The 60,948-nt window shown below is 50.0% G+C and overlaps 7 protein-coding genes across 13 annotated transcripts in view; 4 read left to right on the forward strand and 3 right to left on the reverse strand.

Annotated features, from left to right (window-relative positions):
- Positions 1-5,186, forward strand: part of LOC144195949 (homeobox protein orthopedia B-like) — a 10,108-nt gene extending 4,922 nt beyond the window's left edge. For 2 of the 6 annotated variants that reach the window (XM_077715853.1, XM_077715856.1), the window contains 3 exons: positions 1-78; positions 380-855; positions 4,275-5,186. The exon at positions 1-78 is cut by the window's left edge and continues 48 nt beyond it. In XM_077715853.1, coding sequence (XP_077571979.1) covers positions 1-78; positions 380-855; positions 4,275-4,838 — 1,118 coding nt within the window. In that variant the 3' untranslated portion in view covers positions 4,839-5,186. The remainder of the gene's footprint in view (positions 79-379; positions 856-4,274) is intronic. The other 4 variants (XM_077715855.1, XM_077715857.1, XM_077715858.1 and 1 more) reach the window with 4 other exon arrangements.
- A 9,357-nt stretch (positions 5,187-14,543) lies between these two features.
- LOC144195950 (corticotropin-releasing factor-binding protein-like) lies at positions 14,544-16,703 on the forward strand. The gene is made up of 6 exons (XM_077715860.1): positions 14,544-14,901; positions 15,132-15,325; positions 15,603-15,822; positions 15,911-16,065; positions 16,137-16,257; positions 16,369-16,703. The coding sequence occupies exons 1-6, from the start codon at positions 14,661-14,663 to the stop codon at positions 16,527-16,529; spliced, it is 1,092 nt and encodes a 363-aa protein (XP_077571986.1). The 5' UTR covers positions 14,544-14,660; the 3' UTR covers positions 16,530-16,703.
- Positions 16,704-20,146: 3,443 nt separating this feature from the next.
- On the reverse strand, positions 20,147-29,580 carry LOC144195952 (ras-specific guanine nucleotide-releasing factor 2-like). The gene is made up of 28 exons (XM_077715862.1): positions 29,284-29,580; positions 26,981-27,087; positions 26,742-26,889; positions 26,592-26,681; positions 26,378-26,514; positions 26,192-26,308; positions 25,922-26,001; positions 25,653-25,846; positions 25,234-25,343; positions 25,026-25,144; positions 24,655-24,815; positions 24,494-24,560; positions 24,280-24,416; positions 24,107-24,189; positions 23,777-24,025; positions 22,608-22,999; positions 22,400-22,525; positions 22,226-22,312; positions 22,033-22,139; positions 21,801-21,913; positions 21,512-21,572; positions 21,342-21,445; positions 21,178-21,262; positions 20,915-21,112; positions 20,773-20,852; positions 20,591-20,708; positions 20,429-20,497; positions 20,147-20,340 (listed from the first exon to the last, which is right to left on the reverse strand). The coding sequence occupies exons 1-28, from the start codon at positions 29,563-29,565 to the stop codon at positions 20,248-20,250; spliced, it is 3,714 nt and encodes a 1,237-aa protein (XP_077571988.1). The 5' UTR covers positions 29,566-29,580; the 3' UTR covers positions 20,147-20,247.
- Positions 29,581-30,850: 1,270 nt separating this feature from the next.
- On the reverse strand, positions 30,851-43,973 carry LOC144195954 (DNA mismatch repair protein Msh3-like). The gene is made up of 22 exons (XM_077715863.1): positions 43,665-43,973; positions 43,474-43,567; positions 42,984-43,195; positions 42,630-42,833; positions 42,438-42,554; positions 42,257-42,374; positions 41,719-41,858; positions 41,477-41,643; positions 40,116-40,225; positions 39,903-40,017; positions 39,641-39,725; positions 38,994-39,103; positions 38,604-38,736; positions 37,631-37,987; positions 37,484-37,548; positions 37,280-37,396; positions 37,030-37,137; positions 36,639-36,753; positions 36,392-36,549; positions 33,510-33,696; positions 31,185-31,510; positions 30,851-31,098 (listed from the first exon to the last, which is right to left on the reverse strand). Exons 1-22 carry the CDS (start codon positions 43,785-43,787, stop codon positions 31,017-31,019), a joined length of 3,243 nt encoding a protein of 1,080 aa, XP_077571989.1. The 5' UTR covers positions 43,788-43,973; the 3' UTR covers positions 30,851-31,016.
- Positions 43,974-44,325: 352 nt separating this feature from the next.
- On the reverse strand, positions 44,326-49,558 carry LOC144195319 (myogenesis-regulating glycosidase-like). Of its 2 annotated transcripts, none has more exons than XM_077714870.1 (6): positions 49,415-49,558; positions 48,097-48,398; positions 47,442-47,973; positions 46,580-47,384; positions 46,228-46,340; positions 44,326-46,088 (listed from the first exon to the last, which is right to left on the reverse strand). In XM_077714870.1, the coding sequence occupies exons 2-6, from the start codon at positions 48,372-48,374 to the stop codon at positions 45,741-45,743; spliced, it is 2,076 nt and encodes a 691-aa protein (XP_077570996.1). In that variant the 5' UTR covers positions 48,375-48,398; positions 49,415-49,558; the 3' UTR covers positions 44,326-45,740. The 2 variants fall into 2 exon arrangements, with proteins under 2 accessions (XP_077570996.1, XP_077570997.1); XM_077714871.1 differs by lacking the exon at positions 49,415-49,558 and adding an exon at positions 49,045-49,396.
- Positions 49,559-49,595: 37 nt separating this feature from the next.
- LOC144195322 (izumo sperm-egg fusion protein 1-like) lies at positions 49,596-52,441 on the forward strand. The gene is made up of 9 exons (XM_077714874.1): positions 49,596-50,248; positions 50,315-50,386; positions 50,618-50,698; positions 50,781-50,801; positions 50,861-50,950; positions 51,016-51,143; positions 51,279-51,429; positions 51,529-51,673; positions 51,871-52,441. The coding sequence occupies exons 1-9, from the start codon at positions 50,044-50,046 to the stop codon at positions 51,968-51,970; spliced, it is 993 nt and encodes a 330-aa protein (XP_077571000.1). The 5' UTR covers positions 49,596-50,043; the 3' UTR covers positions 51,971-52,441.
- A 2,763-nt stretch (positions 52,442-55,204) lies between these two features.
- On the forward strand, positions 55,205-57,662 carry LOC144195321 (alpha-2B adrenergic receptor-like). Its single transcript, XM_077714873.1, has one exon. The coding sequence runs from the start codon at positions 55,212-55,214 to the stop codon at positions 56,637-56,639; it is 1,428 nt and encodes a 475-aa protein (XP_077570999.1). The 5' UTR covers positions 55,205-55,211; the 3' UTR covers positions 56,640-57,662.
- Positions 57,663-60,948: the final 3,286 nt, after the last annotated feature.

Here is a 60,948-nt window from a genome sequence, read left to right on the forward strand (position 1 = left end):
CCATGCTCTCCCACGCCGACCTGCTGGATGCTCGGCTCGGTGAGTTCTCGGCTCTAAACCCGGGAGCTAAACTACACTGTAAGACTTTAACTTCTTCTTATTTATTTCATCATCTTGTGTGTGTGTGTGTGTGTGTGCGCGCGTGTGCATGTGAGTGTGAGCGTGTACGTGTGTGTGTGTGTGAGGGGGGGGGGGCACGCGCCCACCCACACACACACATACACTGATCAATGGAGTGCATATTTAATGACGTGCGAGTGTTTTGCCCGAATTAGGACTCATTTGACAGCATAAATGTGATTAAGACGGGCCAGCTAAATGAAGTTCATTTATTTTTTGGTCCTGATTTGTTTTGTTTTGGGGGGGGCTTTATTGACAGTCTGCCTCCTCTCAGGGATGAAAGATGCGGCCGACCTACTGGGACACCGAGAGGCTCTCAAGTGTCGGCTCGGTGGAGGGGTGCCGGAGCCGGGACATCCGGGAGACAACATGGCCCCCGGCGGCGGCGGCGGTGGAGGTGCCGACTCGGTGGTAGAGGGAGCCACGCTGCTGCCGGGCGAAGATATGGCGACGGTGGGCTCCAATTCAGCCGGTATGCCTGTGAACGGGAAGGAGCCCGACAAGCAGCAGCAGCAGCAGCAAACTGGCCAGCAGCAGCAGCAGCAGCAACAACAACAACAACAACAAAATTCCAACAGCCAGGCCAGTCAACAAAAACAAAAACGCCACCGGACCCGCTTCACGCCGGCGCAACTCAACGAATTGGAACGAAGCTTCGCCAAGACTCACTACCCGGACATCTTCATGCGAGAGGAACTGGCGCTCAGGATCGGACTCACCGAATCCAGAGTTCAGGTCAGCCATTTTCTTTTCTTTTCACAAATACGTCATTTCGGCTCGCCGGAAAGAAAAAAAACATGCAAAACTCTACTTTATTTCGTCGATCTTTACGTCCGTCTAAATGATCGTCAAATAATTATTTATTCCAAAAATAATTTCGTTATTTTACTTGCCTTAACTCGGATTAAATATTGCAAAATTAAAATGGCGACTTTGTGTTCAATTTGAGTTGAGGTGAAAAGGCAAGATTTTATTGCAGCTTGCGAAAAAGAAACAAATAGTTTGATGATTTCGTCAGCTACAACTCGAATCAACTCATTTTTGTAAAGTAAACATGCCAACAGAAAAATATTTCACGACAACCTACGACCAATAAAAAAATATTTTGGAGACGCATCAGTGCCAAACTCGCCGACATTTCATTTTTATTTTCAATTCCATTAAACTAAAATCCGGATAAACTCCTCGGATTATATATTGTGCAATAAACAGCCGAGCACGATTTAAAATATGAGCTAAATGACCAAGGTGAAACAAAAAAACTAAAATGTAGTTTGGTTTTCATTTCGTTCTTCTTTTCATCAAACTAAAACTCAGAAAAACTCCTCCGATTTAGTTTTATAAAATGACCAAATGCCAACATTGTATTAAATGCGAGTTAAACGTTTACAGAAATGGTTTCATTGCAGCCTACGAAAAAGAAAAAAATAGTTTCCAAACGACAAAGCTTCATTTCTTTTATTTTTCATTCAACTAAAATTTGCATTCACTTCTCAGATTTTGTTTTGTAATTTAAAAAAAAAAATAGGAACATTTTCCGCAATATGAGCTAATGCCTAAAGTGGAATAAAATCAAGAATAGTCTCATTGCAGCCTGCAAGAAATAAATACAATCGTTAAAATCTAACCTCCATTTCGTTTTTTTTCTGTACAAATAAATATGCGATCATTATGTGAAATATGACTAAGATTAAATCAAATCGGTTCAATTGCCCGTAAGAGAAGCTTTAAATTTCATTATGCTTGTCTAATTATAATTAAAAAAAACATTGAATTCAATTCAAAACCGTTAGTACCCACTTTTATGTATTTATTTTTTTCATCAAACTCCTCCGATCGACTTTTGTAAAATAAATATGAGACCGTATTGTGAAATGTGAGCTAAATGACTAAGGTGGGGGAAAAAAACAAGAAAATGTTTCATGGCATCCCCAAAAACTAAATGAAGTGATAAATGTTCATACAGAGAGGAACATTGCATTTAAAAAAATGTTGATATTTTATAATCCAAGTGCAAACACAAATGGATTATTTCTCCTCAAAGGTTTACAAAAATAAGGGTCATTTCATTTAATGATGACGTCAATATTTGGTATTTTTTTAACACCCTGTAAACATAGCAATATATTTATATATCATCATTGACATTCCGAAGTAGACAAAAAAGAAAGCACACTTTATTCCGTTTGACGGTATTGAAATGTAAATTGTGTTACTTGAATTTTAGAAAACGTTATACATTTAAAAAAAAAAAGTCATCGTTAAAAAAAATAATAATACATTCATGGCAAAAACATATTTCTCATTACGCCAGTGTGCAGCAGGTAACAATAAAACAAAATGATCGAATTAAAGAAAAAAAATCTTTCCCAAATGTAAACGTCAATTAGAAATAAACGGCTACTCGGAGTTCTTCTTTATTATATTGCGAAGGAACGCCTAATTAAGCAAGCGATAAAAAAAAACAGTTAAAGCTTTGCCATAATTTGCTGAAACGGACGACCAAGACGCCCGCCGCGCGCTCGCTCGCTAGCCTTCGTCCAAATAAATATTCCATCAACAAGCTCTTAATAGAATTCGAGGAGAATATCTATAGTAGTGGTCCTTTTTTTTGTTTTTTCAACGGGATGAGAAATTGCATTTTTCTTGGTGGTGCTCATGTAATAACCTCGGCTGCATGCGGCGTCACGCTTGGCCGCACGCACGCACGCACGCACGCACGCGTGTGTGTGTGCGCCATAGCGAGGTGATCAGCCTCCCTCGCTCGCATGATGAAATCTTTACGAGCGACGCCTTTTGTGTTGTCGCGCCGCAAAAACCGTCTTGCTTTTTTATCGTCGCTCGCCCGAGAGGAATTTAATCGGAGTTAACGGTAACCCCTCCGTGGAAATGTTAACTAAAATGAAATGGGATCAAACATTTTGGATTGGATTTGCGGGCCAAAATCAAATGGAAAATGTGCACTAAACAGGTCACAGTTTGCTTTTGCCAAAATCCTACGCGAGGCTCAAAATATGGCATTACATCTATGGCATTCTACCCTGAAAATGTGTGTGATCTTGGAAACTAAGCGGGTTTGGCCCCGGTTAGTACTTGGATGGGTGACTGCCTGGCAAAAACAGGTGCTGTAAGCTTGCTCTTATGTGCTCTTTTGCGTGTAATCTTTGCCATTTCTCTCTTTGTAGGTCAACAAATGCTCTCCACTTCCAGGCGCTTTATGCTTGGACTCAGTCAGTCATGGAAGACGGGCCCCGTGGTTAAGTGGTTAGTGTGTTGGCCTCACAGCTATGCAGCTGTGGCCGCGTGGGTTCGCATCCCGGTCCGTGTCCAAGTACCAGGTGCTGTAAATTCTTATATATTACCAAGGTTAACCTTTGAGAAGCCGTGGGATCTGTAATTTGTACCAGATCTATTGGAGTCCCGTGGCTCAGGTGGTTAGTGCGTCGCACTAGGAAGCGTGGAGCTCTGGCTGCGTGGGTTCACATCCCAGTCTGTCCTGTGTGGAGTTTGCCCTGCCATCAGCTGGCCACTGCTTTGGGGTTCCATTTTGGATGCACTTCTCCACTTCTGGTGGGGGAGGGGACACCAAGACTTTGGTGCACCCAAAATCCAACCCTAACACTGAATCAGTGATCACAGAGCAAACTCCACAAAGGAGGGACTGGGATGTGAACCCACGCAGCCACAACTCCACGCTTCCAAGTGCAACGCACTGACCACTTAGGCCACGGGCCCTCATTAGATCTTGTGTAAGAGATCCCACTGCTTCTCAAAGGCTAACCTAGGTAATATCAAAATCTACTGGCATCTTGGTATTTGGAGGCCGGGACGTGTACCCACGCAGCCGCAGGTCCATGGCTGTGAGGCCCACGCACTAACCACTTAGCCACGGGGCCCGACTTAATTGCCTGAGTCCGAGCATACTCGTAACAGGCAAAGTGGGCTTTTTTGTTGAAGTGAGTGCCATTTTTCGACCTGAAAAGACAGATATGCCAAACGTTACACCCAAAAACTTGAAATTGGAGCTCAATCCAAGAAAATTGTCAAAATGACGGGCCTATGAAATGGGTACAAATGATTCTGCTTGAATGAAGAGGTCACCTTAAAATGGCCATGTCTTTTATTGAGGACATTTTTTTGGTTTTCTTTTGCAGGTGTGGTTCCAGAACCGTCGCGCCAAGTGGAAGAAGCGGAAGAAGACCACCAACGTGTTCCGCGCCCCGGGCACGCTGCTGCCCACGCCGGGCCTGCCGCCGCAGTTCTCGGCAGCGGCGGCGGCCGCCGCCATGGAGAACAGCCTGTGCTCCTTCCACGCCAACGACTCGCGTTGGGCCGCCGCCGGTATGCCGGGCGTGTCGCAGCTGCAGCTGCCGCCGGCGTTGGGTCGCCAGCCGCCGCCGGGGATGGCGCAGTCGCTGTCGCAGTGCAGCCTGGGCCATGGGCACGGTCACGGCCACGGGCACGGTCACGGCCCGCCGCCGCCGCCCAACTCCATGGGCCTCTCCAACGGCCTGTCGTCCAACGGCTCGGGCCTGCAGTCGCACCTGTACCAGTCGCCTTTCCCCGGCATGTCGGCGTCGCTCTCGGGGCCGGGCAACGTGTCGGGCTCGCCGCAGCTGTGCGGCGGCTCCCCGGACAGTGACATGTGGCGAGGGACCAGCATCGCCTCCCTGCGGCGAAAGGCGCTGGAGCACACTGTGTCCATGAGTTTCACCTGAGACGTGGGTGGGTCGGAGGGGAGGAGGTGACAAGGGGTCAGGAGGAGGAGTAGGAGGAGGAGGAGAGGGAGCCCATGGGAGAAGAGGAGGAGAAAAAACAAAAAAACAAATTAAAAACAGTCCACCACAACAATAACCACCACCACCACCACCCCGCTTCTATATACGTAACCCCATTATCGCCACGCGCTGGCCCCGAATTTAAAAAAAAGAAGAAAAAAAACGAGGCTAGGACCCGGCCGGGCTTGATTTGTAATGTTGTGTTTGAGTGAACTTGTGTTATGACGTCCAACGGTTATTTATGAAATGGACACGGCCTCGTTTGCGCTCCCGTCAAGCCCGCGTGCGCCGCCCGATTCACGGGCGCGCGCGCGCATCACTCTGCATGCCTGGGGAGGGTTGGGGTGGGGTGGGTGGGTTTTTGGGGTGGGGCTTTTCGCTTTCCTGGGCTCCATTCGGGTTAGGTCTATCTCCTGGCGCATCTGGAAACTATTCTTTGGCTCACTACTTGGGGAAAAGAGCCATCTTTCTTCAGTCTAGGCCTAAACTCGGTTTGAGGGTGTTTTTTGTGTAGATAAAGGAAACATTCTAGTGTGACATGTTTTAACTTATTGTATGTGCTATATTACTTGAGGCATTTCTTATTCAATGTTTGATCTTACAGCCCCACGCATCACACGGACGGCTTTGTACCAATTTCACAACACAACACAAAATTAAAGCACTTTTAAAGCATTGTCTGATGTCTTACTTGCGGTCCAATTGATCATGAAGATCAATCCTTTTTTTCCCCACTTCTTTAGAGCAGGGGAAATCATCTTTGTTACCCTCTCATCAGTGCAGTGCAGCAGAAATGGTGGAATGAGAAGCGCCTCGCATATTTCCACAAAGTCATTAACCCACCAGAGAGCGAGACTAATTGCGCAGTTGGGTTAATGCGAAGGGGGCACCTGCGGGTCCGACATAGTATAGTAAGGCTTTTTTTGTTAAAAAAAACGACATAGTATAGTAAGGCTTTTTTTGTTAAAAAAAACGACATAGTATAGTAAGGCTTTTTTTCTTAAAAAACGACATAGTAAAGTAAGGCGTTTTTTCTTAAAAAACGACATAGTATAGTAAGGCTTTTTTTTTAAAAAACGACAGTATAGTATGGCTTTTTTTGTGAAAAAAACGACATAGTATAGTAAGGCTTTTTTTTTGTTAAAAAAACGACATAGTATAGTAAGACTTTTTATTCTTAAAAAATGAAATAGTATAGTAAGGCTTTTTTGTTAAAAAAACGACATAGTATAGTAAGGCTTTTTTTTCTTAAAAAACGACATAGTATAGTAAGGCTTTTTTTCTTAAAAAATGACAGTATAGTAAGGCTTTTTTTGTTAAAAAACGACATAGTAGAGTAAGGCTTTTTTTGTTAAAAAAACGACATAGTATAGTAAGGCTTTTTATTCTTAAAAAACGACATAGTATAGTAAGGCTTTTTATTCTTAAAAAACGACATAGTATAGTAAGGCTTTTTTTCTGAAAAAAACGACATAGTATAGTAAGGCTTTTTTTCTTAAAAAACGACATAGTATAGTAAGGCTTTTTTTCTTAAAAAACGACATAGTATAGTAAGGCTTTTTTTTCTTAAAAAACGACATAATATAGTAAGGCTTTTTTTTCTTAAAAAACGACATAGTATAGTAAGGCTTTTTTCTCTTAAAAAACGACATAGTATAGTAGGGCTTTTTTTTCTTAAAAAACGACATAGTATAGTAAGGCTTTTTTTTCTTAAAAAACGACATAGTATAGTAAGGCTTTTTTTTCTTAAAAAACGACATAGTATAGTAAGGCTTTTTTGTGAAAAAAACGACATAGTATAGTAAGGCTTTTTATTCTTAAAAAACGACATAGTATAGTAAGGCTTTTTTTCTGAAAAAACGACATAGTATAGTAAGGCTTTTTTTCTTAAAAAACGACATAGTATAGTAAGGCTTTTCTTAAAAAACGACAGTATAGTAAGGCTTTTTTTCTTAAAAAACGACATAGTAAAGTAAGGCGTTTTTTCTTTAAAAAACGACATAGTATAGTAAGGCTTTTTTAAAAAAAAAACGACATAGTATAGTAAGGCTTTTTTTGTGAAAAAAACGACATAGTTATAGTAAGGCTTTTTTTGTTAAAAAACGACACAGTATAGTAAGGCTTTTATTCTTAAAAGAACGACATAGTATAGTAAGGCTTTTTTGTTAAAAAAACGACATAGTATAGTAAGGCTTTTTTTGTTAAAAAAACGACATAGTATAGTAAGGCTTTTTTGTTAAAAAAACGACATAGTATAGTAAGGCTTTTTATTCTTAAAAAACGACATAGTATAGTAAGGCTTTTTTTCTGAAAAAACGACATAGTATAGTAAGGCTTTTTTTTCTTAAAAAAACGACATAGTATAGTAAGGCTTTTTTTGTAAAAAAAACGACATAGTATAGTAAGGCTTTTTTTCTTAAAAAACGACATAGTATAGTAAGGCTTTTTTTCTTAAAAAACGACATAGTATAGTAAGGCTTTTTTTCTTAAAAAACGACATAGTATAGTAAGGCTTTTTTTCTTAAAAAACGACATAGTATAGTAAGGCTTTTTTTTCTTAAAAAACGACAGTAATAGTAAGGCTTTTTTTCTTAAAAAACAACAGTAGAGTAAGGCTTTTTTTCTTAAAAAACGACATAGTATAGTAAGGCTTTTCTTAAAAAACGACATAGTATAGTAAGGCTTTTCTTAAAAAACGACAGTATAGTAAGGCTTTTTTTCTTAAAAAAGACATAGTAAAGTAAGGCGTTTTTTCTTAAAAAACGACATAGTATAGTAAGGCTTTTTTAAAAAAAAAAAACGACATAGTATAGTAAGGTTTTTTTTTGTGAAAAAAACGACATAGTTATAGTAAGGCTTTTTTTGTTAAAAAACGACACAGTATAGTAAGGCTTTTTTGTTAAAAAAACGACATAGTATAGTAAGGCTTTTTTTGTTAAAAAAACGACATAGTATAGTAAGGCTTTTTTGTGAAAAAAACGACATAGTATAGTAAGGCTTTTTATTCTTAAAAAACGACATAGTATAGTAAGGCTTTTTTTCTGAAAAAACGACATAGTATAGTAAGGCTTTTTTTTCTTAAAAAACGACATAGTATAGTAAGGCTTTTTTTCTTAAAAAACGACATAATATAGTAAGGCTTTTTTTCTTAAAAAACGACATAGTATAGTAAGGCTTTTTTCTCTTAAAAAACGACATAGTATAGTAGGGCTTTTTTTTCTTAAAAAACGACATAGTATAGTAAGGCTTTTTTTTCTTAAAAAATGACATAGTATAGTAAGGCTTTTTTTTGTTAAAAAACGACATAGTATAGTAAGGCTTTTTTTTCTTAAAAAACGACATAGTATAGTAAGGCTTTTTTGTTAAAAAAAAACGACATAGTATAGTAAGGCTTTTTTGTGAAAAAAAACGACATAGTATAGTAAGGCTTTTTATTCTTAAAAAACGACATAGTATAGTAAGGCTTTTTTGTGAAAAAAACGACATAGTATAGTAAGGCTTTTTATTCTTAAAAAACGACATAGTATAGTAAGACTTTTTATTCTTAAAAAACGACATAGTATAGTAAGGCTTTTTTGTTAAAAAAACGACATAGTATAGTAAGGCTTTTTTTGTGAAAAAAAACGACATAGTATAGTAAGGCTTTTTTTTCTTAAAAAACGACATAGTATAGTAAGGCTTTTTTTTCTTAAAAAAACGACATAGTATAGTAAGGCTTTTTTTTCTTAAAAAAACGACATAGTATAGTAAGGCTTTTTTTTCTTAAAAAACGACATGGTATAGTAAGGCTTTTTTTCTTAAAAAACGACATAGTAAAGCAGGGCTTTTTTTCTTAAAAAACGACATAGTATAGTAAGGCTTTTTTTTCTTAAAAAACGACATAATATAGTAAGGCTTTTTTTTGTTAAAAAACGACATAGTATAGTAAGGCTTTTTTTTCTTAAAAAACGACATAGTATAGTAAGGCTTTTTTTGTTAAAAAACGACATAGTATAGTAAGGCTTTTTTTCTTAAAAAACGACATAGTATAGTAAGGCTTTTTTTTCTTAAAAAACGACATAGTATAGTAAGTTTTTTTTTGTTAAAAAACCACATAGTAAATTAAGGCTTTTTTTGTTCAAAAACGACATAGTATTGTAAGGCTTTTTTTTCTTAAAAAAACGACATAGTATAGTAAGGCTTTTTTTTCTTAAAAAACGACATAGTATAGTAAGGCTTTTTTTGTTAAAAAAAAACGACATAGTATAGTAAGGCTTTTTTTTGTAAAAAAACGACATAGTATAGTAAGGCTTTTTTTTCTTAAAAAACAACATAGTATAGTAAGGCTTTTTTTCTTAAAAAACGGCATAGTATAGTAAGGCTTTTTTTGTTAAAAAAAACGACATAGTATAGTAAGGCTTTTTTTGTTAAAAAAAACGACATAGTATAGTAAGGCTTTTTTGTTAAAAAAAACGACATAGTATAGTAAGGCTTTTTTTGTTAAAAAAACGACATAGTATACTAAGGCTTTTTTTGTTAAAAAACGACATAGTATAATAAGGCTTTTTTGTTAAAAAAAAGACATAGTATAGTAAGGCTTTTTGTTAAAAAAAACGACATAGTATAGTAAGGCGTTTTTTGTTAAAAAAAACGACATAGTATAGTAAGGCTTTTTTTTGTTAAAAAAAACGACATAGTATAGTATCTTTTTGAGAAAAACGACATTGTATAGTATTTTTGTGTCAAAAACGACATTGTATCGTATTTTTGTGTCAAAAACGACAGTATAGTATGGCGTTTTGTGTCAAAAACGACATAGTATAGTATTTTTGTGAGAAAAACGACATTGTATAGTATTTTTTTGTCAAAAACAATATAGTATAGTAAGGCTTTTTGTGTCAAAAAGAACATAGTATAGTAAGGATTTTTTGGCAAAAAAACGACAGCCTCATTAACATTCGCTTAACCGCGCTTCTCTCAGAAATTGTGATGGGCCAGAGGTTCGAGTGGCGTCAACCAAGGGCCAAGCCGCGCGTGTCAATGTGTGTGTACGTGTGTGTGTGTGTGTGTGTGTGTGTGTGTGTGTGTGCGTGTGTGTGTGTGTGCGTGTGTGCGTGTGTGTGTGTGTGTGTGTGTGTGTGTGTGTGTGTGTGTGTGTGTGTGTGTAGGGACAACGCCTCACCACAACAAAAGGACTAATTAGCAATCAATTACTGGCGTGTTTCTGTTCTGCACCTTTTATATGGTTAGAGTGGCGAGCTGGTTACGGCTTGCCTCCTTCAGATGGCCCATTCACACACACCAACCCACACACACACCCACACACACCCACACACCTGCTCCTTTTGTGGGTGTGCGCTACAACCGGATGACACCAGCTTTGAGTGTTTGGATACAAGCAGCGGGACGTCTACTTACGAATGCTTCCGCCTACAAAATATTCAGCTTAGGAAAATAAAATCGCATAGCTAACTCTTTGGTCCAAGATATGAAAAAAAACGTACAAAAAGTCAAAAATCTGCCAGGATACTTTTATGGTAGAAGCATCAAATGGATGCATTTGAAGTGGCGCTGGATTTGCATACAAGCGGTTAACCGATTCAGTGCCATGGAGAGAGGGAGTGGCATTTGGACGGGGACGAACGCTGCTGCTGATGACTTGCAGAGAAATGCATAAATAAAAAGGGGAGAAATTGGCGCTGGGGTGTCACACGCACGCACACACGTGGGGGCCCCGAGAGGGGGCCCCCAGAGAGGGCCTCTGGCGCACCATAACAAGTTTGCATCTCAACAAGCCACATCCATCATCATCAACACTCACATCTGCTCGCTGCCTCGGCTTTAAATCTCGCAGTGAAGAAAAAAAAAAAAAGAAAAAATCCCTCCTCCATAGCTGTATCTTTTTTTTTCTCCCTCCCTCTCTCCCTCCCTCCTCGTTCATCTCCGGTCACCTCTCGTAACTCCCACTCCAGCCCGCTCTTGGATCTACATGGTGGGGTTTTGTAAGCGCGGCCTGTGCGCGTGTGTGACTTGTGGTGGTGCGCTTCCTTAGAATCAATATTTAATGATGATGTTATCAGTGGTTTTATGTGTAATTTAGCCCGCGTCAGTATGAATGAGACGCTGTCAGATTTATGGCACGCCGCATTTATTTTGCCTTAATGGCCGCACCAAAGCAAAGCCCGATGGATCGCCGTCAATTCTACGCCCGTGTGTGTTGTCGCCGGCGCCACCAGAGGCGACTTTGAATGGGGCCTTTTTTTATCGCGATACCATTTCCCAAAAGAAAAAGTAAGAAGAGTGGAAGCTCTACTTACCAAATGAGTTGCTTCCATGAGGACTTTCTTCTTCCCCTTCAAGTTTTCCTAAGAAGACACAAATTACAACATTGAATTGGCATCATCCTCAAGGTTAGCGAACCCCTCTAAAATCCTTAAAAATGATCAAAAGTATGCCAGGTTTGTATGGAATATTTGTGGCAAAAACATTCAATTTTCATCTGAAAGTCGCCAAAGGGGTGCCGGAGCCTATCCTAACTAAGCCATTTTGAAAGTGGCGAGAAAAGCAGAGTTTGACGTGACATTTGTTAGCGCGCGCGGCGCGGCCATTTCGTGGATTTCCCCCGGGCTAGAGGGCATCCATCAAAGGGCGGGCGCTTTTGATATTTGTCCCGGCCGACGCCGGCAAAAGTCCATAATTATGACGGCGTATCGCGCCGGCTTTTTCTCCCGATAACAAGTCATTTTTAATCCAATTAGGGCCCTCTAACGTGAGAGGCATAATACGGCGGCGGCCCCGGGGACACATGAGAGAATATGCGGGACATTTATCCCGACAGTCAATATTGAATTTCTCAGCAAGCAGCTGTGCCTGCTCTCGCTGACATTCTCCACCTCTGCACGGTGATCCGTCCTGATTAAAGCGGCTTTTCTACTTCATCAACATTCATTACGCCACCCAGCCGTGCGTGGCCACGCGGGCCGCCGCCGCCACTGACGCTAAACTTATACGCGCCTTACTGTACTTTTTGTCGGGGGAGCTAACTGGCCGGCTGGCTGACACGCCGACATCAAAGCTCAAAACTTTCCTCGAGTGGTGGAATTGTGACATTTCCGATGGCTCACCTTTGACCAGATTTGGACGGGGAGGAACGGCGTTGATTCCTCAAATTGTTGTCGTCAATGATCCAAGTCCAACCCGCCACGGGAATAACCACGGTGAGATGCCGAGGTGTAAAGAACACACACACACATGATCATCAGCAGCGCATACCTATAAAAGAGAAAAATAGATTTCAGTGAAGAGTTGCGAGGAAACCAAGGAGTGAATAAATCATTAGAAAAATAAGTGCCCTGCACAAAAATATTACGATACGAAGGTAGAGAATGTCAAAGTGATGGTGAGCTCACAGTTAGTCAAAGCGTAGAAACATGTTCCATCCAAAACATCTTTTAAGAGCCCTGGTTCAACGGCGCCATCTTGTGGCGGCTCGCGGAAAGGCAGCCCAACACGGAATCCTGGGATGAAACGCCTAAACGGGTTTGATTTCTTTTGTGTACTTTGGACGCAGACAAAGTGCTGCCATATCGGAGCCGATTGCAGTCGATAGACGCATTCCGCCAAGCGCCCTGAATCACTGTCATGGATTACGCGCCGCAATCAATGTTGATTAGCGCCGACGAGACGAGCCGCTTGGCGCTGATAAAAAAAAAAAAGCACGATGACGTTGGAAGGTACATGTAAAAAAGTCCCAGGCTTCCTCCACTCTCATTTACCTGAACAAATGAGCAAATGGGTGTTCTGAGCGAGAGAGAAACAAATAAGAAGAGTGGCAGCAGGAGACCTCCCCCGAAGTTGTGGGCCGGGAGTTGATTAAAGCAAGACGCCGTTAGCCATCGCTCATCATCAACACCTTTTCAACTAAGCACGTTTGGGAGGCTAAAAATCCATGGCCGGCTCTCGGCTCATCTCTCTCTGTCCGGCTCGTCCAAACGGGGCGGCTCGCCTCATTACGACCACCCGGACGACCACGCCTCCAGATACATGACGAGTGCGCACCCCGAGTTAGCAATCATCCGGCCCTCGCTTCCCACGGACGGCGACGGACGATGGCTCGCCGGCCCCCCGCGGTCCAAAGAGAATTTGACGAAAGCCGAGCTCCCACGCACTTTGCCGTGGGCAAGTGTACGGCAAAATGAAATCAAATAACCCGACAAACGTCTAAAGTCGTCGATGGCGCTTAAACATTCTTGTGCGATGAAATGTTCTGAGCGAATTTCAAAATCAGGATACTATTTAAGTATTCACAGTTATTTTAGGGTTGGGCTAATGGTGGAGGAAAGCTGAACGGAAAGTTCTTCCTGGTGGCCGCCAGAGGGCAGCGCTAGCTAGCATTCGGATTACTACTACGTTTATTTTTCATGTGTAGTTGGCTTGGGCAATTTGTCTTGCGAGTATCAGGTGGAGTCACAGTCAATTGGACAGAGTTGAAATAATACGTGGACTTTGCCTCTACCTTTTTGGCTGCCGTCGAGAGCGGGAGATGTCCGATCCATTGGAAACGGGACGGCTGACGACAAAATCCCCAATTGTCCTTTGAGACCTTCAGTCATTTCCCAGCGTCCTTTTTCGTCCACCTAGGCGGAAGCAAAGTGTGTTTAGCGTGATCTTTGCTCCGTTGGCAACTTTAACAATGACATGGATAAATGGGCAAAGACATGTTCCACGCACACGGCTTGAAAAAGAAGAGGAGCAATTAATTCTCATTGCCCGCGGCCTGGAATTGAAGGTAATGCACACCGAATAGGTCAGTGCGCACCCATGCAGGGGAGAGAGAATGCCATCCTAGTTGCTCTTTAGCGTCTTTCTTATTTTGGGAGCCGGCCGGCCGGCCGGCCGCAAGTGGCGTCGCAAGTCAAATGTCAAGACTTATTAGGCCATACTTTGAATGCTACAAAAAGTACGCCGTGTACGTGTACGCACGCGCGTGTATTTTAGACTGAATGGGAGCAAGCGTGTCGTCCCAAACACTCGACTCGTCTACTTTGACCTTTCACGATGGCCGCGTGGACTTTTACAATTAGCCTCATCTCAGTGTATTCCATGTAATAATTTAACAGCGCGTCAGTCTCTGTGTATTTTTGCCTGAAGCTAAGCAATTACAGTAATACTTTAATAAGACTTTGTGGCGATAGATAGGTTCCCACACCTGAGACAATAGGAGGTGAATAACCGCAGTGAATTTTTAGGGTGCCTGTTTAATATTCTATTTGGACCCTTTCATTTAACTCCCGAATATTGACAAACACTGCTCTCTAGTGGTCAGTCACAGCCTCACCAGAGAAGTCCATCAACTTCCCAAAGTCTTGGTCTCGTACTGGCCCAGGAATTGTCGTCTAATGGCTATTCCGAGCAAAAAATCGATCTTCCTTTTTCGACCTCTGTCTTCACTAGAAACACAATACTACTATCAGGCGTTTCTATCAATTTGTTCTAGTAGTTTTGGCACCATTTGACATGGAAAATGTGCCCCTGACTACGCTACAATCACACACACACGCACGCACATGCTGACTCTCGTCCACGGACGTACGTCATCTGCGTGGAGCGCAATGACAGTTTGACCCGCCCGCGTGTGCGTGCGCCAGGGTAGTAGGTGGTGCTAGATGCCGGCCGCCGCCGCCGCATGCGCGCCCTATAAAAGCGGGCACGGCGCATCCGGTGGGCAGACTCTCCCCCTTTTACCCTCCGACAGCAAGCGAGCGAGCCGTGGCATTGGGTGGCATGTTTGGGCCAGCGCAACTTCTCCCGCTGCTGCTGCTGCTCTTCTCGCTGTCATACCGGACGACGGGGAGCCGCCACCTCCGCGCAAGAGCCGCTTTGCAAAAGGCGCCACGGCTTGCCCCGTCCTCAAACGTGCGTACGCGGGACGGGGGCCAGGACGAGGTGTCGGCCGAATCCCGATGGCTTGCGGCTTTGGAGCGGGAGAAACAACCGGAAGACTTCATTTTCCGACGACCCCTCAGTAAGTGGCTCCGCCGTCAAGCGTCGGTGATTTTGAAAAAAAAAAAGTCCCACCAAACGAATTGGAATGGCCTCAGAAAGTGGATGGAGTCGCGCTTGGGTGTGCTTTTGGAATGGGGCCGCCCTTCCCCATTTTTCTTTGGCTTTTTTGGGGGGGTGGGGGTAAGATTAGGGGCAGCTTGAAACGCGGTAATAAAGAATCCCTCGGAACATTTCTTTTCTAACTATCAGGATGCCTGGACATGTTGGCCACCGAAGGCCACTTTACCTTCACGGCGTCTGCGGAGGAGGAGGAGGAGGAGGAGGAAGAAGAGGAGGAGGAGCCATCGACGTGCGCCGCCTTCATCATCGGCGAGCCCGGCGAGGTCGTCGGCCTGAAGCTCTCCGACGTCAACGTGGACTGCGATGCGGGCGATTTCATCAAGGTCTAACACAAACAAATAGAGTTATGCTTTAGTTTGCTTGCACTTTGAAGAGCAATCAATGCATTGGCAAACTTTACGTCAAATACCTTTTCTTAATCTTAAACGGTGCTTTGAAGTCAAGTACTCTCAAAACGGTCATGGTGTGGAAAATACCACTATCAAACTGTACATTTTAAAGGAGAGCCAAGAAGTTGAATTGTGGAGTTTTTGGACATTTTTCTTCATCTTACGCCACGCCCCTTTGGTACATTTTTGACGGGATTTGGTATGCTTTCAGATATTTGACGGCTGGGTTCTGCAGGGGGAGAACTTCCCCAGCAGTCAGGACCACCCGCTGCCTCTGCACCGACGCTACACGGACATCTGCTCCTCCTCTTTGGAGGCGGCGGCGGGGCGCGCCATTCGCTCGTCTCAGAACGTGGCCGCCATCTTTTTCCGCGTCCGTCGCCCCGGCGGCGGCTTCACCCTGGCCGTGGAGAAAGTGCACAACCCTTGGCGTGAGCCGGGACCGGGCCGACGGCAAAAAAAGCATCTTCGCCTTGGACGTATGCGCTGCTGACGCATCCAATAATGCGTGCGTTTCAGCGTGCAACATCGTGTCTCCGAGCCCCGAGGGCAGCTTCACCATGGTGCTGCCCCATCAGAAGCGGAACTGCAGCTTCTCCGTCATTTACCCGGTGGAGATGGAAGTGACGCAGCTGGCCTTGGAGGAGGACCACGGCAACCAGCTGGGGCCCAGGGTCAGTCGGGCACTCCTCTTTTTCTTTACCGTTTCTCTCCTCCGTTCGAGCATTTGTTTGTCTGGCCTCAGGGGAGGTCGTCTTCGGGATGTTTGGGTTCGGGTGACTACCTGGAGCTCCTGGGGGGAAACGGCGTGGACACGTCGCGCATGTTTCCAGTGGCCGCTCTGTGCTTCCCTCTCAGTAGACCCGGTAAGTCCTCCGTTGGTTCCCAGGTGGCCTCTGTGAGGGTGAGTCCGCTCAATAAACAGTCCTTTAGACGACGTGAGGAAATGGAATGTCTTGCGCTTATTCATTCCTCAGCCCAGATAAAAATGGCTTGCGATAACTCCGTGGTCAGGCTGGTGTCCAGCGGCAACTACGTCAACCGAGTGTCTTTCCGTTACCGACTGCTGCCGCCCCGGCGACCGTCCGCGACGCACCACAACGGCCTGGACGTGGACGACGCGTGCAACGCGGAATGAGCCGTCAAATGACCTCAATTCGGTCCATACGAGAATACGGCTAGGCCGTCCAAACGAACTCGGCTTTATTCTTTGCTAAATCCTGCATAACATTCTTCTGTCGCGTGTTTGTACTGTTTTGCCTTGATCCGTCCAACAAATAAAAAAAAAGAATACAGCAACTATGCATGACAAAACAGACTGTGAAATCTCCTTGTTTGAATTTCAAGCTAAACATGATTTGAGATGGTTTGGCGTATTTCCCTGATTCTTTTTTCCCGCTGCGTTTCAAAAGATTGTGTTCTTCTGAAATAATCGCCCGCGCACCAAGTGAAAATATCGGCCGCTAAGTGACACTAGCCAAAGAATACACAATGAAGACGAAAATAATAGATAATTAGAGACGATCAGAGGGGGAAAAAAAACATAAATCGCAGGGGCACCCAGCCAAACTAGGGGGGGGGGGGGGGGGGGGATGGTGAATTAAAGTCCAGGCAAAACACTACTCCGAAATCTAATTTTAGCAGAGACGACGAGGAGGGAGACTTTTTTTTCGCGTTGCATTCAAAACATGTCCAAGGACATCAGCGTCTGGTTTTTAATGAGCTCTAATCGGCCGTGTGCCCGCTCACAGCATTTAGGAAAACACTTTATGATGGGAATTAAGGCGCATGTTTTTGTGACCTCGGTCAGAGCGGGCGACCCATCCTCCTCGGCAAATGCGTTCCAATCCGTCCATCCCAACCTATGTTGGTGTTTACATTTAGCCTCGCATTTCCTCCTTTACGGAGGCGTCGCCCGTCAAACTGTTCAACGGTGATAATTCAATTACCGGCCGGACGTGGTTTTCGCTTGACAGCCCACAATTTTCACTTTTGATTATTAGAGGATGAATTGCACTTGGAGGGGCGACATGGGAGGGGCCACATGGGAGGGGCGACATGGGAGGGGGCGGGGGTGCTTTGCTTTAGCCTCACCCTACGTTAGTTTATAGCATGTGCGCGTTTAACCCGATAAATCAAACGTTCTGAAACGACGTGAAAACAACAAAGAAGAAAACGCAAAGCACTTTTCGGCACGATCACAACTAAATCAGAACATATTTATACAATAAATTGTAGGACGAAAACATGATCATTTTGCTTACCTGTGGCGTCTGATGACAGCAAAGTTCATGTGTTTGCCACATTTCTTGCGAGCATGCGCAGAACAGACACGGTCGCACAATCCCGACGCACAATTTGACGTCATAGGTATTATTTGTGTGCCGAGATAATCCCTAGTCAGTCCACAACCATCCTAAAAATGAAAAGGTTGGCCAGACAATCGATTATTGTGAGGAATTAAAACAATGTTTAACTGTGATTGATCTTATCTGAATGTGGATTTGTCCTTGAAATAGAATAATTTAAGAAAACGCTGTCGTTCGGCCAGATGAACTCCCTTGAATCATTTGCTCCACCTAGAGGTCAATACTGTATATAGCAATCGCACCCAACGTCCTAGTACGGAATAAAAATAAAAAAAAAATCGAGGATTGCCATTAAGTGTCTGATGCTAATAGGTTGTCAAAAATCATTGCATGTTTGGGGAAAACTCCGAGACGTAAGGCATGTTGATTTATTTTCCCCCGGAACAGCGAGTGGAAAATGCAGACGGAGAGAAGAGATCCGAAGCAAACGTACAAAGAGAGACTTTTACGCGACAAAACACAGCATCCAGTTGCCCACACGTCAGCAGATCGTAGCTACAGTAGTACAACTGGCACTTGGAATAGCAAAGTGCTGTGCAAAAAAAAGCACAACGGGCTTGTTTTCGACTCGTGACAGATGCACACAGAAAAAAAGACGACGTTCATTTGGAAAAGAAAAGTAAAGGGAGCAAACCAGTAAGACATGCACAACATGCATTTGTTGTGAACATGCAGGAAAAGCTATTCGTTCGCCATAGGAGCAATACAGAAAATACCGGTTGGATTATTCAAATGCTACATTTAAAAAAAGAAAAACATTCAACCCCCTTTTTTCTCGGTGTATTTTCACCACAACAACAGATTTGACTCCTCGCAAAAAGCCCGGCTCCACAAAGGAAAGCCGAAACAGTCCCTTTTTAAGAGCACAACTTGCAATCTTTCTCAGCCATGTCGTGTGGAGTCATTTTTTGAGCAGGAAACAGTCATCAAAACAACAAACATTGACAAAAGTCGTCACTGAAGCCAAGCCACATTTGAAAGATTTTGCCCGCTTTTAGGCGTCACAAAGTGGCAGTCAAAACGTGGATTCAAAATGCAAAATCACCGCACAAGCTTTTTTTGGAGCAGATCTCATTACGAACAGCAGAGAGCGCTACTGACATATCGATTGTGTCACGAACATGCTCACCAAAAGCGCATTCATGTAGCATTGTTTTTTTTTAAATCGAATGTGGATTTATGATTGATGTATTAGATGACCAATCTTTTGTTTTAGATTTGATTAAAAAAAAAATTTAAATTACAAAGACCACCATTTAACCCCCAAAAACTACCAATCTTAGCATTTCATGTATAAATAAAGTATCATTCAATAGAATTTCATTCAAAAAATACCTCCTATACATTTTTTACTGCTGGCCTTTTTTGCATGCAAATGAGTCTGCAGGGAGGGCTCAAGATCTAACTGGCTTTAATATTGTTCTCTATGTAAAAGTTACGTTTTTTATCTAGTTCCTGAGTTTGATTTTTTTGTCCCGGGGCGGATTAATTAGATCAGGGGTGCTCAATTCGTCCATCGGCGAGTTACCAGTCGATGGCTAAGGTACTATAGGTCAATCCAATACCATTTTAAATGAGACCTGAGCTGGGAAACAGCGCCATCGCGAGTCCAAGCATGATTACTACCCGTCGACACTACTTTAGGTCCTTTTCTGACATCAGCTATGTATCATTAGCATGCATAACTGCTGCGCTTGGTGATTGGCTGGCCAGGAGAAAAGGGTAGGTGGCTCCTTGAAAAGAAGATCTTTGAGCAAAAAAAGTTGGAGCAGCCCCGAATCACATTTCAATTGGTTTGCCCGTTGGCCAGTAGAGGGCGTGCAAACACTTATGTCTTTGGGCTGACGAGAGAAGAAGTCAGTGTACGAACTTTTGGCGAAAATGACAAACGCACAGTGGGCGGCGGTGACGTATCCAGTTTGTGAGATTCAGTGGAAGGAAGCCAACCATCCGCCATTGGCCCGATGCCCAATGCGGCTTGGCGCTCCGTTGCCATGCTTGAGGCGCGGAAGCCTGAGAGGGAGCCCGCACGAAGATGAAGCTCGAGGCCCTTTCCGGGAGGACACTTGAGAGCCCGAGTTGAAATCATGCAAGTTCAGGCCAAAGCATTTCTCAGCGACAGGCAGGCGCTTTAGGGCGCTTAAGGGCGCTTTAGGGGGCGGGGCTCTTGCACAAGGACGAGGGAGGGAAGGAGGGGTCTTTGCGGCAACACGACGACACTCACTTGCTGGCGGGCAAATGTTCTCCGGTTGTCCCGCCCTCTTTTGATGCTACATTTCAATGGATGCTGTCCTTCCTTTCCAGCGGGCGGGCCAGGGGGCGGGCCAGTGGGCGTCAACGGCGTAGGCGCGGTACACCCTTGGCTCAAAAACCAGTGTTCCCTCGGGGACCGTCGCTCGCTTTCCCGGGTTTCCTCTCCAATCTCCAGTCTCTCAAGATGACGCGCCGGTCCGGACCGAGAGTCCGAGTCGGGCGGGCGGCGATCCATCAGGCCGGGAGCCTGGGTTCGATCTTCAGCGAGAGGTCGTACAGGGTGTCCTCGTCCATGATCAGAGTCTTATCCAGGAGGTACTGGGTCACCTGCCAGATCAACACAATGAGGCAAATGGGGCGGTAGATCTCCCAGCAAGTAGCGGTGGATGAGAGGATCTCCCAAAGTGGCTTGTACCTTGACTTGATGCTCTATCCGGTAGGGCGTCTGCTGGAACTGCCGGATCTCTCTGATAATGTGGGAAATCTGGAAAGAAAGTGGCATCAGTCCGGCGGAGGACCGAGAGGCGGCGGCGGAGGCGGCGGCGGCGACGTGGCGGCGACGTGGCGCTCCTCGTACCATTCTCATTTTGGAAAAGTTGACGAGCCCTTCCTCGGTAAAGTTGGGCGTTCCCTCCTCGATGAAGGCCAAGTCCGTCAGGTACATTCCCAAGTAGGGCACGCAGGGGGGGTTGCAACTGAAAGAGAGACAAGTGGCTCAGAGTGGCGACTTGAGGGAAAATGGGCGTGACGGGACCTCACTTTTTCAAGGTCTCCCTCAGATTTTTGAACCTTCCCTCGGAGGACACCGTTTTCTGCAGTTTGTCCATCAGCGCCCTGGTCTAGAGACGGAACAGCCCGTCAGCGTGTTCGGAGACAATCGGTCGGTCTTATTTTGTCCTACCTGTTTGCCGATTTTGGCCCAGGTCTTTTTCAGCCGGTAGATGGCGCTGCGATTGAGCGCCGAGGTGATCTCCAGGACGCCGTTGTAGTTGTTGAGGCAGCGGCAGATGTCGGCCACGGCCACCCACTTCTCGATGGAGCTGGCCCGGGAGCCCACGTCCGTGTGGGTCATGATCTGGGACGCCACCAGGTTGCTCATCTGGGAGGGAGCAACATGTTCCAATCCATTTTTTCCCATTCAGCACGGCTTTGTTTTCCACTCACGTCGTTGAAATGTTGACTGGTTTTCATGATGTAGGGGGTCCTCTCCGTCTTGTCCAACTTCATCCAGCCTTGACCCAGGAACTCTCTGAAAGACGCCAAAATGAGGCCACGGCGGCGAAGGGGAAGGCCGCCACAACGCCGCCGCCGACGAGGTCGCTTTATACTCGTAAGGGATGCTTCTGAAGACGATGTGATCCAGCAACGTGATCTGCTCGGCCAGCTCTATCGCCGACAGCGACTCGAAACATTCCGCTTTGGGACAGTCTGCCTGAAAACGCGCAAACACACAAACAAAAGTCGGCGTCTCGCGAGTAGAAGCGAGAGACTCACTGACCATTTGCAAGATATCTTCGATCCTCAGCTGGGCGTCGTCCTGCTCGTCTTGAGAGAGGCCGCTGACAGACAAACCAAAAACAAGGAAGGGCCTTCAAATATCACGCGATTGATCAAAGGTGGAACATTTTTAGACGCGACTGCGGCATTCCCCCAAATAACCAAATAAAAATCATCTTCAGTTTGGCCGGACGGGCTCGGGTGGGATTCCCCTTCACGTGACGACACAATCAAAAGGGAACGTGGCACGTCCCGGCGACGTTGCCGAGGTGAAAGCGGCGTGCGCTCACTTGAGTATGTTGGCGGTAGCTTTCCTCTCCTGAGGCAGCAGGTCCGGGTCTCGGAGGACTTCCTCCAGGAGGCACATGACGGACATTTTCAGTTCTCCGTTCAGTTCAAAGTCCTCAACGAGCACAACGACCACAAAAACATGAGAAATAATAAAGGAGCTGGCTTCAACATGGCCTGCTTGAATATTTGCGGAAGAAGAAGAAGAAGAAGAAGAAGCTGATGTTAGCTGACCTGAGAGTGCTTAGAGACCCAATGGCGCAGCACGTTCAGAACTCGGTTGGTGGCGGCACGCCGGATGATGAATTCTTTATCGCACGTTCTTTCCGAGTTGTTGAACACTGTTACGGGGGGGAGACGGAGACGCTTAGGGTTAGGGCCGTCCCCGACGGCGTCCCCGACGGCGTCCCCGACGGCGCCCACCCACCTGCCGGCGCGCCGTGCCCCGCCGCCGCCGTGGCGATGGCAAAAGCCGAGGCGGGGGAAACGGCGCAGCGTGAGCATTCCGACGGGGCTGTGGGAGGGGTCACAAGCCAAATGAGGACACCAGCGGGCGGCCGGCCGGCCACGGGACCCACGCCAAAAGACCACGCGTCCTTACTTCCGGGCGGCCTGAAGCGGAGGTGGCGCGGCGTGGACGGCGAGCGGCACGGGGACACCTCTCCCGATTCGCTTCCTTGAGGAGACTCGGGGATGATTTTCTCCAGCGACACCGACTCCAAGACGGCTGCAACAAAGGACCACGTTTGAGCGAGGTGGAGTACTCGGCCGCAGAAAACACGCAGAGCGTGGGAGGGACACGGGCTCACCTCGGCGTATGCTCCGTCTCAGTTTGCCCCCGAAAGGCTCCATCTTGGGCGCGTCGTCGCCGTCCGGGTCGGGAGACGGGGCAGCGGCCCGTTCCGCCGCCGGGGAGACGGCGCCCGGCGAGGGGGGCGCCGAGGCGGGGCCGGCCACGGGGGAGCGGCACGCCTGCGGGTTGGCCTCGGGACGCCCGCCCACGGGCGAGTGCAGGGAGAGCTTGCGCACGTGCACGGGAGAGGACGTGCGCGAGGAGATGGAGAGGGGTGGCGGCGAGGAGAACTTGCGACACAGGTGAGGAGATTTCTCGCCGCCGCCACCGCCGCCACCGCCGCCGCCACCGCCGCCGTGCTCGCCGCCTCGGCTGTTCTGGTTGCTGGCGAAGAACAGTTCCAGGGACCTGTGAGGAAGGAGCAAATGCAAAAATCAAGTCACAAAGCTTGGTGCTCTGGACTTTTTCACAAAGTCCCAAGCTACACAATCACTACGGGGGATTCCAGCGTTTCTTTTGAATGGATTCCATTCCCACATGAATGGCGGACACAAAACTCCCTCTCTTAACAAGACATTATTGGCTAAACGTTGCACGTCAATCATTCAAAAGGTATTCCATTATTCTCCGCTGGACGCTCAAGAGACAGGAGGATATTGATTCGGAAGAGGAAAAAAGGGCAAAAAAGGGCAAAAAGTGGAAGACAAAGAGGAAATCTTTAGGCTCAGCCTTGAGAAGCGACACAATTGGATGCCCTCATTTGGAGCAACCAATGACACAAAGAAGGGAGAAGAAAAGTCCGCAAATGGCCAGGCTGAAACCACGTCGGGAGGGTCAGGAAAGAGGTCAGGAAAGAGGTCAGGAAGAGCGGGAAGGAGGAGGAAGTGGAGGAGGAAAGGGCCAAGAGGCAAAGAGACGGAAGGACGGGAGGAGCCGGTCAGTTTACTTGGACGGATCCGCCGCCATCTTCTTGATCTTCAGCGTGTAGTCGGGACAGATGGATGAGATGGACAGACGCTCAAACGACAGGCACGGCGTCCTGCCATCGGGGACGCGGGCGGCGTGGACACAAACACACGGGTCAAAATAGATAGGCGCCAGAGAAAGTGGCCATCGGGTGGACCACCCAGAGCGGGGGGACGCGCAAACCGCCGGAAAGGAAGGAAAGAGGAATGGTCGGGACACCTGACGGGAATGGAGGAGAAGGGCTTCTTGTAGATGTCGGCCAGCTTGTCCATGACCACGGCGGCGCCCGTGAAGATCCTGTACGTGTGCAGGAAGGTGTTGAGGAAGTCGATGGAGAGGAAGCGCAGGTCGGTCAGCCTCTCCAGCAGACGCTCCACGCTGGCGTAGCGGATCTGCGGGACCTTGCACGAGTTCAGCGTCTTGCTGAAGCAAATGTCCACGTCGTCTTTATGGAGACGCGCGTCCGATCTGGTCACGCGCAGATGTTTCAAAGGTCATGCAGAGATGGCCACCGCCACCGCCACCGCCATCGCCACGGCTGATCCTTACTTGATCATGTGAGGCACGGTGACTTTGGAGTTCTCCTCAAAGACGCTGGTCATCAGGCCGTTGCAGCGGATGTTATCGATACACTTGAGAAGGAAGAAGAAGAAGAAGAAAGTACCATTTCTTCTTTTCCGAAACGCGCTCCCGTCTTTCCGGATTATTCCCCTTGGTGCTACCTGGCTGATATCGCTGGTCCACGCCGCCTTCTCCTGCCGCGAGGGCGCCAGCAAGACCACGGTGAAGGAAGCCCCGTCGGCCGGCTCCACCACCAGCTTGAAGTCCAGCTGGCCGAACACTTGACCTCCGACCTTGGCTGGAGGAAAAGAAAAAAAAAAACGTCATCTGTTGGCAAAGCCAGTCGTGGTTTCTGGCCCAATCTGGCGCGCTCACCGTCTTCGTCTGCGCCGTCCGCTTCCTCGATGAGCGTGCAGTCGATGAGGGACAGGACGCCGCCTTGCTGCCATCGGAGAAGAGCGGCGGTCAAAAGTCGGGAAAGTCGGGAAAGTCGGGAAAGTCGGGGGTGGCGGCGGCCCGGATGGAGACGGCCTCACCTTGAGGAGGTGCAGCTTGCCGCCCGAGCTCCGCGTGCACACCAGGAAGTGTTTGGTGAAGAGGAAGCACTGCCTCTCCCCTTCCTTCTTGAGGGAGAGCGAGCCCAGTCGCACCTTGCTCAGCTTGCCCCGTTCCACCGACGGCAGCTGGATCAGAGAGCCTGAACGCCGCCAAACCACGGGCGGATCCGCAATAGAGCGCCGTTTAACGCCGGCTCGTCTTTCGCCGCTCTCACATTTGAAAGGGGGGATCGATGGCGGCGCCCCCCTTCGATTCAATCGGGCAATTGGCCCATGATTGCTTTTCAATCAACGGCAAGGGGCCGCGGATTGGCTCAATCCCACATTCTCTCGCTGTCTCACTGACTCACCCTGCCTGACAAAGGTCTGGCTGGTGTCCAGCAGGATGTCGCAGCCCTCCACGATGGTCCTCTCGATGGCCAGATTCTTTCGAATATTCTCCGTGTCGCTCACCTCGTCGTGCATGACTCTGTCCAAAGGCATCCGTCGTCATTTTGATGACGAGGCGGACATAGAACACAAGGGCTGCGACTTATCTAGTGTGGGAAACCACTGTACCTGGACAGCTCCTCCAGTTTGGACTTGGCAAACTCCAGGCTCTTGCGCTCCACGTGCTCGTGCGGCGTGTGCGCCAACAGCTCGTGCAGCGTGATGATGTAGCGAGGGATCTGGCGGCGAGGGGGAGGAAAGAAAAAAGGAGCATCTAGTGTCATCTAGTGAGAAAGGATCTACGGCAGTGGTCTCAAAGCGGTCCTCAAAGGGCCGCAGTGGGTGCAGGTTTTCATTCCAACTCAACAAGGATACCTTTTGCAAGTGCAATCAGTTAATTAGAGTCAGGTGCTACTTATTTTAAAGACACCTGATTGGTTAAAATGTCGGCACTGGATCGGTTGGAACAAAAACCAGGACCCACTGCGGCCGGCCCTATGTGGAACCGCTTTGAGACCACTGATCTACGGGTCGACGGCCGGCCCCACCTGGAACATGGGGTAGGTGAGGAAGGTCTCCAGCATCCTCCCCTCGCAGGCGGCGTTGGACTCGTACTGTTTGAGCAGCTTGTCAAAGTCTCGGTTCTGCTTGCAGTTGGCCAGGACCTGCAGGCTGTACTGATGGTTCCGCACAAACTCTTGGTAGATGTTCAGCATGGGCAGCAGGATGTCAAAGAGGTCGGCTGGAAAGGACGCCGCCGCTTTTAGGCTCGGCCCCCCCCCCGAAACCTCGGGGGACATACGGGGCCGCCTCTCACCCAGCACCAGAGTGGGCCAGTTGGCGATCCGGGCCTTCAGACCCTGGTGGAAAATCTCGTGCAGGAACATGATGGTCTCGCTGGAACGGGCGAGTACGCCGTGGGTCGGTGAGCCGGCGGTCAGATAATCAGAATGAAAATGCCCACACGGGACGGCCGTCGGTTAGCCGGCGGTCAGATAATCAGAATGAAAATGCCCACACGGGACGGCCGTCGGTTAGCCGGCGGTCAGATGGTCAGAATGAAAATGCCTGCGTGGGCGACGCCCACCTGTTGAGGAAGACGCTGCTGACGTCGTCGTGGCTGATGGGGGGCTTCTTGGAGCTGGCCGCCATCCTCAGCGGTCGCAGGAAGCAGTTGACCAGGATGTACAGCTGGTGGACGTACCTGCGGTCAAGCCGTCGCAAAATGATCATCCGCCTGCTTCAAAGAAAGCTCAAATCCAAATGGACCCACTCCGTCTCCGCCTCCACCATGTTGAAGACGATCTGGTTCCTCTTCCTCATGCTCTCGGCGTGAGGAGAGCAGATGTAATCCTGCACGATCAGCTTCCACTTCCTGCGGCAGAGCCAGCCCCGCATGAAGCTCTGCACCTGCGTTTGGACAGCGGTGTTAATCTCTAGCGGGGGAGGGGCGAAAGAAAGAAAAAGGACGGTTGATGGAGGCCGACCTTCTTGATCTTTTTGATGTCCGGGTCTTCCGTTTCGTGGTGGACGTGGTAAGGCCTCATGCGCTCCTTGGTTTTGGTCAGTGCGACGATCTGCCGACACAGATGGTCTTTTCCCGTATTTGTGGCCGAGCGCCGCGGCGTGGACGCTACCTCGGCCTTGAGCCTCTCGATCTCCGTGTCCTGGTCCTCCAGTTGCGTGCGCAGCTGATTGGCCGCCACTTTCTCCGTCTCCACGATCTGCACCAGGTGGATGTACTTTTGCATCAGCACTTCTCGTTCCAGGACGATGTCGGAATAACTGAAAGGTGATCGGTCGGTCGGTCGGTCGGTCGGGCGGTCGGGCGTCAGACTTTTCTCTGAAACGTTTGCTTTCTTGGCGCGCGGCGTACCTGGCCTGCTGAATGGCCTCCACCCATTGGTCGCAATCCAGCTCCTCCTCCGTGCGCAGCTCCAGGGGCTTCTGGCCGTCGTGGCCGAACACCACCAGGAAGTAGTGCTGCGGGTGCAAGAGACGAGAGGGCCCACGTTACAAAATACCAAAGAGGACACCCACAGCGGTTTGGGTAGCATTTGCTAAGCGCCCATTGGAGGAGAACAAAGTGTTTTTTTTGAAAGGGCTCAGTGTCCCTGCCAGCTCTTCAAATGTACGAGCCTCACATCCTCAGACACGGGAAGGAAGTCACACACCAAATCAGCGGCCTAGAGAAGGCTGCGCGTACAGTAAGTAGGGTGACGCCAAGCTGAGATCGCTCTTAGCCAAAGAGCGTCTATTTTTAAAGAAGACGCTGCCGCAAAACGGACACCCGGCCTTCTTTTCTCTTCTTTTTGCCCGGCATGTCCGCCCTCGTCCCACTCTCTGCCTCCTCTCCATCCCGCCGTGCCTCCGTGCTTTCATCCTTTTGTGTCCAAGTGAGGATTCAGTGGAGCACGAAGGAGGGACGGTGGAGGGACGGTGGAGGGACTGAGAAGCAGGAGTTTTTTGCCCCCGGGAGGAGGACGGACACTGTGGCAAAGACGAGAGGGCCTTCCGCCGTCTTGGGACATGGACGCCAAAGGCCACCGTGGATGGGGGTGGCGTCACTCACGTACTAGTATTTCTTTGGCGCATGTTTTGAAATCCTCTCTAAGAGAATGACAGGCGTTTCCACGGCAACTTTTCTTCCCGTTGAATGAATCCTCTTTGCCTTTCCATTGCGAGCCAAAGCAAACACCATTTACTGAAAGTGGATGAAATGATTTCATTCATTTTCTCATCCTCACCATGGTCGCGGGGGTGCCGGAGCCCGTGCCGGCTAACGACAGGCAAGGGGCGGTGGGACAGCCAGGGTTAGTTTGTTTTGACTTCTGTCTTCGGTGTGCACACACAGATATTATTTATATGTACAAAATGGATATAGACGTATTTTGAAAGCAATCCATATCGGAAGCAGAGGGGACAGCGTACATCCTTTTTTTAACGGACACGCCTCACAGCAAGAAAAAAATCCACGGCTTTGACGCATATCTACACCATGGCAATGCATCTGGCGGCGGGGCGAGGCCAGGCCAGGCAAACTGCGCAATCCCCACCGAAGCGCACTGGCGTTGAATGAGCAGCGGCGGCGGCGGCGGCACGCTCGGTCGCTGTGGAAACCGTTGAGGCCGGCGTCAAAGCACTCCTAGCATTTCAAGGGTTTGTATCTTTGTGAGAGGACGCCACCCAACGGGGAAAGGAAGGCTGCCGGCCGCTCAATGCGGGGGCGGTGACTTGACTTTGCGGCAAAATAAGTCACAGAAAGATAGCCCAGCCAGACACTGGACTATCTTCCCTCGGAGCTTGAATGCCGCCATTCCTCCAACTCGAAAAAAAAAAAAACGATGCTAGATTGTAACCGCTGGGGGTCTGGCATTGAACGTGCGGTGTGTTTGTGTGCGGCCCAACGCCGCCCGGCGGCTCGGGGCGTCTTGGAAATAGCCACAATTAAGCATGGCAGCAGCTGGAGTGAGAGCGTGAGACGGGCCGACCGGCACAAGACGCAACGTCAAAAGAAGAAAACCTTTTGCATTCATTCAGTCATGTCTGCATTGGACAAAATAGGTCCAATTTACGGGCCTAACTTGAAACGGATGAAAGTTGTGCATGGTTGATGGAGAGTGGCCAATGGTTGGTGAAGGCTCAGAGTAACGCTCGGAATTGAGGACATTGGCCCAAGCCAAACACTGGACAAAGTAATCCGTTTGGAAAATAAATAAATAAATCAGAGCGGCGTGCTTTGCCACTCCCAACGAAAGAGACCCAGATGGGTCATTTTTTTCCCTCCCCAAATCTGAAACGCTTCCAGAGAATCCAACTAATCCCGTGGCCTATAACCACCAAAAAAAGCAGATTCCTTTTCCAACTGGGATGCCCGTTTACAAGCAAATACGGCGCAGTACCGTGTCGAGCCAACACTGGCCAATGGCCGCCACGCCTTTTCCCAAACGATAGCGGAACGGAGAGTCAAGGACCCACGGAGGCCACCTAAGAGCGGGCGATGTAACGTAGCGGCGCGCTTATGCCGGATTTATTGTTAGCGTTGGTGGGTAGAGAGGGGGCGGGGCAAAATGGGAGCAAAGGTCACCCCGGTCATCAAGAAGCCAGGTCACTGGAAGGTTAGTCTCACGTTCTAGCAATTGACCAAAAAGGAGGAAAGGCGGCAGGCTGATACATCACCTGCTTGTCCAGGGCTTCCTTGCCGGCGGCGGACATTTTGGAGGCGGGCGCGGGCGCGCGCTCGCAGGTGCAGCCCTCCAACAGGTAAATCCCGGCGGGGCGGGCACTCTGCTCGTGCTCGAAGTAAAAGAGGACATTCTGGTAGAGGGCGAAGAACTTGTCGTGCCAGCGGCTGTTCTCGGCCGTCTTCTTGCTCAGGTAGCCGCGTTTGGTGCCCTCCTTGCGGGCCACCAGCGACAGGAAGAGCGCGTGGCCCTCGTTGTAGCGCACGCTCTTTTGCATCGTCGGGCGTTAAAGTGGGCGCTCGAACGGATGGACGGGCGCGCGGACGCTCGTTCCTCTTCTTCTACTTTTTCTTCTTTCCTGTTGTTGTTGTTGTTCTTGTCTCGTACCTCAAGGCTCGGACGATGCCGTCCTCGCGCGTAAAAGTTGTCCTGCCGTCCTAAACGCCGCTCCCGGGGATGGGGACCGGGACGACGAGCACCACGCTGAGCACCACCACGATGACGACGAAGAAGAAGAAGATAACGACGAGAAGGAGGAGGACTTGTAAAAAGAGGAATCCATGGCGACTCTTGAGCGCGGCAGAGGCGGACACAAAAGAGATCAACGCTAATCGGCTTTTGCCTCTGGTCAATCCCGAGCGAGCGAGCGAGCGAGCGCGGCCGACCGACCGGCCGGCGCAGACACGCGTAGCCAACACGTAACCAGCACGCACGCATGCACGCGCGCGCCTGCCTGCCTAAACGCCCGCCCCCTTTGCCTTCTCCATGGTGCGCGCCTCCCTCTCCTCCCTCCCCCACGCGCTCTCTCTCTCTTTCTCTCACTCGCAGAAGCGCAACGTCCATCCATTGCGAGACGATCAAATGCTACACAGAAAGAATGCACTTATTCTAGCCTTTCTCTACTAGCGGACAGCCACTTGTGTTTGCTGTTGTTGTTGTTGATGAAATGACTCTCATTTTAGACCGATTTGGACACGGACAATTGGAATAGTCGGCGTCTCTGCAGACCTTTACTTAATGTGCCCCCCCCCTTTTTTTCTTTCAAGTCCTCTTAACATTGCACAACTTTTAGGTGGGCTCAAATGTCATTTTTGGGAAGACTGTTTACTGGAGAGATCATACAAAATGGCCGTGGGAGTGACACTTTCTGTCTTGCATGATGAAAGCTGAAATAGAAAATCTTCCCATTTAGTGACGTGAGGCTAAAGATAATTAAAGTCAGGTATTTATGTGGCCAGAGCCCTCGGAACATCCTTTTTTCGATTGCATTTTTCCCCACCTCTTGTTATTGTGGCAGAAATCTCTCGAGAGGTGGCTTCGTTGTGAAAACAAATAAAATAAAAAAAATAAGAGCAGCCAGATTCTGGACTTCCTGTCCTTTGATTGGATGCCATCCGTGGAGCAATAACACGAGCAAAGATACAAACAATATCGCCCACAAATCGCATTGCGCTCAAATAGGACACGCCAAGCATTTTTGTCCACTTTCCCCTTTTGATAGAGTTGAATTTGTCAGGCCAGCACTACAAGTTCCACAATGATCACTTCTCGTCTGTCAAATGTTCTTTTTTTTTATTAAAACTTGTGCACTCAATTTTCTGGCCGTCAGTAGTTTTTAGTGGAATCCAAAAAAAAGCGAACTTCTTTTCATAATGTACACAAGGCACGTTTTTGGATCCTGAATACATACGTCTGAATGAATGAATGAATGTAGGTGGAGAGGTGGTGTCACAAGCAGTTGGAGTTCAGCCATTGGTCCAGAGAAGCTTTGTCCGAGATGCTCCAAACCTCCGACAGCAGTTTCTTCCTCCTAAAAGAAGACGGACGGACGGATTGGGGGTTACATTTTTATCCGACAGTGCCTTTCATTGGCACCCATTGACCGATTGCGTTTACCTCCGGGATCGGACGGCGTCCTCCAGCTCCCGGGCCTTGAGGGCCGCGCCGCGGAGCACCGACTCCGGGATCTCGGCCAAGCGGGCCACGTTGAGGCCGTAACTGCGCTCGGAGGCCCCCCGGCTCAGCCGGTACAGGAAGGTGACGGAATCCCGACGGGGCTCCTGGTCCGGGTTGGCGGGGGACGCTCTCCCGGGCCTACCTTCCGTCTGCTCGGGGTCATTGAGGAGGAAGGACGTGTGGTAATTGGACACGTGGCGCGGATGCGCCCGCTCCAGCTCGCGCAGAGGCGGGAAATGGGTCACGAAGAGCGTGAAGCACTTCACCTGTGGGGGACAAAAGACGGAAAAAAGTGAGGAAAAACCCGGGTGCCAGGAGCATTTCCTTCACGCCGTCGGCCCTTTCCGCACGGCCGGCCACGTTACGTAAAGGCCGGCCCGAAAGAAAGGCGAGGAGTGGGACGGCGCCAGAATAAATGCGCTCACCCAAAAAGAAAAGCAAGGAGCCAGAATAAATGCGTTCACCCTTGCCCACCTACGCAGTAGCTTTGGCAGCCTCCGCTACCAGCCAAAAAAAAAGAAATTTCTTCCATCCTACGAGCGCATAAAAAAATACTATGGAGCACGCTGCGACAAAACGGCAGCCGGATGCCCAGGTGCCGCCATTTATTTAGTGGACGGGCTCCCACGTGGAGGACGACGGCGTCCTCATCCCAGCGCCGGCCGGGGTCAAGCGGGATGCAAAAATAGGCACTTCAAAAATGGAACGGAGCACGGGCGTCAGGTGCGCTCACATTTACGTAAGAGAGCCACGGGCGCGCTGACGTAAATGTCGCCGCACCTGCCAAAGAACAAAGTAGTTGCAAGTGGACGGGGAATTTGGAGCCAGACATTGTTCACTCGTCACAAAGAGACGTCCCGTCCGTGTTTGACTGCATGATAAAATAAGCAGTCCATTTGGGCGCCCCATTCAACAAAGGTTGGGCGTGACTGCAAATAGCGCTAGCTAGCTTCCCCGCGCTGGCCTGCCTGTCCGCCCACGTGGAAGGAGTCAAACAAATGGAGCGGGCCGGCGGACGCTCGGTGCCAATAACGGTCCGACGGGGGGGGGGCTGACTGGCCGCTCGTTAGTAGCCACGACAAGCTTGTGGGTGGGAGGCGGCCATTACATCAAAGTTGAAAACCATTAGCAAAGTTGTCCAAGTTGGTGAGCTCAAAAGGCTTTTTAATTTTGTTTTTTTCGACTTATTCCTTGCCATTGACAGCAATGGAAAGCAATTTAAATGGAGAACTAGTGTCAACGGTTGGCTGTGGCTCATTTGACATGGACATCTACTCTCATGGTTTCAATATCTGTGGTGAAAATAAACGCTGCAGTTCTACTCCCGCCCACTAGTTGGCAGCACGCAGCAGCCATGCCGTCCGTCCGTGTGTGCGGAAAACGTAGCGTGTGGAACAACTTGTTTTCCTTTAAAGTCATCTCAAGACAATGCGTCCAAACTAAAATAGGTGTTATTGTTGCGACAGAAAGCTGAAAATACATACACCTTCAGTTGTTCGGCACTAAAGAGTGTGTTGTTCAGACATAAAACAAACAGTTTCAGACCCGATACGAACGATATGGGCCGCAGCCAGATACACAGGCAAAAAAGACAGCGCTAACTTCACCCAGCGGGTGACTTTTCATTTTTTTTTTTTCCTCCCCCGAACCCACGCGCGTCGTGATCAAGAAGGAAGCGTCGTTGTCGTCATCGCCGCTCTATAAGGCTTTCTGGTCCAATTAGGCGCCACCACATTTGCGCCGCGCTCCAACGGCGTCGGCGCTAACGACGAGCTAACGAGCGTCGGCGGCCCGGGGCCCTTTGTGATCTCCGCGGGGAGAGCCCACAAAGATTTGGCGCGACTCAACCTACCGCCGCTTTCTCTCGTCTGGGTTTAAGCGGGGGGTCGACGGCGCCACGGCGAGGGGGGCGACCTTTTCTTTGGAGTGCTTTTGGGAGCGCCTCGCTTGGCTTGGCCTGCCTGGCTGGCTCGGAGAGCTGTCACTTTGAAACTCCGTCAACAAGTCGCTTGAGGAATTACGTTCGCTAAAACGAGCGTGGCTTTACGCGCTTCATTAGCTCGAGCCGAGCCAGCCCGTGGAAAAGTTGCACCGCACAAATTCAGCCAGCTTTTACGCCATCAAGTCTACGTGGGTGCCTTCAAATGTTTTCGTCGCCCAAAAAAAAGGAGCGACATTTTTGCTAACGGCTCACTGCGGGCCGACCCATCCGCGTGCTTACACAACCGGGCCTTGTGGAAAAAAAAAAAGAAGCGTGAGACTCACCACGGTGATCAAGTGACGCAGGGTGGCGTGGGCGATGGCCACGCCATCGTGGGTGCTGGTCCCTCGTCCCAGCTCGTCCAAGATGACCAGCGAGCGGTCGGTGGCGCGGGAAATCATTTCCGAGGCTTGGCTCAGCTCCTCCATGAAGGTGCTGCGGCCTCGCTGAATGTCGTCCGACGCTCCCATTCTGTCGGAGAGAAGAAGAAGAGGAAGAAACGGGGTTTTAAAATGGGATTAGCCACGTCCCGTTTCCATATTATTATCCTTCCGTCGGATCCCAACTATTGGGTCGCCGTCAATCAGACGCGTTGGAATATTTGGAAACTTCTGCTTTAAAAATGGGATTCCTAAATGACCGCTTGGATGAGCCTCATTTGCACCATTTGCTTAAAATCGGGCTCACCCACATCGGATGGAGATGGGCAAAACAAATCCAGACACTTTCAATTAAAGATGAAAAGAAAAGTCTGAATGGGAAAAGGATCCATTTCAATCAAGTGAAATTTCGGATGCTAATTGCCGTCTTTGAGCCTCGGAAGCGCTCATTAAGGGGGGCCCCTTTTGCTTAAAGTCTTCCTCATTTCAGCGTAGTGCAGGCGGCATCTTTACTCCTCCCCTTTAACGGCTCCGTATCGCCACGGCGACGCAACCGGCGATGGAGAGGAGGGGCTTGGGGGGTGCGTGCGCCTGCATTTACACGAGCTCATTAAGAAGGGCACGTACGCGTACCCGTGGGTGACTCGGGGGAAATTAGCCGCGCTCTCGCTTCGATCCAACGGGCGCCGGCGTTTACGCTAAAACGGGTTCCGTCGGAACGGCGCCGCCCCGCTTGGCCATTCCACGGGAGCGTTTGTTTAGCCTGCGTGTTGGCGCCTCGACAAATAGCGAGCAGGCGGTGTCGGGCCATTTGGAATGAAAGCTGTTTGACTTTTCCAAAGAGGCCTTCTCCTTTTGGCTGTTTCCATAACAACCGCAAGAGGATGGACGGACGGACTGGAGGCGCAGCGCAGCGCGGCCGCCCCGCTGGAAATGTGTCCTGGCGTTCAACGCAGTCCGACGGAGGCAAACCTGGACGTACGTAACGTAAGAGCAAACAAATTGTCCCGGAGCGCGGAAGGCAGAGCAAAACAAAATCAGATTTTGCCAGCCCCCGTTTACGCTGGAAACTCTGACTGCTAATCAATCATTTGGATGATGCGAGAGCGGGGAGCCCATTAAACACCCACGCAGCATTTGATTACCCTCACCAAAGCAGCCAATTGCACGGCGCTGTTAAAAGGCATACCCGCCCGCCCGCCCGGCTTATTACGGGCGGAAACGCACGCAATGAAATGCCAATTTGACAGACATTAGACATGTGGCCGGGTGTCCATATCCATCCGCGCTTTGTGCCGTCCCAATTAGGAAGGGATAGGCAAAGACCAGATGAGACGGGACGCCACGGGGAGGGATGCACGCTCAGAGGACACCGACCAGCCCTTGTCTGCCTTTTCCAATAAGCGGAATATTAACCGCTAATCCCTTTGGTAAACAGGACACAGAAGGGAAAGGCGCCCGCACACACAGTCGCACACTCATTTGGAAACAAGCTACGCGCTGCTACTTAAAACGTCCAATAATTGCTTCCGCTGCCGTTAAACACCCTTTTCAATCCACTTGAATCAAGAGTGGCTCAAACGGGCATTGCCAACTGTTGCTCTTCTTTGAGCACACACACACTGTGTGTGATTCTGGACTATTTTGCGCCTTGGGGCGGGGGGCAACCGCCCCCAGAAACCCACCCTAACCTCCCACCCAGCCTTACGTAAGCTGCTTCATGCATTAGGAGCACCCATGAACACAGTTTAGAATGTATTTTTTTCTTTTTTACAAGAAGCAAATTGGGCTGCTGAGCAAAGGATAAAAACGACAACAAATCTACGAGCCAAAAGCGTGATTTTAAGGAAGGCTGGAATGAAATGGAGAAATTGCTGACAGAGTTTTGAACCCCGTCGAGTGGCTACATAAAAAAAATAAGGAAAAAAAAACTGCTTGGAGCAAGAAAAGAAAGACAATTAGGCCCATCTGTCAGCCATTAAGACTAATTAGAGGGAGCAGCAAGGCCACCAGTGAGTCGGAATTGTTGTGGATTGAGCGCAAAGCGCACAAAAGGAAGGGGGACGAGTATGGCACGGCCACGGAGGAGACTAAGCATATTTCATGAGGCGCGTGGCGGAGGACAGCCACAGATTACAGCGGATTACTCCACGGTGACGCGGCGCAAAATACAATGATAGCAACCACGATCTCCTTTTGTCAAAGCACTCCATGGAGAAATAGCAGAGCGGTGAGTGACGTCGTCATGGGAACGCTCCATCCACGCCGAATAAAAAGCAAGTCACTTTACCGCCACTGTGGCACACGGCGCCAATTAGCGCTTTAGGCTTTTGCTCCACCTTTTTTGATTTACATGTGAAAAATTAGGAATGATTGACATGAATCAACCATTTGTTTTTTTTTGTATTGTATTGGGCGTCCGATCAATTTGGAACCCGGCAGCGAAGCAACAACGTGGGGAGGCCTCATTTATTGGACTTTGACCCATTTCCGTGCCACCGACGGTGTTAAAAGTTCAATTCATTGGAATTTGACAGCAATGGCGTAGCACTTGGCCGGCACTTAATTGGCACCTCCCCCGAGGTTAAGCGGCACTTGTGCGGGGTGGGGGTTGGCCAAAGCCATTCCGCCCTTTTGGGTGCAGGATTTTTTTGGACTATTTAACATAGTAAGGTTGCGCAAAGCTTTCCTCTTTAGACTTTGGAACCAAAGCCCCCAGTGCGGCCCACGGTAGAATAGTTTTTGCCAGCCCCGCACTACTTAGAGAGGAATGAACTTGGTCCCACCTGGTGTAAACGCCATCCAAGATGCCCAGCCGGGCCTCCGAGGCGGGCACGTAGGAGCCTATTTGGGCCATGACGCAGATCAGGGCCACCTGGCGCAGGTACGAGCTCTTCCCCCCCATGTTGGGGCCGGTGATGATCATGGTTCTTTGTCCGTCGGCCTGAAAAAGAGGGGAAAGTTCCAGAGTCAGCCAAAGTGCCGTCGTCCACGTACTGCGGGCAAAATGGGCGTCGCTCGGTTTTGGCGTACCCGGAGATCCACGTGATTGGCCACGTACTGGCCGTGCTCTCTGGTCAGCAGCTCGATGGCGGGGTGCCTGCCGTCCTCGATGACGATCCGACGCTGGCCGTCCGACACTTGCGGCCTGTCAAAAGACAAACGGGAGTGTGAAAAAGGACTCTGGCGGGAATTTCAAGCACGAGCGGAACCCAAGCCCATTCGTCCACGCCACATTATCGGGGAGGACGACAACTTTTGGCTGGCATAGTGGGCGGGTGGGCGTGTGTATTTGAGCCAGCCAGAGTAACGTTGGCGATCTGGCCAGCGCGCCGGTTAGCTAGCCCGCCCACGCGGCGTTTGTGCCCACGCGGGAAACGCAAACACAGCCTATATAAAATCCACAGTGGAGAGCTTACATCACCTGCAATAGTCCCCGTGTTTGGCGGCCTGGGCCAATGAGAAGAGGCAGTCCATGGTTGCTAGGTGACTAATGGCCCTTTTCATGGTGTGATAGTGCTCCCCAAAGTGACTGCCAGAGAGGTAGAGGGAGAGATTTGCCCACGTAAATGAGCAGAAATGGCCTCCCCGCGGGCGGCCACGGCCACTCTGGGAAGCCGGCTCCCGCTTGGGAACAGGCTTGGGCTTGGCTCAGGTGGCGGCGACGTACGTACTCCAGGAAGAGGCTCCACTCCTTCTGGCAGTCGGAAAGCAGCCGCTCACGCAGTTGCAGCAGCTTCTTCAGGTGCTCCGCCACAAAGGGAGAGTGATAGCGGCTCACCAACTTGGTTCTGTCCAATCAATAAATGAAAAGAGAGAAAAAAAAAGGGGTTATTTGAAATGGATCTAGCTAGCTAGCTTCTTCCCTTCGGTCTCACCCGCCCACTTTGAGCCAGTTATCGGGGACCAGGGAGGACTGCCGGTTCTTCACTTCGATCATAAACTGTGTCGGGAGGAGAAATTAAAAAACAAAAAAGGGCGCTCAAGCTCAATCTCCCGTCGGACGGGGGTGACGCGGCGAGTACCTCCTGCCCCGCCACGGTGACGTAGTCCAGGGCGGGGTTTTTCAGGACACGGCGGACGTCTTTGAGATGGTCCTCCAGCCGACGTAGCACCTCCTGGATCTGCGCTCTCCTTTTGCGCAGCGCCGGGAAAGAGGAGGGGTCGGCAAAGAGCTCCGTCTTGTTCCCGCACTTGGCCGCCTTTTGGTCCAGCGAGGCCAGGAAGCCTTGGGCCGGGGCCAACAGCTCCGGAGCGTCCTCCAGGAGGGATCGCACCAGGTCGGAGCGGATCTCCGCTCGGATGGTCGGCAGCAAGGCCAGCAGTTCCAGCGACAGGCGGCAAAGGCTGCCCACCGTCAGGTAAAACTCCTGCGTGGACGACTACGAGAAACAAAACAACAGAAAAAAAATGCACTCGGACGCTTTCCGATCGATAGGAAACGCTGCGGCGGATGTCGACGTTTCCGCAAAAACAAATGGAGTTGGCGTTGGGCCCGAGAGGATTGATTTATGGACTGACAAGACGGGCTGGCCTCTGGGGAAGACGGCCTATCGTGCTTTATGATAACCATTAGGGGACTTTTGCCATCGTTAAAGGTTAATGAGAGCCAGCATGCTCTCAAGTGTTCATCAGCGAGCGCCGTTTTACGCCCCCCTCCCCCCCGATGTCGGAGACCACTACGCGGTGGTCTCCAACGGAACCCATTTGACGACGTGATGATCCGCGTCGAGGGATTCTTGTGTGCGCGCGCAGAGAGTGACATTTATGTTGCTTTTGTCTTAATGATGGATTTAAAAGTTGAATGCGAAAATGGGCCTCGAAGACCCCCTGACATTTTAAAGATGAATTAGAGGGAAAATGAGATTGTGTCAACCTTTGAAGTATTCCCCATCTCTCTCTCTCTCTCTCTCTCTCTCTTAGTGTCTTTGCAGATAAAGTGATGGAAATGCTTTTTCAGAAGTCAACTAAGCATGCATGAGCCCTTCCTTTCTTTACCTTTTTGTTGAAAATGCTGCAAATTCCTCTCTCCAGATCAGGCAAACGCACCAGCAGGGATTTGATGGTCTGGAAAGTGAGCGAATCTGACTCGAGGATTTCCTGCACCGCATCCTGCCGCTCCAAGATGGACCTAGAAAACCCAACACAATTGACTGAGCAAACATATCACAAAGACACAACATTTCTTTATAGCCATGACTACTTTACTATGAACTGGCAACATCACATTCGACGGGCCGTGCTAAAAGCACTACCAATCTTCCATATTATTTGGGCAAGTCCAACGTTTTTTACCATTCATTTGGATATGGGCTGCGAGGCCGATCTACCCTTGAGAAGGATACGAATAAATAGAAGAAAGATATCCAGGAGGGAGTTTACACTCACTGCGCATCGGTGAGCGGACGAGTCAGCCACTTCCTCATCAGCCTCTTTCCGAAGGGCGTGGAGGTGTGGTCCAACACCCACAGCAGACTGCCCCTCACGCGATTGTCCGTCTGTTAAGGAACGCACAACGGAGTTGGAGAAGGCCCGCGTCGAGAAGAAGGGGGGAAAAAAAAAAGTTTGAAAAGAGGAGACCCAAGTCCGACCCGACCCCGTACGTGCACCAAACAAGCGTCGCCCACGCGAGCCTCGCCGGTCGCCGGACAATTTGCCGGCCGCACAAATGTTGACGGAAGGCCTCGGGAGGGCCATTTCCTTCCCATCGAGCGGCGCGGAAATGACCCGTCGTGGCTCCCGCACCAGAATAAAAGCGTCCCGATATGATGTATGTGCACCAATGGAAAGCCAACGAGGCCCCGTGGCCTACTTTCACAGTTCAAATGGATTCCATCGCCGTGATTGAAAAGCAAAAGAAATAGAAATCGAGCAAATATACACGAGCACGTCCGCCTCACAGTTGAGTTCCGAGATGGAGGCTTCCCATGTGGGTTTTTTTTTTTCAGGTACTCTGCTTTCCTCCCTTGTGGGCTAGCTGGCTGGCAGGCAGGCAGGCAGGCAGGCAGGCAACGGAATATGAAGAATCAAATCACCTGATTTTGCAGGATCTCCAGGTTCCTGAGACTGGACGCAGTCAGGATCATTCCCTCCGACTCGGCGGTCAGACGTTGGAAGGAGCTGCGAACACACAAAAATAAGCCCAATCAAGGCACCCACATTGTCCAATTTTCACCCAAAAGCGTCCAAATCCTTTTAGATTTTTGCCTCGACCGGCTTTTTAGAAAGATCGGAATTTTTTTGGAGCGGAAATGGAAGGAAGGTTTAAAGGGAAGTGTGCCGCCATTGGGAGTGTACCTTTGGCTTCTGAGCACTCGCTCCAAGTTGAACTCTTGGAGATACTGGACCAGTGGACCCAAACAGCAGATGATCGGGCTCTCCAAAGAGCCCACGTGTGCCAGAGCACGGGAACCTGGACAAGGCCGACGCCGGTTAATGCGCCGCTCCAAGAAAATGTGGCCATGTTTAAAATAATCTTTCAATAACGCAGAGGAAGATCAGGAGCCAAACCTTGGGCCTGATCTTGGCAATAGAATTCAGTCAGGGTGTTCATGGCGGCGGCAAACTCAAATTGGGCGCTGTCCCTCATTTCCAGGCGCACTTTGTCGTCAGCCCGAGCGCTGGAGAGAAAGGCGGACGCCGATAAATGGCGTTTTCCTAGTTAATGAAAAGGGTGGGGGTGCGGGGCGGGGGGTGCTTTGAAGGCAAGGCAGACACGCACGCGGGCGGGCGGGCGGGCGCTCCACGGCGCCTCATTCATCGGTGCCGCAATGCCGCTTTCAAGGACTCGCCGGCGAGCTTTGTCCGACCCGTTGCCACGGCAACTGAGGCAAACACCCGCCTGTAGATGAACGTCGGCCGGCCGGGGGCGACCGGGTTTCTTACCACTTGCTCTCAAAAAAAAAAAAAACATTGTTTCGGTGAACGTAAATGACGACGGCTCAAATCGACTTTGGTGAACAGAAAAAAATAATAAAGAATTCTCAAGCTCGAAGCCGACATGAAATCACAGTCAGTGATTTAGAAGGCTTGCAAACATCCATCCCCTTTAGTCATTTCATCTGTCGCATCCCGGCCAGGTCATTAAAAATTAAAAAAGGGGGTGGCTTCCATTTATACTTTCAAGAATAGGAGAGAACATTGGTGTGGAAAGAGCCAATGGCTGACTCCTATTGGACACACAAATCGGTCCACAGGCAAGGGCGACTCGCAAATCTCCCGGGGGCTCATTAGACTTGTTTCTCCGTGGACACACCCGCACGCAAGCCCCGTTGCCGCTACCGGCGGACGACCCGGGAGAGCGTCACGCACACCACGTACACTACACGAGGAGTGAAGCAGGGTGGATGTGATTAGAAAGAGCTCAATCCAATGGCTCACAAAAGGCTTGTTCAACAGTCGCTATTTGATGTGATTGCGAAGCGGCTAGAATTTACCAAGCAATTTTCCCATCATTTCCACGGAGGACCACTCAAATTTCATTCCTTTTAATAGGGCCGAAGAGTGCTCGGCATCCCTGCCTTCTTCTACCATCTACCGGTTAGATCGGGGAGGAGGGGTACAGGACGAGAGCTGGATTCAAACCCAGGTCCATCACTGTTTGCCCACCACTCCTGGGACCTGCATTTCATTTTGGGGATGATGAGTTTGTGGAATGACAAATGAGGAACGGGAGAAAAAAAAAAGATGAGCCATCTTTCTATTTATCCAATCAACCTCACAGAGTAATCTAATCCCCTCCCACTCGGTGATGGGATACTCATTTGTGCCTAATGCAGTGAGGAAAACCCCCAGAGACAACGACATGCGGCTTCAAAGATGCAGCGTCGAGATGGGAAAAACAGTCGAGCCCCCCCTCCCCCATTGGTTACCTGGCATTGCCGATGCTCTGCAAGAGTTTTTGCGTCTGGGCCGAGAGGTCAGAGGGCACCAGGATCTCCGCCGGGTCCATCTTCAAGACCCGACTCTCCAGTCCACAGCGAGAATGGACGTCGTGGAAAGAATCCATCTGCACCTCTCCCGTGCTGGGCACCACGGCCTTCGACGCATTGGCAAAATAGACAACAATTGGAGTCCCAAATCAACTGGGGAAAAGTATTCAAATGGGACTCACCACCAGGCCCACGGTCAGCTTCTTCTTCGACTTGTCCCATTTCTCGCTAATGCACAGGAGGACGCCGTCCACGGGATCCGACGTGGCATCCCGGCCCTCGTCGTCGTGGTCGCCGCCGCCCCCGCCCACCGGGTTGACGTCTAGAGGGTACGTCGAGGAGATAACGCCGGCAAATGAAGCCGGATAATGAACGCGTGTGATAATGTTAGCCTGAACAGCCAGCTAAAAATCCTCTCGAGAATCCAGAGACAACAACAATATTTCCACAATGAGTAATGTTAAGGCGCCCTACCATTTAAAATGGGGGAGGGCTCTTAAATGGTAGAGCCACATTCTGTCATCCGTCCACAAATAGCGGAGAATTGACCCTCGAATTAAATCAATCAACGCAGAAACGGAGGGTGGATGCGTATCCGTGGCTACCCAGCGTAATTCTGACCCACCCTGGCCCGAAAAGTAGGATGGACGGTGGGCGGGCGGGGCGACGTGAGCAAAAAAAAACAAAAACAAATTGAGAAGTGGTTGTCAAAAAGGATACCTTGGCCCACCAGCGTGGACTTGGTGTAGAGCGCGCTGAGTTGCCGTTGAAACAAGGCGTTTTTGTTGACCCCCAACGCTTTGATGGCGGAAGTCTCCGTCTGCTTGACCACGCCCACCTGGCAAGAGAAAATGATGCCTTGAACTCTCCAGTGGCGTCCATTTGAACGGCTTCTTCTCACCTTGTGACCTCGAGCCACCAGTCGCCTGACGTGTATGAATAATCGATGCGTGGGGACGCTGCACGTCATAAAGTTGTGGTCCAGGTAACAGACGATGTTCAACTCCTTTGCTGCAATCTAAGGAGACGACGGCGGCAGTGCGTCACAAGGCCGTGGCGACACATTTGACGGGCGCTCGGTCAGTCTGCTCACCTCGGCATCCTCTCCGAAAAACCTGTATTTGTATCCACACTCCACGGCCAACAGGGCATCCTTGTACTGCTCTTTCAGCTGCACCACCTGCTGCTCCAGGGGAGTGTACACGCCCTTTGAGCGCCTGTGGGGGGCGCTGGCGCCCGATGGCCGACTATCCTCCCGAGCGTTATCTCTGCCGCCTTTTGCCGCATTTCTTCTTGGCTTGGTAAACCGAAAAGGAGAAAAGTCAGTGGTATTCTTTCATCACCTTTAAAGGCTTTCGGGGTAGTTATAGCGTTTAAATGTAACATGGGTCTCATTAGGGAAAAATGAGATGTAGAAGAGGCAGTAACCATGTCCAATTTGTAGTACCTGGCTTGACTGCTGTTTTTCTTCCCCCTTCTCCAGCAGTCGGTCATCATTGGCGTGTCGACGGAGGACCTTAGCGGGAGAGCGGCGAGCCGGCCCGCCCGCCTCCTTCAAAGCGGTCACGCCGGGCATAATCATGCAGCTGAAGCCTTTCAACCTCTCCAACGTGGAAGGGCATAATTGCCCTGCTCCTCGGTTCAATGACAGCTTTTTCTCTAGGAGAAGAAATCAGATGGCACTTCATTTCATTGGGACTTGAAAGGTAATCCAATAGCCATACTGAAATTAGAAAGTATAAGTAGAACCACGGGATCGTATTTCTAGTTTTTCAATAAAATTGCTGATGAGGGTAGCTGAAATGTAAATGTATTTTTAACGAGAACACAACAGAAATCAATCTGACAGTAATTGTAGTCGGCTCAAAGAAAGGGGGTATTGTAACATTCACACATTGGCCGTCTCAATTCAAGTAGAATGAGTGGCATGAGTTTACCTGCGAGCCTGTTTCGACCTCCGTCGTCCCCCTTCAGGGAGAGTCTGGCTTCTTTGGAAGGGACGTCGTCCTCAGAGTGCTCTAAGGGGCGCTTCTGTGTGTGTGGGGGAACAAGTACATGTATATATATTTGCATGTGATGGGACACAAGTCGTTCAGTCGTGACGGCGAAAAAAATGGCCGGTCCGAACCTTGCCATTCGGGCGCTCGCTGTCCTTTCGTGATTTGAAGGCGCCGCCACCGTCACCAGGTCCTTTGAAGTACCTGCTAACTAACGGTTGAGAGGCACGCGACTTTTTCGCAGCTTTCGGCATCCTAACCGCTCAATGTTTACTCACAGTAACGCCAAACTTATCGGTCACGAGCTCTGCTATGGATCTGTCGCTCGCTTACTTTTCAAAACACAGCGTCGCCTTGATGTGACGTAGCCCATGATTCGCGCCAAAAGACTATCAGGGCTTCCTGTTGAGGCTTTTCAGTTGCACTAGTGACTAGTCGTTCAATTGAAAACGTTACTGAAACCAATTTAGTTTAGTTTCTAGTGATGATACAAACCAATAATGTTTCTTGTTAAACGGAAAAGCCGTGTGTGCTAATTGTGCGCGTCAATGTAAAAGTGTACTTGGTGAATAAAGATTATTGGAAGTTGCAATATATACTATTTGGTGATTATTTTGGGGAAATTCACTTCCGGCCCAAAAGCACTCCACATCCTCCTTGTTTTATAAAACATTGAGAATGAGTTCGTGCACTACTGTAATTTCAAAGGACCTTGTGCTTTCTCCCTTATGATGTTTAAGCCCAAGTCACATAAAACAGATAATGACTGACAAAAATAAAGACTATCAGATCAAAGGTGCAATTCATCTTTATTCGCAGATCAATAATATCTGCAAGTAGGTACTGTTGTCTGCTCCAAACTGCCTGTTTGCTACTAATTGGGTTTAAACATAGCTGGTTAAAGGTTTCAAGTTATTGAAATGGTGACCATTGACACAATGTTTGTTGGCCCATCCATGCTTTAGAATTAAGAGAAGTGATTTGGAATTTTGGAAAAGTACTTGGCACTATAGAAACCATCCAAAAGCAATGAACTAAAAATATTTGGCAATGGGAGATAAATACAGACACGAGTATAGTACTGATGTTCAAGTCTTAGTCGAGTGGGTCTCAAACTATGGTCCAAAGGCCAAAGTTTGAGGGTCCACAAAATAGAACTATCTTTTTTTTAAAGTACATAGCCAATGTAAGCCCCCCAAAAAATAATAATTTACTCCTCCTCCCTTACTTTTGGTAAAAGTAAATGCTCTGATACTCTGTTCTTACATCAGAGTATTTTCAGACAACATGGATCAAATGCTTTTTAGTTGTTTTGCCTCCAACAAAATACTACTTTGCTCGAGTAAAATGTTCAACCCCGAAACAGTCTGTTTTTTTTTTTGTCTTTGTCAAGATGACAGCGCCAGTCTCATGACATTCAAAATAAGTTTTCCTGGAAAATAGTCAATGTTTTAATTCCTCTAACAGAGTTCTGATTATTACTGGATTTTTGCAAGAATTTCCCCCTTTAAGGCATCCCAGAAAGATTTTAGATCCCCTGACTTATTGCATATCGTATAAATTAATGAAGCTCCACAAGGAGTGTCAAGTTCACCCTTAATATCATCCTTGATGAAAAAAAAAATATATATATATCCCTGTCACAGAATAAGCAAAGAAGGGAAAGATTGTACTTAGTCGGTCAGTGTCCGAGAGTGAGGACAAAGACACGTCGGTTAGCTTATGTCGCGGCGCGCTAGCGTACGAGGGAGCGCGTGGAAGACTAGGGCAATGACACAATCATAGATTGTTGACGACAGTCGGTAAAAGGCACATGAGAAAAGGAAGGGGCAATACAATCGAGTGTTTGATCCAGCGTTTCCATGCAGCAGTTCAATGACACATCAAAGTCGGGTGGAATTCAACCTAAAATGGTCACTCTGAAGAACGCATGAATCATGCTTAAAGACAGCTCGCTATGGCCTGCTTTGACAATCTTGGAGCTCAGGGCTCAGAGAGAAGCGCAATCCAAAAGATCCAGGTGGAATAGCGTGGACCCTCCCGTCGCAGAGTGTTGAAATTTATGGCAATGCGGAGGCCAAAGTTCTCCTCCCTTTGCATCCAAATGGCCGCTGGTCTGCTTTGGCCGGCACGCGGGTGGACAAGACAATGGCGGATCCTAACGAACGCCACGAGCGCTAAGGAAGGCTCCGGAGGCCGGCACCAATTCACTGAACCCAGGTAAAGTAGGCGATCTCGTCCAGGTCCACGGGGTAGTCCGTCAGGTACTTGGGTCCCTGAAGGAAATGCTCTCCCTTGTAGCTTCTCCAGCTCCCCGCCGGCAAGTAGATGTCCCTTTCCCGCTTGTCCGGTTCCAGGACGGGAGCCACCAGCAGCTCGTCCCCGATCAGGAACTGAGAGTCCACCTTGTAAGCCGCCTCGTCGTGGTGGGCGATCCACCACAGGGGCCTGACGATGGGATCACCCGTGTGGAGCACTTCTTTGGCCAACTTGAGAACCCGGGGAGCCACCAGGGTCTCGTGGAGTTTGGTGAACTTTTGCGCTATCTCCACCACCTGCCCGGATTGGCGACACGGCGTTTAACGCAAATGCGGGCGGGAGAAGGGATCGTGGTTATTGCGAGGGGCGCCCCAATCATAACCCAGATGATACATTTAAAAAAAATAAATAAAGAAGACATTTAAAATGACTCACTTGTTCATCGTAGTGCCACGGTGGGATGGAAAACTGCATCGCGGGCATGAAGGCAGACAGCTCCAACCACCTGATGTAAAGTTCTCTGTCGGGCAGATCCTTGCCGTTGTCGCCTAAACAAAGCACACAAAAGGCTGGTGAAAAGCGAGTGAAATCTTTTTTGATCAAGTGCAGCCAGAGGCAAAGGATTTCACCGCGTATCCTAGCAACTTGGGACAATGGGAGGAGAACAAACTCCCGTGGGGCACATTCAAACTATTTCTCCTTCAGACTCCAAGACTCCGTCCGTGTCCTACGATTTGGACGGGACAACATTCAAATGAAATCAAAGCCTTCTATGGACGTGGCGTACCCTCCATGTGGTCAGCGTAGGCGTTCCCGCCGATGGTATCGGGCAGCACAAACTGGTAGCCCAGGATACCGACGGTCAAGACGGTGGGGACGATGGACTTGAGGCCCAGCTCGTAGCCCCACACCGAGTCCCTGTCGATGATCCGGTAGAAACAGGAGACGTTCTGACTCTGGTAGCCCACCCTCAGCTCGGCCCGCTCGCTGAAGGGAACGGCCATCTCCGTGTAGAGGCGGGTGAAGGCCGAGGGGTCGCTCAGCGGCACCAGCGTGCTGAACTGCGCCGGCAGGTAGCCGCTCTCCCCCGCGTCGAACTTGAAGGAGGTCACGCCGTAGCGCTCTTTCATCTCCTCCAGTTGCGCCCGGTACCAGTGGCGGGCCTGGGGATTGGTGAAGTCCAAGATCCCGCCGATGCCGTTCCACCAGCGGACCAGCGCCGGCAGCTGGCCGCCGGGCTCGCGCACAAACAGTCCGTCCCGGACGCCCACGCCAAAGTTGACCGAGTCGTAGTTGACGAAGGGGTGCGTCCACAGCGTCACCCGGAAGCCGCCTTCTCGGAGCCGCCGGAACATGCCGCTGGCGTTGGGGAACTTCTGGGGGTCAAAGTCAAACTCGCCGTAGTCGGCCGTGTAGCGGTCGTCCAGCTCCAGGTGGGAGCAGGCGAAGCCGTGTTTACGGATGTCGGCGGCGTAGCGCAGCAGCTTGTCCTGGCTGACCGACGTCTTGTACAGGGCCCAGGTGGACCACACGGGGTGCTTGAACACCTCCACCGAAGGAACCTTGACAGGCTTGGGGAAATAGCGACGCACCTGGCCAGACAAAGACCCATTAGGCAAGGCACAAGTCCGCCAAGACACCGCACCTACCATGTATTTATGAATGGAGGTGACATCCGAGCCCACGCAAACCCGGTAGCTGAGTTGGGGCGAGGCCCGCCCTCCCCGCGCCGGCCTGAAGGGGGAATCCCGGTAGCGGGCCTGGAAGCGTAGCGCCAGGTCCTTCTCGGACCATCCCAGGTGGAAGGGCACCGAATCGTTAATTTTGATGGCCACCGCCTTGGAGGAGAGCCAGTAGCGTTCCAGAATCCCCCCGAAGGCGTCGCGCTGGGCGTAGACGTCGCCGGTGACGAAAGGCCGCGGTTCCCGCTCGCCCTCCACGGTCAGGGGCCAGCGCTGCGTGGCGCTCTCCGCCCCGCCGTACCAATGGGAGCCGTTGCAAGGCATGGTGTGCTCCACCGGGCCCTGGTGGTCCAGCGGCTCCCAGCGCACGCGGTAACACGTCACCGTGTTCTTCAGTCGGACGCTGTGGATGAAGAAGTGGACCCGGCCGGCATCCGAGCGGGTGCAGCTCAGGATATTTTCCTCCAGGGAGCAGGAGTCCAAGTCCAGTTGGGCCGAGCTACAAAAACAGACGGGTACGGGTCAAATTTACGGGGCGAATGGCTTCCGGCTAACGCTGCGGGGTTCCTCTAAATTTGTCCCGCCTCCCGCCCGTCCGCTCGTCAGACCCAGAGCAACCCACCCGAAGGTCATGGTGAATATAATGGCGCCCGTCTGGTTGCGGATGACGAAACCGTCCTCGTTGAGATCCAGCAGCTCCGTCTTGACCAGCTGGGCCTTGCGGAGGGATGCCGAATAGTAGCACCAGGCCACCACGGCGGCCAGGACCAAAAGGCATCCCAGGACGCCGGAGACGGCCAGCGGTCGGGCCTCCCGACTCCCGCGCTTTTTCAGCGGCGAGTCCCCGGGACCGTCGGACGAGTGCAGCTCCCCGGGCACCGCCGGGACCATCTGGTACATCCTGAGCTGGATTCAGGTCGGCCCCTGAAAACAAAAATGCAGTCAGCGAGTCAGTGAGCTAATTGTATTTACAGTGTGAGGGTGAGCAATTTATTATTTCTCTGGTGGTGACATTTTCCCGGGTGCTTTTATGTCTGCCGTTAGGAAGGCAAATGAGCTACTTACTTCAAAATTGTAAAATGTGTTGTTCTTACATGAAGGAATGTCACCATAACAGTTTTTGAAGGGCAAATGTTTTCCCCTAAAAATCGAGATAAATAAGTGACATTCGTTCTCTTTTCCTGCCAGCATGATATTAAAATGCTGCTTTAAATATTATCTCTATTGGCAGGTCATAAAAATGTAGTCATTCCCCGAGTCGTGATAATAATACCTACCTCAAAAACAGTAACAGCCAAAATAAACAGTATTGTAAATCTACATTATACTTGTATAATGACAATAAAAGCATTCAATTCAGATGAGAGCTAGTTTGCACGCAATAAACATCCCCAAAAGGTCATTTCATACATTGTTTTTCGGGTGGTAGCTCGATGTATAAAATGGCCTTACGATACGATATTTGTGATGACAGACAGGCCAGGCATGGGCGAGTTAGCGTAGAAACAGTGAAGCCACTGCCGAGAAAAAATTGACTTGATAATCATTTTAAATGGCTGCGTTTACATACCGGTTCGGGTAACGTCGCTACTTTGTCGTAAAGCGAAGAAGAAAAAGAAGAAGACCTGCTTCTTCTCGGGCTTGCCTACGAGTAAGCGAAATACAGAGAACAATATGAACGTCATTACGTTCTCTTCATATATTTAGGCTTTTAAAGCGTTTTAAAAAAACAATTGTTTGGCTAGTCTTCATGGCTCGTTTTATCTTCAACAGGCCCAGATGAAACGACCTATAGAATACGAACAGTCGACGCTACTAAAGTCAACTACGTTCCGTTTTTCTATCGGACCGAGTCGGGATTTTCTTACGCGAGGGTGTCACTCGTTACATTTTATTAAAGTGTGATTAAAAGAGACATTGGAGAAGCTTAGGATACTCACGTAGTTCATCTGTGTCGCTTGACTTCAAGCGGACGCCCGCCAACAGCTGCGCAGGTGCAACGGGGCTGATTTGTGGTCCCGCCTACCAACAGGCCAACTCGGAAGCTGATTGGCCCAGACGCGCGTCCGTCCAAATGGGCAGGCTTCGGCTAGTTGGACTTCCGCATTTCACTTTTCACTCTACTTGCAACAACAAAGAGTACATATTTGCCAATTGCCGTGTTATTGTTAATTTTTCCAGCTGAGCTGACAGTATTTTACTTTTTGTTGGTCCACTAAGGCATAATTTCTGTATTATTATCCCTGAATTGGTGACCAAGAGCGCACATCCATACATAAAATAACTAAATAATCCACCCCTTTTCCCCCGAATGCATTCCAAGTACAAATTCTGAGTACATTTGCCATATCTGATTAGCCAAATACATATTTGATAACAGTGACTATAAGAGTGACCTCATAAAAGAGTGACACGCATTGATGGAAATCATCATCATTAAAGACAAAGAGTGGACAAGACAACATCAAGTTAATAGGAGCAGGAATAGGAATGCTACTGAAATTCAATTTGTTCGGGGAACATTCCAGAATAGCGGGTTATCTGCTCATGTTTTCTAGGGTCAGGCGGGATGCTCCTGACCTCGCTGGTTCTGGCGCTGACGCTGGCGTACGACGCCGAAGCCTGCCTGCAATGCGACAGCGGCGTCAGGAACATGCACGAAGCCTTTTCCCTGTCCAAAAGTCCCGCCAGCAAACAGAAGGCCTTCCAGGATATGATAGACAGCGCTTATAGCCAGTACCGGGACGCAAGCAGGAAGCAGAAGGGCGTCATAGGTGAGAACTGGAGCCCTTGACGCTGGGTATGGCAGGGTGGCCAATGACCTTTGTGTGCCTGCTTAGATGTCACCACCCTGTACAGGGTCAAAACGGAGTACCAGATTGCATTTAAACTCTTCCTGGAGCAAAATACCGGTGAGAACCTCCGCAAGGCACTCATTTATCCTCCCGTCTAGTTCAAAATTCACATTTTGGGGCAAAATGCCTTCTGCCCTCACAAACTCCCAGACTTTAGTCCGGTTAACACTCAATATCATTGAAACACTATTTATATATTTGGCAATTTTGAAAGACTGGAGGCATATAGTGGCCATTTTTATGGAGATGATGGAGCAGCTTGTGACGTCCAGCTCTTTCCCCCCCAAGACAGATCCTCTGAATTCATTAGTACCCTTGCCAAGGGGCAAAATATATTAGAAAGCCACTTGACGACGTTCATCCGCGATGGTAAGTGGCATCTGTCTCAGCACGTGGACGTCACCATTTACGGCGTGATTTAGAGGAGCCTGTTGTTTTGTTCCCTCTTCAGGATTGTGCCCCAACCAATGTGGTGAGTTTTGATCGCCAACGTCAAAAAGAATAGTGAGAGAATGTCTTTGTGACTTCAAGGACTCTTGAGAAGACGAGTGATGGATTGCATCTCCTGCGATTACAAGATCTACAGCTGTCCTTCCCCGTCGGGCAAAGAGGACTGCGGCGGTACGTCTCGGCGTCACACGATGGACGGTCGTGTCACTGTCGCTTTTTTTCCAACAACCCCGCAGAATACCCAGTGGAAGCCGAGGAGAGAGGACAGGCCGTCCTCAACTGTTTCCGGCCGTGGCATTCTTTTGTCTTTGGGAGCCGGGAGTACCGCTACACGTGGGCTCCCGCCGTTAAAAGAGGCAGAAAGGTCTGACACGGATATCCCACGCCAGGCCCCGCCCCCGCTGACGCTTCATTTTGTCTACCGCCGCCATTTCTTGTGCAAAGGCCTTGAGGAAGCAAGCTAACATTTTTGCCTGTGTTTGTGTGTGTGTGTGCGCAGCCCAGAGAGCGTGACTTCCGAGATCTAAGTGTGACCAAGGAAGCCTTCGTGGTGTTAAATCAGCTCCGCTGGAGCGAGCAGGGGACGTACCGATGCTCGCTGATGGGCCACGATGGGACGCTCCTCTACAAAGTCACATTCCTCCTCAGGGGTAAAGTATCGAAATCCCCGCAGAGCGCTTTTTGGAGAGGAGAAAATGGAAGGTCCACCGGTCTTAATGGTTCCAAAGTTAATGGTCACTTCTTCGCAGTCACTCGAAAGGCGCGGCCAAAACGTCGACCTAACTTGACGCTGCCTTCGCTCTCGGAGATCCCAGGGGGGGCGCTGATGCGGCTCATGGCCGTGGTGACCGCTCTGAGCCTGGCGCTCAGCCTGGTCTTGGCTACCGTCATCGGGTGAGTCGACGCGGTTCTTCTTGTGGTAAATGTGGCAGCAACATTTCACAAAGCATCGCGTGTTAATGAGAAAAAGCTCCGGTAGCAGAATCCCCCGCCATTTCAAATTCCCGTAACCTCGGACGGTAGCGAACGTGCTCTTGAACTGGACGACAATCGGCGATTGACAACGTGGTTGTCCGTGATTTCTTCCTCAGGAAAATGATTCGGCAGAGAAAATCCCAGACGCAGAGGAGTGGAGTCGGAGGAGAAAAGGACTATTGGTGGAATAGATGGTGTGCACTGTTTAGCAACTAGCTAGCCCGCATTTACCTCCCCTTCATTTCGACAACGAGAGCGGCCTGCGGCAATGCTAACAGTACTGTGAAAGAATACTGCGAAACAGGGACCTCTAGCGGCCACCATGACGAACTCCCTTCTTCGCAGTCTTCCAGTAGATGTCTCTGTCTCACTGTTTATGGAAATTGCAGCCAATTTGAACTTGAAACATGAAGCTCAAAGCAGGAAAAGACTACTAATACTAGTTTAAAAAATAGGGTGATACTGTCAGAAAGATGAATGCCCGTAAAGGAGAATATCCCAAAAGGCCTGTTGGCCGTCCACATTAGCAAGAAGGAACGGCGAGTTAAGCCCAACATTAGACCGTTCATTTTTTAGTTCAACGAGCGGACTTTTGCAAAGCAAGTCGGGTTAATTTCTCCGACCAAATTTAAGTGTTGTGTGTCCTGAAGTTTTCTGCTAATGATCCAAATAAAAGCTGACAACGCGGCCTTCTTGGTTTTGGAGGCCATTTTACCATCCAAATGTTTGCCAACTTGAATAAGCGTTAGCGGAGGCCTCCATCGGTGGACGTTTAGCGGCGGTGGCCCCGCGTGGGGCACATCCGCCCGTGACCAAGGCGCGCTTAAAAGCTTTATTTTGTTTGCCGTTATATTTGGAACACGCGGCGCAGATGGCGCGGCCATTACGGGCGCCTACTTCACGGCCGCGCTGGTCGGGCAGGAGGAGCGCTCTTTAATTAAATGAATAATGCGCGGGCGGCGGCAGCGGCCAGGCACGCTAACCAAACAAACAGGACCTCCTACCCACGGAGCGTTCACCGCGTGGGCCGCCGAGTGCCTGCCTGCCGGCGTGCCGGCGTGTAAAGTGGGCCCCCGTCGGAAAGCGCCCGTCCGCCACGTAACGCTGACCTGCCCTCGCCAACCGTGAACCGCCATTTCAATTTAGGAGCCTGACGCATGCAAGGGGGGCGGGGGGGGGTACTCCACCTCCGTCAGGGCGCCGCCAGGGGGACGTGGCGCGGGATTTGGACGGAAGTGGAGTCACACCGAGGCCGGGCCAGAGTGAAAGTTAGCCATGGACGATGCGCCGTGAAGTTCTTTTTATTTCATTTGGATGCTTTATTTGCCACATATTTCCAAATTAGGCTAATAAAATGGCGAAAATGAAGCGCGCGGAGTGAAAAAGCAAGTTATAAATCAGACAAAAGCAGCCATGCCAAAAAAGGACGGAGCATCAGCGAGCCCACTTCTCCGTTTGTCCGCTACCTCCAAGTCCGCCCACCCGGTGACCTTTTCCGTATTTACAAAAGAAATGGAGTCGTCAATAACGATGTAAAGATGAAGAAGAAAAGGAAATGAATATCAGTTATTCTTCCGTATCTTCAGCCAGAAGAGTCTTCACTTGAATTATTTATCTTGTCATTTATTCCTTAAAAAGGTATTTTAAATCACCGAGGATACATTTTTTTCAGCCCACATCGATGGACTTGTTTTTGATGCGACTTAGATAATGGGTGCGATCCCGTGATATCAAGAGGCTTTGAGGTTTGATAAAAAAAAAATACAAGTTTTTTTTCAAGACGGGAATTCCTGGGACGGAGGCGCTAATAGCTACGGCTTGTGAAAAAGGAAGCCATTCTTCATAATGGAGACCTTCTTTTGATCCAGAGGTCCTCAAGTCATGACTAGTTATCACAAGAATTCAATAAAAAAAAATAGAAAAAGTGTATTCATAGCATCCCGCAGAAATCACATGAAATAGTGCCCGCAGTTAGGGTCCGATGCTGTACATTGAAAAGCGTGAAAGTCAAGCCAGCACAGAAGCGCCGGCCAGGAGCAAATCAAGGCACACACACAAGTCTACTAAAAGGAAAGAACGCTTCGCATTTGAATTTTTCAAAGGTCAAGTCACAAGAAAGACGCCGTGTGACGTTGGAGGAGTGAAGGAGTGCCTTCATCCATCTTTCTCAATGGAACTCGCCAGAGTTCCCAGGGAACACCATGGCTCTTTTCTTTCAACAACCCACACTTTTGCCACTTACACACATCCAGAAAACTCCTTTAGAGTGCTAAAGTGAAAATGTAAAAAATCATGTGCACTCCTCTTATGTTTCAAAATGTACTTTAAAAAAAAAAAGTATATTCTGCCACCCTTCAAAGGTATTTTTTCCACCTACGACTGGTCATCCGGAAATGGATCAATTGTACTGGAATGGTGGATTGGCGGCTCGATGCGCCGTTACCCCGTCGTGACTGGGAGATCACAATTGCTCCTTTGGAATTGTCACCGTTTGAGGTCGTCGCAATCCCGTGACGCCCACAGCTGCGCGCTGACGTCAGTGCCAGAGAAAGGGGGAGAAAGAGAGAGAGAGAGAGAGAGAGAGAGAGAGAGAGAGAGAGAGAGAGAGAGAGAGAGAGAGAGAGAGAGAGAGAGAGAGAGAGAGATGGGAGGAGAGCGAACTCAGGTCCGCTTCTCGGAAAAGATGCGCCTCACAAGCTGACGAGGCGCCGGTGGAAGGAAGAAGAAGAAGAAGAAGAGCGAGCGCTGACGGACGCGTCGGGATCCGTTTTAACGTTTGCCAGTGAAGGATGGACGGAAGCTTCTGGAGCCAGCTGCTCAAACATTGGCAACTTTGGGCTTTGCTCACTTTTTCTTCTTTTCCCCGATGAGGCGTGTCTGCGTTAAAAGGACTGGCCAGCGGCGCCACACCACCTAAGCCCACACTTGGCGACATAGCCTCCTTCTTTCTGGACCTGGAAGAAAACATTTGCCCCCCCCCCCCCCCCCAAAAAAAAGAGTCCTGAGCTGTTTAGAGGGAAAAGGTGAACTATGACCCGGGGGAAACGGGGCTTTTCCCCAGCGGCGGATTCCCCGTGGAGAGGCGGCGAAGAGAGCGCCACGGCCGCCCGCGTTCGCTGAGCTTACCATGGACTCGGAAGCTCCGTCGGGGAGGATGCGAGGGAGCTAACGTTTGGACCGGGAGAAACACAGAGAGGTAAATGCCGGCGACGGGGCGGAAAAACGCTCAGACGGGAAAGACCCGTCTTTGTGGCCTCCACCAAAAGTGGAGTGCATGGCGGGATGGCTCCTCGCTAAGTGAAAAATCAGTCAATGCAAATTCCCCAGGCTGAATTTTAGTGATATTGGGCGGGGGGCTGGGGTTATGGCTCTGAATCTGACTCCGATTCTGACTCTGACTCCAGACTAAATCCGTGATCTATTTCCCCCCCCCCAGGCAGACGCTTGATAGCACAGCATGGCCCGGGTTCAGGAGAGCGGATGTTCCCTGGAGCCGAGCCCCTGGAACGGGAGCTGGGCGGGCGGCGTCCCCGTCCCCGTCCCCCTCCCGTGCAACCAGAGCGTCCACAGGCCGGCGCCCTACTCGCCCGAGGCCACGGCGGCCTTCGCCACGGCCATCACGCTGATGGTGGTGTTCACCATCGTGGGCAACGTGATGGTGATCATCGCCGTGCTGACCAGCCACTCGCTGCGGGGCCCGCAGAACCTGTTCCTGGTGTCGCTGGCGGCGGCCGACATCCTGGTGGCCACGCTGATCATCCCCTTCTCGCTGGCCAACGAGCTGCTGGGCTACTGGTACTTCAAGTCGCTGTGGTGCGAGATCTACCTGGCCCTGGACGTGCTCTTCTGCACCTCGTCCATCGTGCACCTGTGCGCCATCTCGCTGGACCGCTACCTGTCCATCTCGCGGGTCACCTACGGGCGCCAGCGCACGGCGCGCCGCATCAAGGGCGCCATCGTGGTGGTGTGGCTCATCTCCTCCGTCATCTCCTTCCCGCCGCTGCTGTCGCTGAACAAGAGCGAGGCGGGCCAGCTGAGCGACCGGCGGGGGCCGCAGTGCGCGCTCAACGACGAGCGCTGGTACATCCTCTACTCCACCATCGGCTCCTTCTTCGCGCCCTGCCTCATCATGATCCTGGTCTACGTGCGCATCTACCAGATCGCCAAGCAGAGGACGCGCCGCCCGCCGGGGGAGCCCCGCAAGGACGGCCCTTCCACGGCCGCCACGCCCGCCGGGCCCGGTCGCCGGGCCAACGGCGCCGGGAAGACCTCGGCGGAGGAGGAGGGGGAGGAGAGGGAGGAGGGGGCCTCCCCGGCCTCCAAGCCCTCCTCCTCCGCCGAGGGGGCCAAGGGCGCCGCCCCTTCGGCCTGGCGTAAGGCCGGGCGTCCCAAACGGGGCAAATCCCACAACAACAACGGCGACAGCTCCAGCACGGACAGCGAGGCCAGCAACGAGAGGGCCCCCGGCGGCGGCGGGGGCTCCGGCGCCGGAGCGCGCTCGCCGGCCTCCGCCCAGCGCCAGCGCGACGTGTTGAGCACCCCCAAGGGGGCGCGTCTGGCGCCGGGCAGAAAGTCCAAGATGGAGAAGAACCCGGGGGCGGCGCGGCGCAAAGCCATGGTCAACCGCGAGAAGCGCTTCACCTTCGTGCTGGCCGTGGTCATCGGCGTGTTCGTGGTGTGCTGGTTCCCCTTCTTCTTCTCGTACTCGCTGCAGGCGGTGTGCCCCGAGGCCTGCGCCATCCCGCCGCCGCTCTTCACCTTCTTCTTCTGGATCGGCTACTGCAACTCCTGCCTCAACCCCGTCATCTACACCATCTTCAACAAAGACTTTAGGAAGGCCTTCAAGAAGATTCTCTGCCGAGGAACCAAGGGGACCTTCTTTTAGGGCGCTCGGCCGCGTGGACCTTTTTGACCGGAGCTTTAGCAGCGCCGCCGCCGCGAGCCTAGCCTAGCTCCGGGCTCCACGTTCTCCGAGGAGACGGCCAGCGGACGGATGCCTTTTGCGAGCACCGGACCTTCACGCGCTAGTATTTTGGACAGCATTTTCCGGGACGGGTCAAGCATAAACTCCAGATCATTCCCCCAAAACGCCTGACCCTTCAAAAAAAAAAAAACAAAAAAAAAACAGGCACATTGTGAGGCCGCCAATCAGGGAGGACTCAGCGCACGCACATGTGTTATATCCGGGACATTGGACTCTGTTAGAGCGCTGCCATAGTCTTGGGATTTTCCAGGCGGCTCATCATACTTGTACACGTGAATATTGACATGGACACAAACGCGTGCTTGTCGGGGCGGAAAATACGGTCAAGACGGACTGAGTCATCAACGGCCACGAGCCGCCGTTTCAACAACAACAACGGCCATCGAGACTTTCTTTTGGGACTATTCGCGGGCTCCTCTCCATCTTGTATTTTTGTCCCTTTCCTTGACCAAACACGTGTGTTTTGAATGCGGCGCACACATTTCATGGAGCGTGTGGGAAAAAAAGGGCTGGCCGCCACCTATTGTCTCATTGTTCAGTGCGCCGGAGAGCCGCCATAATCAAGCGCGGAGATACTTTGCCGGACACGTGACGGCTAGGCGGCGGGCGCTTTGGCTCGGCTTTGGCAAATGTCCTCCTTCCAGAAGTGTTCCCGTCGCCCGGAGACGCATTTCTGGTGTAAAAAGGCGGCGTGGGTCTGATCCTCTCTCCCAAACTCTTTGGAAATGATCATATTTTTTGGATCAAAACAAAAAATAACAAAAAAAAGGATAAGAAATGAAGCCAAAGACATTTTCTATGTGCGTGGGAGGGAGGAGGCCAGCGTTCATTAGGCAAATACGTCAACACGCCACTTGAACTGATAGGCCAGCTGTATGTTAAGCACACAAGGCTAAAAGTGGAGAAACAATGTGTTAGCGCTCCACGTCCGGGTTTGCGCCCGCTCTAGCGTGGCATGGCGGTAGACGGGGGAGGGGGGGAAAGCGACCGTTTCCAACTGGAGTACGACTGGGCCGTTTTTTGGGGGGCGGCTACAGACCAAAGTTTCCCGCTCAAGCCTTTTCGTGAGCCCGAAAACCTTGGCCCCCAAATCCACGTCGGAAAGACAGCCATTTAAAAAAAGCGTGGGTCGGAGGGCCCGGCGGGATGTAAGAAAGACTACTCGTATATTTATTTCCAACTACTGAATGTTTCTGCTGTATTTATTGGTCCATGGCAGTGCTTTTATTCCGCTATTGGATTGCTGGCTCACAGGGTAAAAAGATTGTATACTGCCATCTGAGAGCCTTATTGATTTCCAACACGGGCTTTTGTGCCACACGGAATCACGCGGACTTTGGAAGTGTCCCGGCGGTGGGGATTTTTTTTTTTTTTTAGGGTGAGCGCATTTGTCAGATTTTTTGGCCACGTTTTGGTCAAATGAGCCCAAACCACTGTTGTGTTCCATGACCTATATCTGTGAGATGGCAAAATCAATCACGTCTGCTTTTGTATTCCAATGGGTTGCCGCTTTTCTGCTGATTTTCGGCCATCTTGTGGGTGGCTGGGCGCTTTTCTTTGTTTTGAAAAGGGGGATCTCCCCCATCTTAGCCGTGACACGGTGACATGCTTTGGGACGTCCGTCCTCCATCTGTGATCACTGCCCTCTTTCAAAATAAACTTCTTTGGAAAGCAGCCGAGTGTCTTTCAGACTTTGCGTCTCGCTACGCCAGCGTCAATGAGAGCGCCAGCGGCCAAAAGGAGAAGCCTCACCGTTGGCAGTCTCTGCGCCGCCGCCGCCGGAGGACGGAAAGGCGTACGTTCTCCGAGACGAGACGCCGGGGTTTACGGCGTGGGGAATTTGCACGGCCGAAATGTGTCCCTAAGCTGCTTATTCTCTTGCCTGCTGCATTGAATGGAATATGGAACAGGGAAAGTGTGTGTACGCGCGCTTGTGTGTGTGTGGCCATGGAAGCAATCCAGCCAGCCAGCGCCACACGCTAACACATTAGCTTCCTTGCACACACACACACACACACACACACGTTGAGGCGGGTGCACCCACGAGTCGAGATGAGATAAACGCACAAAGAAAATCTCCCCAAAACAAAGACAAAAGAAAAAGCATGGCGGCGCCGGATGACGTTGGCTCCGTTTCCGGATTCTTTTGCGGACCAAAATCCCAAGCCAAGAACAGAGCCGAAATGCGTGGACGGATGCAAAGGTTTCAAATCGAATTGCTTCTGGAAAACGTGTGAGCCAAAGACAAAAAAAAAAACAACAACAACAACACAAAGCCGCCTTTTGGGATTTTGTATTATTAAAGCCATGATGTATATATGAAGAGATTCATTACCATAACAAACTTATATAATTAAGAGGAGGTGAGAACATCCAATTTGGGCCCATTGTGTTTTTTTCTCCAGTTTCGAAAGTTGATCAAAACGTTAACTCCAAAGTCATCACATTTTCTAGGGAAGAAGGCAAGAAGCATCTGATAAAGACACGCTCTGCGAGTTCTTGGATGCGCACTAACGGATGCGGGGGGGAAGCGCTTAACCCAATCGTCGTCAGTCACATGTGACTAACAGGCGCAGATGAGAATAGAATAGAAAGAGGCATTTATGAGCAGTCGTGGTGCTAACGGTCACGCATACGATACGTTTGCTGCGCGCGCACGCCATTGGGATGCCGTCTTCTCCTTTCTACTACATTTGAAAAACAAAATCAATACAAATGTTGCCGTTACGCCATTTCCAGGTGGCGTGGCTTCTTCCAAAGAACCAAGTCACGCAACGTACGCCCTCCATTGTGTTTTCGAGCTCAGAGTTGTGGCTCACTTACAGTCAATGCGGATGAGCACATATGGTGTGTATCGTATCCGGTTGTCGTGGCAGCAGTTAAAGGATACACTCTAGGTTAACTTTTAATGCTACAGCAGAGTCTTGTGCTCTCTCAAAACAAAGAAAGTAAGAAATGGTATTATTATTGCTCGCAGAAATCCTTCAAAATTGTTGCCAAATGGAAAATTGCATGCAAGTATTGCAGAGAGCGCTGTAAGAAATGTCCGCAGGCCCATGTCCTTGCCAAGGGCTGCACAAGAAAATATCAACACATTTCTTTTCAAATGACTAAATGCACGGTTGTCGCAAAATGTTTTTCACGTAAAGTTCATTGAAAAATGTGGCTTTCCGTTCCTACGCTGATACCAAATCCAGAAGACCAAGCGGCGATCCACTCTGTTTTAATATTCCTTCCTTCATTTTCCGAGGGCGGAGAAGGTGCAAACTCCGCGCAAGTGAGGACCCACCTGGGATCGAACCCACGACCCCGGAATTGTGAGGACAACCACTCTTGTGCCTATACGTATAATCCAATAAAAGTAGAGGCGAAGGCAATTTCTCTGGCCGCGTTCGTGGACAGAAGGGTCGCGTAGGGCCGTGTAAGACAGCTTCCCATCCGTCCACGCCACGAATTTGACTCTTGTTCGGGAAGGCGAGCCACGAGCGAGGAGAAGGAAGATGCCGTGTTCAATTTGAGTAAACGTTGCCGGTGATTGACAGCGGTGAAATTTTCCAGATTGCTTCTAAAGCGCCGACGGATTGCGACGGATGGCCACGGGTGGCCACGTGGAGCGTAATGAAAGCTGACAATGGGCTGACATCAAATTGGCATCTATTGGCACTTGGAGCGTCCAATCATTTCCTCCAACCATCCTTCTGGCTGTGTGTGTGTGTGTGTGTATAGGCGGTTGTCTTGCATACTTCTTTGTAAACAAAAAAAATAAAAATAAAATCAAACAGTCAGCCCTCACATAGTCTTTCTGAATTTGTCGATCCCACGAGTGAAGCACTAAACCAGGGCTTGGGAACCTTTTTTGATAGAGAATAATATTTTCAAATATCATTCCTTGAGAGCTACACTCTGAATTTAAAATACATGAAAAGTATGTGCCTTTTTTTGCTCATTTCACCCTTTTATAGTAGAAAAAGTCTCAAAATTCTTTTGACAACATTTTTGCTAACCACTGCATCAAAGCGACGCTAGATGTAGCGTCAACAACTCGATGCTCCTATTGGTGCATTCAAAACTACAAATATTAACTGACAGGTTGGCCCCCACCTATAGAGCCACATTAGGCTCCCGAGCCGTAGGTTCCCTAAGCCTGCAGTACACCTTGCCGGATTTTGACTCTTCTAAAAGGATGTTTATTGGATGGCAAAGGCTCAAA

The sequence above is a fragment of the Stigmatopora nigra genome, chromosome 4, assembly GCF_051989575.1.
Source record: "Stigmatopora nigra isolate UIUO_SnigA chromosome 4, RoL_Snig_1.1, whole genome shotgun sequence".
In the NCBI taxonomy this organism is placed as follows: domain Eukaryota; kingdom Metazoa; phylum Chordata; class Actinopteri; order Syngnathiformes; family Syngnathidae; genus Stigmatopora; species Stigmatopora nigra.

Excerpts from the sequence above, each read along its gene's own strand:
- LOC144195954 (XM_077715863.1), bottom strand. The coding sequence starts at position 43,787 with ATGCCGAAAGCTGCGAAAAAGTCGCGTGCCTCTCAACCGTTAGTTAGC. Across the intron at positions 41,644-41,718 it reads AGCTGACCGTGGGCCTGGTG|GCCGTGGTGCCCAGCACGGG; the intron begins GTGAGTCCCATT and ends AATGCGTCGAAG. Across the intron at positions 37,549-37,630 it reads TCACCGTGGCGGGGCAGGAG|TTTATGATCGAAGTGAAGAA; the intron begins GTACTCGCCGCG and ends CTCCCGACACAG.
- LOC144195319 (XM_077714870.1), bottom strand. The coding sequence starts at position 48,374 with ATGTACCAGATGGTCCCGGCGGTGCCCGGGGAGCTGCACTCGTCCGAC. Across the intron at positions 47,974-48,096 it reads ATATTCACCATGACCTTCGG|CTCGGCCCAACTGGACTTGG; the intron begins GTGGGTTGCTCT and ends CTGTTTTTGTAG. Across the intron at positions 46,341-46,579 it reads CTACGCTGACCACATGGAGG|GCGACAACGGCAAGGATCTG; the intron begins GTACGCCACGTC and ends TGCTTTGTTTAG.
- LOC144195950 (XM_077715860.1), top strand. The coding sequence starts at position 14,661 with ATGTTTGGGCCAGCGCAACTTCTCCCGCTGCTGCTGCTGCTCTTCTCG. Across the intron at positions 14,902-15,131 it reads CATTTTCCGACGACCCCTCA|GATGCCTGGACATGTTGGCC; the intron begins GTAAGTGGCTCC and ends TCTAACTATCAG. Across the intron at positions 16,066-16,136 it reads GCAACCAGCTGGGGCCCAGG|GGGAGGTCGTCTTCGGGATG; the intron begins GTCAGTCGGGCA and ends GTCTGGCCTCAG.
- LOC144195321 (XM_077714873.1), top strand. The coding sequence starts at position 55,212 with ATGGCCCGGGTTCAGGAGAGCGGATGTTCCCTGGAGCCGAGCCCCTGG.
- LOC144195952 (XM_077715862.1), bottom strand. The coding sequence starts at position 29,565 with ATGCAAAAGAGCGTGCGCTACAACGAGGGCCACGCGCTCTTCCTGTCG. Across the intron at positions 25,847-25,921 it reads CTGGCCCACTCTGGTGCTGG|CCGACCTCTTTGACATCCTG; the intron begins GTGAGAGGCGGC and ends CGTCCTTTCCAG. Across the intron at positions 23,000-23,776 it reads TTCTCCTCCATTCCCGTCAG|GTCCCTGGAACTGTTCTTCG; the intron begins GTGTCCCGACCA and ends CCTTCCTCACAG.
- LOC144195322 (XM_077714874.1), top strand. The coding sequence starts at position 50,044 with ATGCTCCTGACCTCGCTGGTTCTGGCGCTGACGCTGGCGTACGACGCC. Across the intron at positions 50,249-50,314 it reads GAAGCAGAAGGGCGTCATAG|ATGTCACCACCCTGTACAGG; the intron begins GTGAGAACTGGA and ends GTGCCTGCTTAG. Across the intron at positions 50,387-50,617 it reads CTTCCTGGAGCAAAATACCG|ACAGATCCTCTGAATTCATT; the intron begins GTGAGAACCTCC and ends TTCCCCCCCAAG.